Here is a 72,089-nt window from a genome sequence, read left to right on the forward strand (position 1 = left end):
GGAAAGAGGATATTGGATCTCCCGAATGGTCGTGAATCACCATGTGAGTGCCAGGAATTGAATACAGGTCCTCTGCAAGAGTAACCAGTGCTCTTAACAACTGATCCATCCCTCCAGCCTCTCTAATTGTTCTCATTAGCTGAAAGACATGTGCTTTTGGAAGATATAGGAATTAAATGTGTCTCTAAGGGAAGCTGAATAGTTTTTATGTTCCAAAGTATTAACAACATTCTGTTTAAAAATACTAGCGAAAGTAATCTTCATTAAGATGTTTGTATTTGTATTTTCACAAAAATAGAAGCTAGTTTACTAATTTGGGATATCCTTCTGTATATGTGTTGCTTTTATTGGTTGATGAATAAAGTTGTTTCAGCAAATGGACAGGAAAAATAGAGCTAGCCAGGAAGTTCAAACAAAGATACGACAGAGAGAGAGAGAGAGAGAGAGAGAGAGAGAGAGAGAGAGAGAGAGAGAGAGAGAGAGAGAGAAAAGGCAGAGACAGAAGACAGTATGTATCCACCAGGGAAGCAAGATGTGAGAAGGTGAGAATAGAAATGGGTTAATTTCTAGTTAGAGTTTGCTGGTAAGAGACCTAAGCCATTAGCCAAACAATTGTATTTAATATATTAGCCTCCGAGTGATTATTTTATAAGTGGCTGCAGGAGCCCTGGTAGGTAAAAGAGAAACCAGAGACCGAATGGGACCAAGAATACTTGTAGTCACTATTTACCATTCAGGTATTGATTACAATGCTATATATTAGTTAAGAAGTACATTAGCTAAGACTATAAAGGTAAATAAGTTAATGCTTAGTTTTAATAGAAAGAAACCATTTGAAGTTAATTGTTACCTCTCTTGCACTAGATTAAATATTTACAGTGAGACATATTTTATAATTTCTCAAGTATCCTGTTTTTATCTCTACTTCACATATGAGAAAATAGATTTTTAGACATTAAAATATCTTGATTAAGATTGAAAAAAAATCTTAGTATGTAAGGATAGATTTATAGCTTGATGACAGAGAATTCATGTAACCAGATTCAAAACAGAACAAATAGCAACGACAAAACAAAACAAGCAGCAACAACAAACAAAAAACAAGTAAACACCAAGCTATACACACAGTATAGACCTGAAGCACCCAAACAAACACTCAACTGATCATTTCAAAAGTATTAAAGAGGCCTTTGTTTCTGTGGCCTGCCTGCACCAAGGAGGGTAGGCGCTTTGTTTGCGAGCTGCCCAACCAGCAAGGAGGCCTGATCTCTCGGCCCCAGGAGAACCAGCGTTGGGCTTTCGTCCAGAGCCCTCCCCACTTGGGCCCCCCCGCCCTCTTTTGGCGCGAGGCATTGGGAGTTGGGTCCCAGTCCTCCCGGCGCCCGGGCGGGCTCCATTGCCTTTGTTTCTGTGGCCTGCCTGCACCAAGGAGGGTAGGCGCTTTGTTTGCGAGCTGCCCATTCAGCACGGAGGCATGATCTCTCGGCCCCAGTAGAACCAGCGTTGGGGTGAGTTTCTGGCCCGCAGCGCCAGCCAGGGACGGGGATCTCGGGGGTCCCCTGGCCTCCTGTCTTTCTTGGGCTCTCTGCAGGACCTCTATTCCCTGGTTACTGCCTCTTTCTTCCTGGCCCACCCAGCTTCCGTCCAGAGCCCTCCCCACTTGGGCCCCCCGCCCTCTTTTGGTGCGAGGCATTGGGAGCTCGGTCCCAGTCCTCCCGGCGCCCGGGCGGGCTCCACTGCCTTTGTTTCTGTGGCCTGCCTGCACCAAGGAGGGTAGGCGCTTTGTTTGCGAGCTGCCCAACCAGCACGGAGGCCTGATCTCTCGGTCCCAGGAGAACCAGCGTTGGGGTGAGTTTCTGGCCCGCAGCGCCAGCCAGGGACGGGGATCTCGGGGGGTCCCCTGGCCTCCTGTCTTTCTTGGGCTCTCTGCAGGACCTCTATTCCCTGGTTACTGCCTCTTTCTTCCTGGCCCACCCAGCTTCCGTCCAGAGCCCTCCCCACTTGGGCCCCCCGCCCTCTTTTGGCGCGAGGCATTGGGAGTTGGGTCCCAGTCCTCCCGGCGCCCGGGCGGGCTCCACTGCCTTTGTTTCTGTGGCCTGCCTGCACCAAGGAGGGTAGGCGCTTTGTTTGCGAGCTGCCCAACCAGCACGGAGGCCTGATCTCTCGGCCCAGGAGAACCAGTGTTGGGGAGAACCAGCATTGGGGAGAACCAGCGTTGGGACGAGCCAGGGTTGGGCACGGAGACCTGATCCCTTGGTGCCAGGAGAGCCAACATTGGTGAGGCCTCGTTGGGTAGGCAAGGAGACCTGATCTGGTAAAAGAAGACCCATAAGGGAGTATTTGGAAGAAGAGATGGGCAGACGCCAAGGCAAGAATTCGCCCAACAAACTGAAAAGCAACATGAAGCCACCAGAATCCAGCGACCTCACAATGGAAGGTCATGAACACCTTAATCAAGAAGGAGAAAAGTTTGACTTCATGAAAGTGATTGACGCCCTTAAACAGCATGTAAAAAACGCCCTTATAGAAATGGATGAGAAATATAACAAAAAGTTTGAAGAATTGAATAAATCAGTGAATGATACCCTAGAAAACCAAGGAAAAACAATCAAACAGATAATGGAAACAGTTCAAGACTTGAAAACTGAAATAGAGGCAAAGAAGAAAACACAAACAGAGGGCCGGCTGGACATGGAAAATCTAGGTAAACGAATAGAGACTACAGAAACAAGCATAACCAGCAGAATACAAGAGATAGAAGAAAGACTCTCGGATTCTGAAGATACCATAGAGAAAATAAACACACTGATCAAAGAAAACAGCAAGTCCAACAAACTCTCATCACAAAACATTCAGGAAATATGGGACACAATAAAAAGACCAAACCTAAGAATAATAGGAGTAGAAGAAGGAGAAGAAGTGCAGCTCAATGGTCCAGAAAATATATTTAATAAAATTATAGAAGAAAACTTTCCCAACCTAAAGAAAGATATACCTATGAAGGTGCAAGAAGCATACAGAACACCGAATAGGCTGGATCAAAAAAAAACATCCCCTCGCCATATAATTATCAAAACACAAAGCATCCAGAATAAGGAAAAAATATTAAGAGCGGCAAAGGAAAAAGGCCAAATTACTTACAAAGGTAAACCTATCAGACTTACACCTGACTTTTCCATGGAAACCATGAAAGCCAGAAGGTCCTGGATAGATGTACTGCAGAAACTGAGAGACCATGGATGCAAGCCCAGATTACTATACCCAGCCAAGCTTTCGTTCACTATAAATGGAGAAAATAAAATTTTCCAGGATAAAAACAAATTCAAACAATATGCAGCCACAAATCCAGCCTTACAGAAAGTAATAGAAGGAAAATCACTAACCAAGGAATCCAATAATGACCACAATAACTCAGGCATCTAGAGACCCTTCATCAACACAAACCAAAGAAGGGATACACACAAACTCTACAACTAAAAAAAAATGACCGGAGTTAACAACCACTGGTCATTAATATCACTTAATGTCAATGGTCTCAACTCACCTATAAAAAGGCACAGGCTAAGAGATTGGATAAGAAAACAGGATCCAACATTCTGCTGTTTACAAGAAACACACCTCAACCACAAAGACAGGCACCTACTCAGAGTAAAGGGTTGGGAAAAGGCCTATCAAGCAAATGGACCTAAGAAACAAGCAGGTGTGGCCATACTAATCTCTAACAAAATTGACTTCAAACTTAAATCAATCAGAAGAGATGGAGAGGGGCATTTTATATTCATAACAGGAACAGTTCATCAGGATGAAGTCTCAATCCTGAACATCTATGCCCCTAATATAAAAGCACCCACGTACATAAAAGAAACATTGCTAAAATTCAAGGCAGCCATCAAACCGCACACACTAATAGTAGGAGATTTCAACACTCCTCTCTCACCAATGGACAGGTCAATCAGACAGAAACCTAACAGAGAAATAAGACAACTAATGGAGGTAATGAAACAAATGGACTTAACAGACATCTATAGAACATTCCACCCAAATAGGAAAGAATACACCTTCTTCTCTGCAGCTCATGGAACCTTCTCGAAAATCGACCACATAGTCGGTAACAAAGCAAACATCCACAGTTACAAAAAAGTATTACTAACCACCTGTGTCTTATCAGATCACCATGGATTAAAGTTAGAATTCAACAACAAGGCTACCCCCGGAAAGCCCACAAAGTCATGGAAACTGAACAGCCAACTACTGAACCACACCTGGATTAAGGAAGAAATAAAGAAAGAAATTAAAGTATTCCTGGAATTAAATGAAAATAAAGAAACAACATACTCAAACTTATGGGACACTATGAAAGCAGTCCTGAGAGGAAAGTTCATAGCACTAAGTGCCCACTTAAAGAAAACAGAGAAAGCTCACATTGGAGACTTAACAGCCCACCTGAAAGCTCTAGAAAAAAAAGAAGCAGACTCACCCAGGAGGAGTAGGAGACTGGAAATAATCAAACTGAGGGCTGAAATCAATAAAATAGAAACACAGAGAACAATCCAAAGAATCAATGAAACAAAAAGCTGGTTCCTGGAGAAAATCAACAAGATTGACAAACCCCTATCCAAACTAATCAAACGGCAGAGAGAGAATTTGCAAATTAATAAGATCAGAAATGAAAAGGGGGACATAACCACAGACACAGAGGAAATTCAGAGAATCATTAGATCTTACTACAAAAGCCTATACGCCACAAAACTGGAAAATGTAAAGGAAATGGATACTTTCTTAGATAAATATCATTTACCAAAGTTAAATCAGGACCAGGTGAACAATCTAAATAGACCTGTTAGTCGCGAAGAATTAGAAGAGGTTATCAAAAACCTCCCTACCAAAAAAAGCCCAGGACCAGATGGTTTCAATGCGGAATTCTACCAGAACTTCCAAGAAGACCTAATACCTATACTCCTTAATGTATTTCACAATATAGAAACAGAAGGGTCATTACCAAATTCCTTTTATGAAGCTACAGTTACTCTGATACCAAAACCACACAAAGACTCAACCAGGAAAGAGAATTACAGGCCGATCTCACTCATGAATATCGATGCAAAAATCCTCAACAAAATACTGGCAAACCGAATCCAAGAACACATCAGAAAAATTATCCATTATGATCAAGTAGGCTTCATTCCTGAGATGCAGGGCTGGTTCAACATACGAAAAGCTATCAATGTAATCCAGCATATAAATAAACTGAAAGAAAAAAAACATATGATCATTTCATTAGATGCTGAAAAAGCATTCGACAAAATTCAACATCCATTTATGTTAAAAGTCTTGGAGAGATTAGGGATACAAGGGTCATACCTAAATATAATAAAAGCTATATACAGCAAGCCGACAGCTAACATCAAATTAAACGGAGAGAAACTCAAAGCCATCCCGCTTAACTCAGGAACACGACAAGGCTGTCCACTTTCGCCATACCTCTTCAATATAGTGCTGGAAGTTCTAGCAATAGCAATAAGACAGCATAATGGGATCAAGGGGATTCGAATTGGAAAGGAAGAAGTTAAACTTTCGTTATTCGCAGATGATATGATAGTGTACATAAGCGACCCCCAAAACTCCACCAAAGAACTTTTACAGCTGATAAACAGCTTTAGTAATGTGGCAGGATACAAGATCAACTCCAAAAAATCAGTCGCCCTCTTATACACAAAGGATATGGAAGCAGAGAGGGAAATCAGAGAAGCTTCTCCATTCACGATAGCCACAAACAGCATAAAATATCTTGGGGTAAATCTAACCAAGGAAGTGAAAGATCTATTTGACAAGAACTTTAAGGCATTGAAGAAAGAAATTGATGAGGATACCAAAAAATGGATGGACATCCCTTGCTCTTGGATTGGGAGGATCAACATAGTAAAAATGGCAATTCTACCTAAGGCAATTTATAGATTCAATGCAATCCCCATCAAGATCCCATCAAAATTCTTCACAGATCTGGAGAGGACAATAATCAACTTTATATGGAAAAACAAAAAACCCAGGATAGCCAAAACAATCCTATACAATAAAGGATCTTCTGGAGGCATTACCATCCCTGACTTCAAACTCTATTACAGAGCTACAGTAATGAAAACAGGGTGGTACTGGCATAAAAACAGAGAAGTCGACCAATGGAATCGTATAGAAGACCCGGATTTTACCCCACAAACCTATGAACACCTCATTTTCGATAAAGGAGCTAAAAGTATACAATGGAAGAAAGAAAGCATCTTCAACAAATGGTGCTGGCACAACTGGATGTCAACCTGTAGAAGAATGAAAATAGACCCATATCTATCACCATGCACAAAACTCAAGTCCAAATGGATTAAAGACCTCATTATCAGCCCGAAAACACTGAACCTGATAGAAGAGAAAGTGGGAAATACCCTACAACAGATGGGCACAGGTGATCGCTTCTTAGGTATAACCCCAGAAGCACAGGCATTAAGGGCAACATTGAATAAATGGGACCTACTAAAACTGAGAAGCTTCTGTAAAGCAAAGGACACTGTCACTAAGACACAAAGGCAACCTACTGACTGGGAGAAGATCTTCACCAACCCCGCAACAGACAAAGGTCTGATCTCCAAAATATATAGAGAACTCAAGAAACTAGACTTTAAAATGCTAATTAACCCAATTAAAAAATGGGGCACTGAACTGAACAGAGAATTCTCAACAGAAGAACTTCAAATGGCCAAAAGATACTTAAGGTCGTGCTCAACTTCCTTAGCAATCAGGGAAATGCAAATCAAAACAACTTTGAGATACCATCTTACACCTGTCAGAATGGCTAAAGTCAAAAACACCAAGGATAGCCTTTGCTGGAGAGGCTGTGGAGGAAGGGGTACCCTCATCCATTGCTGGTGGGAATGCAATCTTGTGCAACCACTGTGGAAGTCAGTGTTTCGGTTTCTCAGGAGATTCGGGATCAACCTAGCCCTGGACCCAGCAATACCACTCTTGGGAATTTACCCAAGAGATGTTCTATCACATGTCAAAAGCATTTGTTCAACTATGTTCATAGCAGTATTATTTGTAATAGCCAGAACCTGGAAACAACCTAGATGCCCTTCAATGGAAGAATGGATGAAGAAAGTATGGAATATATACACACTAGAGTACTATGCTGCGGTAAAAAACAATGACTTCTCGAATTTTGCATGCAAATGGATGGAAATAGAAAACACTATCCTGAGTGAGGTATCCCAGACCCAAAAAGAAGAACATGGGATGTACTCACTCATAATTGGTTTCTAGCCATAAATAGGGGTCACAGAATCTACAATTGGCGAACCTAAAGAAGCTAAGTAAGAAGGTGAACACAAGGAAAAACATATCGTTATCCTCTTGGATAAGGGAAGTAGACAAAATTGCCGGGGAGAAAAGTGGGATCTTGGGGGTGGGGTGGGAAGGGGGTAAGGGGAGATGGGGAGAGAAAAGGTAGAAGGGAAGGAAGGGGGACTTGGGGAAATAGGAGGATCGGGATAAAGGAAGGTTGGATAGGGGAGCACGGAACCACAATTCTTAGTTAAGGGACCCACTTTAGGGTGGGCAGGAGAATTGACCCTAGAGGGGCTCCCAGGTGCCCAAGCTGAGGTCCCCAGTTAGTTCCTTGGGCAGCGGAGGATAGGCAACCTGAAATGACCCCATCCTAGCGCAATACTGACGAATATCTTGCATATCATCTTAGAACTTTCATCTGGTGATGGATCGAGATAGAGACAGAGACCGAGACCCACACTGGAGCACTGGACTGAGCTCCCAAGGTCCCAATGAGGAGCAGAAGGAGGGAGAACATGAGCAAAGAAGTCGGGACCGCGAGGGGTGCACCCACCCACTGAGACAGTGGAGCTGATCTACTGGGAGCTCACCAAGGCCAGCTGGACTATTACCAAAAAAAGCATGGGACAAAACTGAACTCTCTGATCATGACGAACAATGAGGGCTGATGAGACGCCAAGGACAATGGCACGCAGTTTTGATCCTACGCAATCTGCTGGCTTGGTGGGAGCCTAGCCAGTTTGGATGTTCACCTTCCTAGATATGGACGGAGGGGGGAGGACCTAGGACTTACCACAGGGCAGGGAACCCTGACTGCTCTTTGGACTGGAGAGGGAGGGGGAGAGGAGTGGGGAGAAGGGGAGAGGGGTGGGAGGAGGGGGAGAAGAATGGGAGGAGGGGGAGGGAAAGGGGAGGCTGGGAGGAGGTGGAAATTTGTTTTTTTTTTTCCTTTATTCTTTTATCAATAAAAAAAAAGAAAAAAAAATTAAAGAACAAAAGACATTAAAAAAAAAAAAAAGTATTAAAGAGTTGCAGAATTATACCTTATATTTCCATCTCATACTCAATGTACTCAGAAACATAAGAAAATAATGCCATTAAGGTACCAGAATGCCTTGCTGAGCTCCTAGGATCTCTTATATACTTCATGCTGGACAGGAACTCAGTAACAGCATTCTCAATGTGAGCTATAAAAACACTTTAAATCATGCTCTCAAGCCAAATGGACTAAAAGCAGTCAGTTTACAATCAGATGTGATGTAGCCCTATTACATTTCAGTAAATAAAGAGGTTAGGGGAGATAGTTTCCATATGAGCAAAGAGTGCTTGGTTTCTAGATCATGCTGCTAAAGCTTTTCAGATGAGCCTTCGGGGTTTCCCATGAACTGTTGAAGAAGAGAAAAAGGTGAAATGGAGGCACAAAATTGAGCAAGCAAATTTCTACATTCACAAAGAAACTACTTAGTTCACATAGTTGCTGTCAGAGTTCCTGATACTTGTTAAACACTGTATTTACCTAGAGTTCTATATTAAACAACTAGGTTCATGTCATACAGATTAGAAAACATCAGCAGTAGGGAGGGTATTTTATCCTAAACTGTGCTCATTTCTTACAGTAGCCCAAGCTTGTGAGGATTCAAAGACTAACAAAGAAAATGTAACTAGATCCAGCCAGGAAGGGTTCATACACTGACAACTCACTCTGAGACTTAGAGAAAAGATGCACAGGCAAAACAGTCACTGTGTAGGGTGGACGGAAGGGAAAGGCAGGGAGCTGATCTTGAAGGGCCATTTAAAGTGTCCTATGTAGGTGAGTATTGAGCAATGGGAAGTCACTGAAAGAGTTTAAGGCAGGTATTGTATTCCTATTTACAGTGTGGAAAGATTACTTTAAAAGCAATAGAATTCCCCACAGCATTTAGAGATGGGAGACCTTTAGTGGGCATCCAAGTTAAATAGTCCTTATATCTCAAAGCTCTGGAAGCATGCTCCAGTTATAGAGATGGTTTTCAGGTGTTATATTTTCTCATGTGCTTTTACATGGAATGAGTGTAATTAGTTGTACTTATTCTTCAAGACAGAAGTAGTAACTATGTTTTCTGTGCTTTCTGTTCTCAGTGCTCTGCCTTAGGCCAGATAGGAAACTGTCATAAAGATAGTTCCTTACAACAGTTTGACTTATGTGTTTTAAGCCTCATTATTATACAAAAGTTATTCATATTAACTAGAAGACACCACTTTGAATTGCAATATTATTCCAACTTCACTACATAACAAAGTTTATGATACTCTCTTAAGATGCTGGGCAGTTGACAAAAGCCACAGCTCCTGGTCAACTACATTACAAGTGTGAATAACTAATAGTCTGCATTATTTTTCATTGGGAAACTGAACAGCTTATTGGGTCAATGTATTAAATGTGTTTTCAATTTCATATTTTCTATGTGTGTTAGATTAATTGAGAAGAAAACCTCATCATATGTCCAGGCGCATCTGAATTCAAAAATTTCAATTGGAACAGGGAAGTTAGGGTAGTTAGTTTTATGGTGTATCCTGATGGTATTCTATAATATAAAAAGTAGAAAAAAGGGAAGCCAAAGGCAGGGGATCAGTCTAAAGTATAAGAACAGAATCTAAGAAACAATTAGGGATACAGCAAAGGCACCACTTTCAAAACCTTTTCCTTTTATTTTTCAAAGTATAATTACATAATCTTCCTCTTCCCTTTCCCCCCTCCAAACCCTCCTGCTATTCCCTCCCTGCTCTCTTTCAAATTCACGGCCTCTTTCTTCATTAATTGCACACAGAAACACACTCACACATACACACACGCCCATTCACACACACACACACACACACACACTCACACAAGGACAAGTACAACCTGCTCACTTTGTATAATGTTACATATATGTATTTTTTTTCAGAGCTGACTTGTAGGCAGAGGCTGCTTGTTCTTTCCCAGCTGCCCAGACCTGAAATAATCACGCAGAAACTGCATTAATTGGAGCACTGCTTAGTCAGTAGCTTAAGTGTATTTTTAGCTAGCTCTTAGATCTTAAATTAACCAATTTCTATTATTCTGTGTATTACCACCAGGCTCGTGATTTACAGGGAATACCTTCTTCAGTGGCTACATGGCATGAAAGGAGAAGAAGAAAAAGAAGAAGGAGGAGGAGGAGGAGGAGGAGGAGGAGGAGGAGGAGAAGAAGAAGAAGAAGAAGAAGAAGAAGAAGAAGAAGAAGAAGAAGAAGAAGAAGAAGAAGAAGAAGATGATGATGATGATAGTGACTACTTTCACACCATTGCAGCCAAAATGTAAGGAGGATTTAGGAAAGACTAGAAACAAGATCCTTTCTTTCTAGGCTATACCCCAATTACCTCCCTTTTCTGAGTTGGCCAACTTTCTGATTTCCACCAGTTCCCAATCAAAATCTAATTACAAATGAACCAGTGAATCAATCCACTGATGAGGTTGGAGTACTTATGATCCAAACACTTCCCGAAATCCCCAGCTCTGAACACTGATGCATTGTGAACCATGCATTTAATATATGGACTTTGAAGGCAAAATTAAATTCCTTCGAGAATCCATTGTTATAAAAAGAGACTCTCAGATGACTTGCTCTGGGTTCCTGTTGCTGTTACTTTTGGTATTTTGTTTGTGCTCTAACAAATAAAACTTCTCTGAAGATCAGAGGGCAGAGCTAGCCACTAGTTAAGTATAAAGGTCTGTACAAAAAGACAGAAAGTGATATGGCTGGGCATCAAAAGGAATATAAAGCAGTAGGAGACAGGTGCTTGGCCTTTTTTTTTTTTTGGCTGAGGTATTTGCAAAGTGAGAGTTGCCTCTGGCTCACTCCTTTTTTTTCTCCAATTGTTCAGTATTTACTCTGCTATCTGGCTCCAGGTTTTTTTTATTAAGACAATTAGAATTAACCTAACATCTGATGCCCATCTTTAGGGCATGAATTCATGAAAAAGTTGCTGCACATGCCAGAGCAGCAGGCAGGGTCTCCTGCCAGAGTCACCACACCACCATCTAGGTTTTCTTTTCTTTTGTCCTTGGGCCTCTGAAAGAGTTTTGGATTTTCCTGTTGCAGCACCTATAATACATACTTTTTATAATATATAATATTATGATAATACAAACTGTATAATACATACTATATATACATACTGTATATAATATATACAGTCTCCAACTGACACCCAAACCCCTGGACACCAAATGCCACAGGACGTATCTACTCTAGACCAGTTTTTATTATGAGGACCAATTAAAATTTGTCCACAGTTATTGTTTTTAACAGCACTTGTTTATGCATGTATATTCATATACATGTGTGTATGTTGTACCATATGTGTGTGGCATGTACTTACCCACGCATGCACATGAGGGAGTCCATAGGTCACATCATGTATTTTCCTCTATTGCCAGATACCTTATCTTTGGGATCAGTATCTCTGGTTAAATCTTGAGCTTGTTAATTGGGTTAGACTGGTTGTTCAATGAACCCCTTTTATCTACAGTCTTTGCTTCCCCCTAGAATAGGGTTTTCAGATGTTCATTTTGCCTGGCTTTTAGCTAGGTGCTGAGGATCTAAACTTAGACCCTCATTTCCCGATCCTCTTTCTTTCTGGTTCTGGAGATAAAAATAAGCTCCTTGAAAATATTAAGTAAGTACTCACTCACTGAGGTTCATCTCAGCCCTCTTTGTGGCTTCTTACTCCACCAGTGCTTTAATGACATTTCTCTTTGAAAATTTATGAACAAAAAAATACAAAAAGCTAGATTGATAGTCTTACATCAGACACTATATAATAAACCGAAATGGCCATTTTCTATTGAGAACATCTGAATTTGTTAGTGTTTCTATTGCTGTGGTGAAACACCATGACCAAAAATCAAATTGGGAAGGGAAAGGCTCATTTGGCTCTCTCACATTGTAATCCATCACTGAAAGAAGCCATGACAGGAACTCAAACAGGGCAGGAAAATGGAAACTGGAAGCAGGAGCTGGTGCAAAGGCCATGGGGGTACTGTTTACTGGCTTGTTCATCATGGTTTGGTCAATCTACTTTCTTTTAGAAATGAGGACCACCAGCTCAGGGCTGGTACCACCAACAATGGGCTGAGTCCCTCCACATTAATCATCAACTAAAAAAATTAATATAGCATGCCATCTTGCAACTTCTACTCCATAACCCTTAGAATATGTGAGTATTAGCCCATATGGATATTAATTTCCTTCAGAATCTGACTAATGTCTTATCTGCATAGATTTCTCAGTATGAAATACATATGTGAGCAACATGAAAGAGACTGAAAAAATAAATACTAACCCTAGACAATTTCATATTAGACCATGTAAAATTCTTTAAATACCAATGATGCTCTGATACTCCATCTTCAGAATTCATATTAAGTTTTTATAACCATATTTACTGATTCATTTGACTTTAAATCTATACATGTTGCTACTGAAAAACAAAATAGAAAGAAAAAACATGCGTTTAAATGTGTTTCAACTGCTTAAACATTATCTTGACATCCCTAAACAAGTGAGAATAATTCAAAGTATACAGCAAGAACTATTACCTATAAGATCAGAGAAGCCACATGAAAAATATTATTTTCAGCAATTTAATTTGGATTATATTTTTCCATGTTTACTTGCTTCTGTACACTCAGGCACATTAAATGATAAAAATTAATGTTGGCAAGAAAATCTATGCTTAAAAATCTTTGCAGAGACATTAATTCCCTCTTATCTTTTAGACTGTGTAATCTGTAAATTTCACTGACATTTCAAATCCATCAAAAGAGCTTATGATGCCAAATGAGTGTATGCTTCATAGTTAAGTATACAATAATGGGAATGATGAAAACCATTACCACACTTCTGGTGAGGTGGGAGTATCTATCCAATTATACAGCTCATCAAACTCTTCTACCAGAAAGGGCAACAGTCAGGTGGAACATTACTCTTTGATGGGAATATTCAAATGTGCTACTAAATTTGAAACTGATAAGTATCAAATATCAGTTATTAAAATATCTAAAAGCGAACACATTCTTCCTTATTTTCCGCTCAGCCTTATTTTAGGAGTGAAACAATCTCGGTCAGAAGTGCTTATTTGTGACAGGCTTTCATTAATCTGAGGTAAACTCCTGGTATAAGCTTCCTTGACATTTATTGTGATGCTAAGTCCTTCCTGTCTGGCATAGCTTTTAATGAGTTCAACTCATAAACAATTGTATAATGACTGGCACAACCAGAAGGGTACAGACACTCTTCATAGAATAACTCATAAGGTCTTTAAAAATTAAATGAAAGAAGTGAAAATAAATTATCCTTCTTTAGTAGCTATCATTTGTCAAGGACCAGGAACTGAACAGTTATACCCTCAAAATGAGTAATCAAATGCATTCATTACTTGAACCTAATTTTAGTGGAGAGCTGGAGCAAAACCCTAAATTTCTTTGTTAGAGTCCATTTCAGAGTCAGTATCAAAAGTCCCTGCTGGGATGCAGACAATGTTTCTGAAGTTTGTTCACCAAGTTACAAGCTGGTTTCTGTGAATTCTCATGGTCCACATTAGCATCATCTATTCCAGAAGAGTTCACGAACACTCAAGGAAATGCCAGGCTCTATACAACCAACACACCTACCACAAACATTTCTGTTTTTGAATGTTGGCATAGGTTTTGTAAAAACAATATGAGAAAACAGAAAATGAGGGGAGAAAGTAAGACAAGATTGTTATTGGTATGGTAGACTAGGCACATCATATACACCACTGTATCCCACCTAATACTTACACTAACTGTCCAAGGTAGATTTTTATCCTTAAATTAACACTAATAGCATCCAGCAAGTGCCTGGAAGATGGTTCAGGCAGTAATAGTGCTTGGTATGCAAGCCTGACAATTTGAGTTTGATCCCCTGAACCAACAGAAAAGGCCAGATGTTGGTAGGCACATTGTGGACAAGGTTTCTGTATCATCTCATCCCACAGCCATTCAGTCCCAAAGAAACACAAAGAAATCTACACTAGCCGGGTGGTGGTGACGCACGCCTTTAATCCCAGCACTTGGGAGGCAGAGGCAGGTGGATCTCTGTGAGTTCGAGACCAGCCTGGTCTACAAGAGCTAGTTCCAGGACAGACACCAAAACCACAGAGAAACCCTGTCTCGAAAAACCACACACACAAAAAAAGAAATCTACACTAATTACAAACTGGTTGACCTAGTAGCTCAGGTGCCTTATTAACTCTTACTTCTTAAATTTACCCACAATTCTTATCTGTGTTAGCCATGTGGCTTGGTACCTTTTATCAGTGAGGCATTCTCATCTTGCTTTCTCTGCATCTGGGTGACAACTGCAGACTGAGCCTCTCATAGTACTAACCCTAACCCTAACCATAAATCCTAACCCTAACCCTAACCCTAACCCTAACCTTAACCCTAATCCTAACCCCATGCTGGGTGCCAGCACATATATAATCTTAGCATTCCTAGTCAACATGCAAGGTGAAGAGAGTAAAATCAACTAGAAGCTTGCATACTAACTACCCTAAAATGCATTGCACAGAGAGACCCTGTTTCAATGAGGTAGAAGATAAAAACCAACTCTCAAAAGTTCTTAAGTTGTTATCTGACTTCTATATGCACTTATGTCTCTCCAATAGCAACAATAGCAAGAATCACAAGAAAATAATAATAATAAATATAAAATAAAGACGTCAAACAAGAATTCCAGAGAAAGAGATACTTGCCCATATTATGTATTCATTATTGATGAACGTAGAGGTAAATAATGTCTGAGCTTCAGCTAGTTTATCAATTCCAGGCTCCATGCCACCTAAAATAATTTCCCTGTCACAACAAGTCAGACCTTTGTGTGTGGCCATGTTCTATTTTGTTACAAATTCTTCCTCTTCCTGTCCCCCATTTCACTTCACAGAAACAGCTGAGCCAAAAGTAATTGTTCACTGTTCTGCTGGAATTTCCTTATTCAATCATTTTATTACTTTCTACAGGAAGGAATCATCACTGTCTGTGACAATGAAAGGGTAACTGGAAATTGTTGCTCCTCGTATCATATTTTGTGTCAATACATGATATAATCTTTGGAATTGTAGGGCAGGAAGGAAAGACAAGCTCATCACCTTTAAATCATCAGTCTTGTGTATACATTGTCACACAAGTGAAACAGAGAGCACCATTAGAGATTAAATTAAATTTGAACATTAGAGTAAATTCAAGAAACTAGAGGATCAAAGAAATTCAATAATTTTGTTTTGCTTTATTTTTTTTCTTTCAAGGTTAGAGACTAAATCAGGCTTACCATATAAACTAGGCAGACATTCTACCAATTGAATTGTACCCCTCATCCTCTATAAAACATTTCTTTCTGATCATAGGATAGCACTAGAAGCTCTAGGCAGATTATTCTTTTTTATGTAGAGTAGTCATTTCTTGTCCAATATAAACTAAAATAATCCAATGAATGAATGTCTTATTTAACAGGTATAGTTTGTTCTCAAGAAAGGTGTTACAGCAACAGAAAACAAATCAGGGAATATAATTCTATGGATTGCTCAATATTTTCTATAAAAATAATTATATGATGAGCAAACTGGGAAGTTCATTTCTTCTTTCCCAGGTTCTCTAATATCAAGTGTTTGAGTTTTGTCCCTGGATCCTGGAAAGTTTGGAGACAAGATGACATTACCATCTCAGCTCGGGTAGGAGTCTTCTTGCTACATTATGAGATAATGAAAGCATCGCAGGTTGAGACAGAGCAAGCTCAGTTCTTTCTTCCTCTTTTCATCAAATCATAAGCCCAACCTCATGACCTCATATAATTGAAACTACTATTTAGAAGTATGTTGGATTCTTATTTCTCATTATTGAGTGAGGTGTGTGTGTGTGTGTGTGTGTGTATGTGTGTGTGTGTGTGTATCTATGTCTCTGTCTGTGTATAGTATCTCTGTCTGTATATGGTATATGCATTGGAGTGTGCATGTGTGTAGAGGTCCAAGGATTACTTTGTCGAGCTAGTTTACTCTTTTTCCTTTTCTGTAGATTTCAGGGATAAAGCTCAGGTTACCAGGCCAGCAGAGAAGTGTCTACCCACTGAGCAAATTAAAGTCTGCATGAAGAAGCTACATGATAGCTTATGATGTTGAAATTAAAGTAAAAAAAAAAAGTCAGAGGGGATGTTAGAATGGGTATAATGTGAAGCAACAGGAAGGGATGGTGCTGGAAGCTAAAGTTTAAGCAGGGACAGTGGAAATGGGTGTGGGAAAAGGAGAGTGTGTGGGTTAACTAAAACTAAGGTTGTATGGATAAGGCTAATGAAATCCCAATTTTTCATAAGCTAATTAAAAACACAAAAGGGGAGAGTCTGAACCATAGTGCCCTGTGTAGTTGAACAGTGATGCTCCCAAAGGATATGGTACCAAGCACAGGATACCTTCCACTGAGTATTGTTCAGGGAGGTCCCAGAGCACAAAAAACAAGACAGCCTATAGTTATCACTCTTGATTTGACCATAACTATATGGTAAGAGAGTATTGCTGAAGACACCACTCTATTTAAAGGTAGGACACAGAGAATTCACTATCGAACTGATAAGTCAACACTGTCTACTGTCTAACTTAGTTCTAGTAAATGCTATGCAAAACACTGAGGAGGGAAAACATTGTCTTACTTAGTACTGGGTTATGCATGCTATAATACACTGTCAGGCAAGATATGCCCATTGATGCAATAGTATCAAGAGCATTTATGAAGATACCAACCATCACTTCCATGATTGAAATTAATGCCTTTTCCAAAGAAGAAATTTCAAACCTGCTAGTGGACATATGGTTGAAACAATGGCCAAGGAATTCACAAGCCAAAGGGTAACTTTTTGGTATTGTTTTGTTAAATGCTCATATTATCAAACTGCTTTCTACAAATTTACATTTATTTCAATAGATTTATCTGCTTTTAACCTTAGTCAAAGAAGCTTCTTACTGCAGTGGATAGTGGTTTTTTCAGAAACTAATTAATATCTGGTCAAAATTCTGAGACCGTTAGTGCTCAGATGAATCTTTATCGAATCTTCCCAATTTGGGGCTCAGGAAACAATGTGACAGTTGGGGAACAGTTGGGTTGCAATGAAATACAGTCCTCTAGACATGACACAGCTGTTGTTTTAATAAACTCAGCAGTTGTGGATACCTGTACAGTGAGTGCACAAGACCAAACCAATTAAAAATTCCTGCATTGAGGAAGGAGGAATGACCTTCTAAGCCCCTCCCCAGCTGAGAAACTATGGACAGTTAATAGCCCATAGAGGAGTCACCTTTTCGGGGAAGGACAGCTACTGACAGATTGCCTATGCCCTAGTGGATAATCCCACACCCAAGCACGTAGAAGCACTGACTCAATTGGCTACAGAAAATAATAATAATAAGACACGAAACTGAAAAGGAAATGGATGGGATCATGTAGAGGGAGAGGAATGAGATGGAAGGTGGGTGGATTAGCTAAGATGCACTGTATATATTTATGAAAATTTCAAAGATTTCGTGATGACACAACCCGTGAAGTCATTTTATTTATCATAATCATCCCGGCTCTGTTTTTCATCTCCTTGTTGGATGAGATATAACCTAGACAAAAACAAAAAATTTTATTCCATTTCATTTGCTTGAGGTGTCTAGGGAAATTTCATAGATGAAGAGATGGAGATAAAAGTTACTGCATGAACATTCCCACATAAGATGCTTTCCCTGGTTAATGTATGCCTCTCTGTAAAGCTGAAGTCTTTAATCTCTGTCAAATCTTTGATCTTAACATATAAGAAACATGCCAGACGAAGGCTCTGAAAAGGATGTCTGTATGAACTTCTCTCTTTGAAGATAATTGACTTTTGTAAGCTCCACCTCATGATGCCTCTTCTTGAACCCTTTACAAATGTAGATTTTATTTTTAAAAGTGACAAATAATACAATAGGTTGTAAAGTAAATTGTCTTAATCAAGTTAAATAATATTCCCTACATAGATATAATAACTATTAAATTTTGTGTGATGAAAATTTTGCTCCTTAAAATCAACTTTGGAATGCAAATTGCATTATTCCTTTTATCCACATTTTTACTATGTATTAGTTGTATGGGTAGATGAGGATCATTGTGGTTTTTCCCAAAATCCTTATAAAATGTATATTGACCCTGACCATCAGACCCCTACTCTGGCTACTACTTCACCCCTTACATCCTCAGAGTGCCTAAAAGTCCATCTTCATTTCTTTTTTGCTCTCCTAACCCTGTTCTCCTTCACCTCTAACACCAACTTTGCCATTTTGTGCTTTCAGACTGGAGTAAATGGTTTCCATAAATAATTGAGAAAATGTGGTGTTTAGGATCCCAAGTCTGGCTTATTACACTTAGTGCGACATTTAGATCCTTTTATGTTGCTAGAAATGACAGAATTTTATCTTTTTTTTTTAAATGGCTAGATCACATTTCATTCTAGAAATATTCAAGGTTGGTGTTATCTATTCATCCATCAAAGATCCTCCAGGTTACTTCCATTTCTTGTCTGTTTGTGAATAGTGTGCAATAAATATGGGGTATAATGTCTTTATTTGATGTAAAGATTTCATTGATACTGGAATATACACACAGTGGTGGAACTTTTAGTTTTTCAGAAGTTTCCTGTAATGGTTGTGCATTACATCCCTGCCCACAATATATAAGACTTTGCATTTTTCCACATCTTTTCCCTGATTGGTTGTTCTTGCCTTTTTGGAGATACCTTTTTGGGATAAGATGGTATCTCATTGTAGTGCTGACTCAGGAAGTTGGGCCTTTGTTCATGTGTTTGTTGACCACCTGTCTGTCTTCTTTGGAGGAATGCTTGTTTACTTCCCAGGGACCTAATAGGAGTGATGCTTTAGCGTTAATCTTTTCAGTTCCTTCTGGGCTCTAACGAGCCATTTGCAAATGCTTTTTCCTGCTCTATAGGTTGTATCTCCATCTTTGTTTCCTTTCCTTTTCTGATGTTTCTGAGTTTGTTATACCCTAATTTTTCTGTTTTTACATTCGTTGCCTCAGTTCATGGCACTGTCTAAAAACATGTTAACTACACAAGCATAGGAGTTCATCTGTATTTTCTCATAGAAATTCCATGTTTCAGACTTAAGATAAGGACCTTTGATCCATTTTGAGCTGACTTTTGCATATAGTAAAGGGGTTAAGATTTATCTTTCTTAATAAGTACGTCCAGTTTAATCAGCACTATTTATTGAAGGTACTATCTCTACTGCACATTATGTTCTTGGCACATTTGACAAAATGCATTGGTTTTGTAGATGTGGGTTCCTTCTGGGTTCGCCATGTGTTTCATTGGTCTCTGTGTTGTTGTGACTACAGCCTTTCAGAGTGATTTGAAGACAGGTGTTTGGATGTCTCCCGCCTTTCTTTGTTAGTTTTTCATTTTTTTGTTTTCTCAAAAGTTGTTTTGACCCCTTTGGATCCTTTATGATTCTATATGAATCTTAGGATGTTTTTTCTGTGAATAAAATTGCATTATTATTGTAGTTATCATCTGTTTAGCAGTTCAGTGGAGCTTATCCCTCTTGCCTTCCTGGACCTTGGTGTCCTTTTCCTAACCTCCCATTGCGTTATATCAGCCTCAGGAAATCACCACCTGGTCTTTCCTTGAATACTGCAGATATGTGATATTCTAAGATCTCTGTTATTCTTCATCTGATTTATTTTACTTAAGTGTAATGATGTCCCTACAGGTTCATTCACATTGTCCTAAATGGTAGAAGTTTCTTCTTTTTAATGATATAGAAGCTTTTCATTGTCTACCAACACTCCATGGTTTATTTTTAACTATTACTAAATACATTGTCTCCATATATTAACTATCAAGGAAAGGGAAAGAATCACAGATACCCAATAAGAATATATTCAGGCAAAAATATCTCTAAACAGATCCTAATTAGGAGAAAATGACATCCACATCCCCCCAAGAGTTAGGGGAGTATGGATGGCCTTTGTTTTGTTTTGTTTGGTTTGGTGGGTTATGATGTTTGTTATATTTAGGAAAATATAGAAATAGAAGACAAAAAGACAGCTATTGATCCCAGATATTTTGTATTGGTATGGATTTGGTATAAGGATATCAATTTATAGTCAATTTCGTTACACTGTATATATGTGTCTATTCTTGTTTAAAGGATTTTTGTTTATGGATACAGATTTAAGGTCAATTTTACTATACTATGTGTAAATTTCTACGCTTGTTTGAGGTATTTTGTTTGTGCAGCTCATTTAAAATGTATACTTAAGAAAAACAAATTAATAGTTATCTATAGTAGTCAAACTTATAGATGTTAGGTTTTCTAGATATATAGAGATACATTTCAGATGGATAGGTAATTTTCAAACACTTCAAAGCCCTACAGAATATGTCATTTAAATTGTTTTAAAAACTTCAACTTTTCTTGGTAGTGAGACATGTCTGCTCCTGGAAACACCAATTTCTTCAAAGAGGATGATGAACATCAAAGAAGCTTGTTATAGAGTTCAGTGTGGCAGGGCTAGCCATTTGAGAAAAAAGAAACTGCTTTGTTTTGTCCAAAGATACAGAGAGAAAGAAGCCAGAGTCAGAGAGATGCAATGTAGCTGCCAAAGGAGTAACAAGCCAGGGAATTACTGGTAAGCAGTGGCCATGTGGCAATACACAGATTAGTAGAAATAGGTTAATTTAACTGTGAGAGCTAGTCAGTAGTATGCCTAAGCCATTGATCAAACAATTACAACTAACATTAAGCCTCTGAGTGGTTATCTTATAAGTGACCGCAGGGACCCGCGAGCAGAGAAAAACTGATACAGTGGAATTGGGTAGATGGGGGAAAGTCTCCATTTACAGGGAACCACCATATATTTTTTGTTAATGTTAGTGTATTTTCTTTATAAAAAATGGAATTTTGATAAATAACTAAAATAAAACCACTATATGATTCAGTAATAGCATGTCAATGATACATCCAAAGGAACTAAGCACACGCACGCACGCACACACACACACACACACACACACTGTTCTTTTGACATTATATAACTAATTCAGATAATAAATTAGATAAATTCAGAAAACTAGGATTAAACAATATCAATTTAATAGAATGTACCATGAATTCTTTTGATATCTACAGTGTGAAATGCAGCTACAAGCAAAATGAAAATTTCTTTGTCTCAACAAAAAATCAAAAGAGGAGGAAAAAGAGCTGTCTGGGTTGTGTTTACAGAGAAAAAGCAGAAGCAGCGTTCTCTGAGGAGTCTGGCCTCTGGAATGGTGTCTCCACCACGCAAATCCTTCCCTTGTCCCCTGGTGCTAATCACCCTTCCATCTCAGTGAGGTGTCTGTGATGATGTTCGTGCAGACATGCCCAAGAGGTTTCTGCAGGACCATGAGAGTACGCTTTCATCTCAATGAAGTGTCTGCAGTGATGTTCATGTAGGCATGCCCTAGAGGTTTCTGAAGGACCATGAGAATTTCAGATCTCATTAACCCCCACCATGATTTCTGTAACTAGACTCAGATGAAAGGCTTGGAAGCTTGTCCCTTAACTTATGCCTGCAGGTGACAAGTTCTGTCCATTTTCTGAAAAGGCAGCCTGCTTAAAGTTGATCTTGGTGAAAAAAATATAACTGATTTATATTAGATGTTCTCTTGTCTCCCAGGATCTTTTTGATGAGCTTTAACTCCTTGAAGTAGATTGGGAAGCATCTGGTACAATCCAGAATGCTCCTTGCAGTTATGTTTTTCATGGTCCAGGGGTGTGTATAGTCACAGATGGTAAGAAAAGTCAGCCCAGCACATTCTTCACTTCCCTTGATTCTCCAAAAGATTACCAAGAAAGATTGGTGCAGCAAAAACTGTCTGAATTTCTTAAAATGGGGTATACAGGAGAGTTTCCAATTAAACCCAGGAGTTTACCTGCTCCCAGGTTTCCTGCCCTTTGGATTCATAGTGGTAAACAGAATTCCTTAGTAATGCTAAAGTAATCCTATAATTAAGGAAGTGCATGCAAGAAGTTGTAATTCTTTTCTTCCTACTTATGCATTCTGTAAAATTCTGGAAAAGTATATCCATTTGAATCTGGGTAAATGGGAGGGAAGAATGTTTCATTTGTATGTCAGTAATAAGTTTTGAAAAATAGCTTGGTAAAAACAGTTGTGGTCTTAATGCCACAATAGACAGAATTATTCTTAGGTATCAATGTATATTCCCCATTAAAACAGAAGAAACATTTCTCACTGATTTCTGGTTGGCAATCTCTGTTGCTTTTCCATAAATTCCACAGGTAATCTTCAAGGAGAGTTTTGTTGTAGATACAGCCATCACATTTTAAATCTAGCTTTAAATTGCATCTCAATTTATTTATCGTATGTGTTTGTATGTGTGTATGCATGCATGTTGCTGTGTGCATGTGGAGGTCAAAGGACAATCCGCAGAAGTAAGTTGTCTCCTTCTACCATGTAGGTCTATGGAATTGGGCATAGGTGTCACATTTAACAGCAAGCACCTCTACCAACTGAGTAGTTTCTCCAGTTCCATGATATTTCTTTAAATGAAACACTCAGAAACTTACATTTCTAAATATTTAATTTAAATGTCAGAAAAAATTACTACCAGAATCAATAAATTATAAATGGAGAATTAGTGAGAATCTATTATATATTCATAAAAATATTTTCTTAAGGCTTAATATGTATTGAAGACATTTATACTTCTGATTCCTATAATGTAAGAGATACATATTATATTTCACAGATTACAATGTGGAATACTAAACAGAGGGACTTAATAACTCTGGAAAGGGCACTGGAAGTTCTTCATACCATGGAAACCGACACAAATCTTCCAGCAATTTTCAGAAGATTGTACTCATTAGACAATTTGGGATTGATTTTGAGATGGATGAATCTTGGACCCAAATAATGTATATAGAAACAATTAATAGACTTGACCTTACATGTTCAGAGAATAAGAAAAAAATGCCTTCTGTTTGTGAAACGTGGTGGTGACTAGGTGGGTGTGCTACTGATTTTACCAACAGACTCTTCCTGAAATAGTGCATAGTTTCCCGGAATACAGGCTTCTGCCTACATTAATTACATGTTTAGATGGCAGGATGTTTTCTGGAAGGAAAGAAGTGGACCTTAACATCTAGCCTGTTGAACTCCTTGACTTGGATTCATACAGAAATGAAAAAAAAAAAAGAGGCTAACCACAGGTATGTCTGGTAGACCCAGATATACATATGTGGGCAACAGTGACGGGTGCTGATGAGATGGAAGGCCTTCACAGTCACCTGTAAATGATAAAGGAAACCAATAGAGGACTCAAGAGGACACAGAGGTATGGGCTGAATGTTGCTGACTGTGAGTGACAATGTCCCTTCGGAAATTCTTGAAGCTAACCTCGAGTGCTGATGATGTAGATAAGAGCGGAAACATAACTCCCAGGAGTTAGAAAAGGCAGATTAGTCAGCCAGCTGTACTGATGTCAGTGTAATTGAGCTGGCAATTCATCAGTCATATAAAATAAAGTGTGCTAGCTATGTTCAAATAGACTGCACCTGTGTCCTATGTTGGAGTGTCTTCATTGAGATGATTGTAACCATATTGATTTTTTTTTCTGTTGTGTGCCGACATAACTCAATCGCAAAACAAAGCAATAGGAAATTAGGAATATGATCAAAGTTCATCAATATGTCATAGAATTATCTTTCTTGTGAAGTTTGAAGGAGTATTCTGTGCTATTCCAGAACCCATTTCAACCAAGCTTCCCTTAGTGGTTTTGAAAATACAAAGAGAGCAAACTGAGCTGCTGTATTCCTTCCAAATCTATTCCCCCAGGTGGATTCAAGTTAGTGCTACACTGTCCAAACTGTTAAAGAATTGGCAGCTGTGATATTGCTGTCAGGGACTCTTTCCAACGGTTCTAAGAACAAGCAACACAGCAACTTAAGAAAAAAAAAAGAATGCAGACTTTTCCTCATGTTTCAGAGCTCTTTGTGCAGGAGGAATCTTATTTAGTTCTTCTTCCCTCCCTCCCTCCTTTCCTCCCTCCCTCCTTTCCTCCCTCCCACCCTCTCTCCCTCCCCCTATCCCTTTCCCCTTCTCTTCCTTTCAAGATAAGGAAGTTGAGTGCCAGACAGGTCTTTGATTTGTTCAAAGACACACGATTACTCTGTGGAATAAAAAGACCAAGAATCCCATTCTCTTGGCTCACATCAGATGGGCCCCATGAAGTTGCTGTTTCACTTTTTAGTAGGCTAAGTTGTTATCATAATCCTTACCTCTGTAACTGTGACAAAGTTCATCTCAAATTTATATAGAATATCATATCTCAAAGAATACAGAAAGAGGTGATAGACTGTGGAGACACAGCTAGAAAAGCCATCTAGATGAAACAGAAAAGTGGACTAGAAAGACCATCTTGGAAAACTTGGGCTCTTGTGTTGATGATTTTGTCTTTGTTACTTTGAACTGTAGTCTCCCTTGCTTATTAGAGTTTATTTTCTCCCTCGGGAAATTATAGCACTCCTTGACAACTTCCGTGAGTGTCAGAAATCCTGAAAGGCAATAATTTAGGGGAAATTGTTTTATGGGTTATAAAGGAAAGTAAATTTAGACAATTATTACAGAGTGCCACCCAATTTTCTGATATCTGAATTGAGAGGAGTGCCAGAAAAAGATGAATGTTTATCATGAAGCTGTTGGCTACAAGCTATGAGCTTGACCAAAGTAGCAAAGTAGTCCTGAGAAAAAGAATGAGTAACACTCATAGGTCAAGACCATGAAGTACCCAGACCTTTTTATGTGATGATACTTTCACTTGTTTGCTCGAGGGGAATTTATAGAGATAAATATTGCCAACCTCATGTCCATCAGCTACCAGAATAAACGGGACAATGATTACCAATGACCTTAATTATCTAAGAAGGGTTTTCAATGGTATGTTTTATCAAAAGCTCTTATGTAAATCTCAGGCTATAACATATAGAGAATATCTTTGTAGTGAAATATTTAAACAATTGCTTTTCATATTACCATATATATGTATATATACATATATATTAAGTTATTTGGAGGGGATGATAATGTACATTTCTCAGTGTAGCTGAAATTCTTTGTTTTTTTGACATAACTTTTTATATTATGAAGCTATTTTTGAAATCTGGAATGCAGTCTAGAATTAGCTTATCTATACCAGATGAAATCATCTCGAAAGAACTAACAAATGAATTTTCAAAGAGAAAGTGTAGGGATCTATAGTACACTGAAAATGAGGAAGAAAGAGGAAGGAAAGAGGAAAGAGAATGGCTTGGAGGAGGGGAAAACTTAGATTAAGGTATTCTATAATTGTCATCTGTCCTTGCGTTTCTTAATATTCAGCATGCATCTATGCCATGTAGTTTACGTGTCTTTCACCTCTTTGTATCTGGGTTCAGAGCCCAGAATACAAGCTGTATGGGTCACAACTCTCTGTGATTCAGTCGCTAGGGACTCTAGCTCCCTTTTCTTGTCTCCAAAGGCCACTGAATTCATGTCTATATACCACCCCTGCCCTCTCACACATCCACATAATTAAAAAATAAATCTTTAAGAAACTAAAGGCAATGTTTTTGCCTTTACTGTTGCTTTATTTTACAATTGGAATAAGTGTGTATAATATTTTGATAATGATATACCATTCATGTGTTATAAAGCTGAAATTTTCAATCCATTCTCTGAAGAAAGTGTACCTTTTCTACCTCAATGACTTTTACTAATTGGCTAAAGTCTTAGCTATCAGAGGACCTCTTGCCATGCAGATATTCACATTCAAACCCAGAAGAAGCCATGAAAATGACCTAAGCTATATTTTGCAACTTTGCTTGACGGAAGCCAAGAACCAAACATCCAGAAAACTCTTTTCTTCTATTTTAAACTCGTTTGCTTTCATCAATAGCCCACTGTTGACCCTTTATGCCCAGTTACCACCATGGAACAGAATGAGAATGTCTGCTCTGTTTCCACAGCAGCAGAGGGTCTGATCTGACCAGATCTGTTAGACAGCTTCAGCCTCTTAATTCTGACCATAGTTAGCTTTCTATTACAAAAGAAATTGAGAAGTGGGAGATAACCACACCAGTAAAAAAATCCAAGGAGATACACACATCAGAGAAGAAAGAAGGAAGGCCTTGAAAATTTTATAAAACCAGGCATAGCGGACTGTTTTAAGTTAAAGAGTGTCCCCGCAAAGGCCCACCAAAGAACTTAAGAATTTGAATGGTGACAGGAAGTGAGTGAGGGCTTGTTCAAGTTGAGTAATTTTGATGACTAGATTAAGAGACCTTTAAATTACTTCCCACTTTCTCTTCTATAAGGTTCAGTGTGGCTGGTCTTATGTTGAGGTCCTTGATCCATTTGGACTTGAGTTTTGTGCATGGTGATAGATATGGGTCTATTTCCATTCTTCTACATGTTGATATCCAGTTATGATCAAATGCCTGATTTATTATAAAACTAATATTAAAATAATATTCTTGGAGAAAATTTTTGGAATTTCCAGCCTCATTTTATAGCCATTCCATTTTCTTAAATAACCTTGTTGAGGAATAAAGTGTGCAATACCAGGGCATCAAGAACCCACCAGTCCTGTCAGACCTTAAGGCCTAAGGACTGCAGGGTTGGTACTAGGGAATCAGGTACATTCTCTGCTAACCTGTTTGGGAAGAAAAAAGGTGGGGAGAGATGCCTAAAATAAGAAAATAACAAGAAACAGTGAAAATAACAAGAAACAGACTTAAGCTACTAGAAGTCTTGGCAGGCAGTAGAAACTGTCACTCCTTATGGGCTCACAACACTGCATTTGCCGAACTTCAGAGAGATTTTATGTTTCTCTTTCTTAGCTTATTTCCCAGCAATGAAATCGTTTTTTTTGTTGTTGTTGTTGTTGTTTTTTTTTTTTTTTTAGCTTGTTAAATACCATAGCAAACATGCAAGGGAGGTGGCCGGGTGGTGGTGGGGAATGCCTTTAATCCCAGCACTGAGGAGGCAGATGAATGTGGATCTCTGTGACTTTGAGGTCAGCCTGGTCTACAGAGCTAGTTCCAGGACAGGCTCCAAAGCTATAGAGCAACCCTGTCTCAAAGAACAAAAGATGCATGGGAAGCACACCTAAACCTTCAGTTTTCATGCAGCGAGGGATGGGGAAATTGAGCTAGTTTGTTCTGCCAAAATGTGAGCCCATGAGCATCAACTACCCAAACATGAATACAAATATTCTGAGATGTTAGCCTACCACTGGCATTTGTATACTGAATATTCAGTCTCATTATCATATTTCAAATAAGTTACAATTGATTGGCAGATGTAGAAATATAATTTTTTCTGTTTTCTTCAAGAATTTATTGCATCTTTTGGGTGGGAGGAATATCTCTTTGTAACTATTTTGGACTTTGATTGGATCAACGAACAGAGAAAAGGAAGAGATTTATTATAATACTTTCCCATATGGGGAAGAAACAAATGGGGTAAATCTAATATATTACCAAAAAAAAAATTCAGGTAGTTTGGGACAATACTTTATTCAGATTTTGTTGACTGAGTTTCTGTTCCACCCAGACCCCCTAGCTGTTTAGTCCAAAAAGAAATCACACAGAGGTCTACATTAATCATAAACTGATGGGCTCATTAGCTCAGGCTTCTTATTAACTCTTATAATTTATATTAACCCATTATTCTTATCTATGTTAGCCACATGGCTCAGTACCTTTTTCAGTGAGGCAGTCACATTTTCCTTTTTCTGTGTCTGAGCAGGACTGCAGAGGAATGGGCTTTCTCCTTCCCAGAATTCTTCTGTTCTCCTTGACCTGCCTCTACTTCCTATCTGGTTGTCCTGCCTATACTTCCTGCCTGGCTATTGGCCAATCAGCATTTATTTAAAATATAATTGACAGAATACAAACAGTTGTCCCACACCAAGATTTGTGTGCTTTGAGTAACTTCCCCATTCAACCCTTCAGCACTTTCCAAGTTAAAGCAATTTTAATGGACATTTGCTGCACAATGATGACAAATATGTCAATGATGAAAGAATATGTCTTCTGCAGCATACATTGTGTAAAAATGCCCAACACCTGGTAAAGATAAGCTTAATAAGAATTAAAAGAGGTTTAAGAGAGATGTCTAGCTACAAAATATGATTCTAACAGTTTCTGATCATTATATTAAACATCAGTGTTTAAGCTATAAAGTCAATTATATGGGCAGAGACGTGAGGTCGGAGGTAAGTTGGTGCAGTTACAAAGGAAATTGTTTGGTACCTGGACTACAATGCACAATGCCACATCCACAGCTACTGGTTTGGTCTACAAGGACTTCTCTTGGACACTCATCAAGGAGTTTGTTTAGATGGCTTCTATTAAACTCATTGTCTTCTGAAAAAAAAAGAGCCAAAAAAAAGGAGCATTTAAAATCAATGTGTTAAAAAGCTGAGTAAAATACATCGATTCTACCAAGATTACATCATAGTATTTGGTAGTAAAGCCAAGGCTTACTAGCAAGTCAGGTAGTAGTCCTTGTGTGACCTTTTACTGCATGGCAGCAAAAATGGGAGTCAGAAGAGGTTTGTACAAGTGGCTTCACATAGTCAACAAATTTTGTATTTATCTTTAAAGATTTGCTTTTAATTGTGTGTGTGTGTGTGTGTGTGTGTGTTGAGGGTATGTGCACATTCAAGTGGATATCCCCAAAGGCCAGAGGTGTTGGGTCCCTCTGGAGCTAGTAGCTAGTAATAGACAATTATGAATAGTTGGACATGGGTGCCAGGACCCAAATGATAGGTCCTATAGGAGAGCATTAGTAGTTCAAGCACCACATTTATTACTTGATGAATAGTGATGAGGTATTCATTTGTTCAGTAAGAATAAGCATTCATACATTAAAGAACTGCTGGGAGGGACAAATGAATTAATGAATACTAAGTACGTAGCAGCGAGCCAACAGTAAGTACACTAGAAGGCCAGCATGCAGCAATGATCACAGTTACAGTACGGGCAAATGGGTGATAAAAAATCATATACCTTTCAAGTGTTTTATGTAAAACACATGTAAGACAATCATAAATAGGATTAAAGTAATATTATGACAAAAAAATTGAAATTATTTTTAAATATTAATATAATCTTGCTTGTGTTATTTCTCTTACATTTGCAGTCAATAATTTTTTATTAGGAAAAGAACCATAAAATGTGTATATACACATGCTATTCTAATTGGTTTAGGTCGGGAGTAATCAAACAGTACTGGACAGTAATCTGAGGATCACCCAAGACCCTTAATGAAATATATTATAATAATAGCAAATTGTAGGGCTGGGTAGACAGACCAGTGGGTAAAGTGCTTGTCATGAAAATATAACAGTCTGTATTCATTCTCTGGAAAACATATAGACTAGGCACAGTGGTGTGTACATCCAATCCCAGCACTGGGAAAGTAGAAACAAGCAGGCCACAAGGAGTTGCTGGTCAGTCACTCCAATTGAATCAGTGAGCTCCAGATTTGGCAAGAAACACATATCGAAAAATAAGATAGAAAATGATTCAAAAGGCTCTTGACAAGGATCTCTGAACCGCTGTCCTCTGTGTGTATACACAACTACATAGACCACAAGCACGCACTACTTATGCTAAGTTTTTTATTTTTTCTTTGTAACTAATTGTGCTGGTATTTTTCTAACAGTTCAAAAGCAATAGGAAGTAAAACTGTGATCATCTTCTCAAGTCAGGGCAGTGGCCCCACTATCTAATTCTAGTAGTATCATTGCACCATGGACAGTCATACAATTGCAGTAAGGAAGGATGTGCCACTATTACTTAGCACTATTGTTGATAAAGCATTGCATGAAAACCCTGTTACACACATTTCATTGGTATTTTGTATGGCAAAGTGGCACTGGTCACCTGACCCGTATTCCAAGGTATAGCACTTGCCTTTAACAAAAGTAGTGCATGGAGATAAGAATTGTGAGATGAATGTTATTTTTATCTCCAGGTTGTTTTTACGTCTAATCATATCAGGCAGGAAACGAGTGATTATTATAATTTAAAATACTTCAGAAGACAGTGTATTAAAAATGAATGAAGTGATCTTCAAATGGCATATGCATATTTAGCCAGTAAAAATTTCAGGTAAGCCAGTAGATAATGTATCATGCAGACCAGGCTGGTCTTGATCTCACTCTACAGCTGAGAATACCATTGAGCTCCTGATCCTCCTGCCTCCGCCTCCCTAAAGCTAGGATTACGGACCTGGACCACCCATCCTGGCAGCCAGTAGAGTTTAACAAGTGATGCTTGAGCTCATAGCTATGGTTTCAGATTTCACACTGCAGTTAATCTTTTAAAAGCTACTACAACTACTTACTAAATTTTAACACATATCATAAGAGAATCCACATTCTTCTGAGGAGTTATCCAAATAAATCTTCTTTTCCAACTATGTATTTATGTATGTCTGACTTTTCATTCTATACACCAGTCAAAACAATGTATCTCAACAGATTAAGTTTTGCATCAGAATCCAGATGTCATTTATAAAGCCTGATAATTTGCCAAAATACAAAGTAATGTGAACTCTTTGTAATATTTTTGTTTTAAAAAGCACGAAAAGCTGCCTATATTAGTATATATTAGATCTACAATTTTATTTTTAAGCACAGGGGGTAAACAGAATTATGATTTATATTTTAATGTTTAATATACTATATAATTATAGCCATAACCCACCTTTGGGATGATATATATATATATATATATATATATATATATATATATATATATATGAACCCTACCGTCAAAAGCATTGAGCACTTCTAAAAATCAGTGGTGATTATTTTGTGATTATTTGGTGATTAAAATGAGAATGCCAATCCATGGGTCCTGGCATCTGAACCTCCAGTTAGTGGTGATGCTTGGGAAGGCTTTCATGGAGGAAGAATATCACCAGGTTTGGGCTTTGAGGTTTCCAAGACACTTGCCATTCCAATTCACTTTCTTCTTCATGCTTGCAGTGATGGAGGAGGGTCATCTGTCTATCTGTTGTTTCATTGGTTAATAAATAAACTGCCTTGGCCCTTTGATAGGACAGAAAATTAGGTAGGCGGAGAAAACAGAACAGAATGCTGGGAGAAAGAAGCCGAGTCCTGCAGTCCCCATGCCTCTCCTCTCCAAGATGGATGCAGATTAAGATCCTTCCTGATAAGCCATCACCTCATGGTGCTACACAGATTATTAGAAATGGGTTAATCATGATATGAGAATTAGCCAGTAAGAGGCTAGAGCTAACGGGCCAAGCAGTGTTTAAAAGAATACAGTTTGTGTGTTGTTATTTCGAGTATAAAGCTAGCCATGCGGGAAGGCAGGAATGCAGCCCGCCGTTCCATCTACACTTGCAGTTTAAGATATGAGCTCTCAATGTGTTCCTGCTGCTGCCAGGCCTGCCTCCTGCTATCCTGCATGGTGATTTGTTTTTTCTGATAGACTCTTATCCCAACTGGAACTGTAAACACAAATAAACCCTACCACTTACAACTGCTTTGGCCATGGTATTTAATAGTACCTTAAGAAAGTAATGAATATTTTTTCTGGCTTTACCTTGAGAAATCAGAAGTAGAAAAGAACAGGTAAATCTAAAGTAAGTTAATAGGGACAAAGTAAATTAATGTATTTATAAAGTGGGATTCCCCTCTGTATGCTGTGAATATGTTGTGTTGCTATTGATTAGAAAAGAAGCTGCTTTGACCTATGGCAGGGCAGAATAGAGCTAGGTGGGAAAAATACACTGAATGCAGGGAGAAGGAAGGTAGAGTCAGAGATGCCATGTAGCTGCTGAAGGAGAAAGCCACCAGAACATTACTGGTAAGCCACAACCTCATGGTGATACACAAGTTACTAGAAATGTGTTAATTTAAGATGTAACATCTAACTAGGAATATGCCTGAGCTATTGGCAAAACAATGTTGTAATTAATACAGTTTTGTTTGATTATTCAGGTCTAGGTGGCCATGAAATAAAAGCAGTCACATATAATGAAGCAAAATGACAGTCACTGGAAGAAGGTAACAAAGTTAATAAGGTTCTTGCTAGACTGAACTGAAAAGCCAGAGTATGGAATCTATCAAGTAGAGTGTTAAGAGAACTGACAAATAACTCCAGAATCTAAAGGGATAATAAAGAAATATTATATATAAATTTATTTTGACACATTTGACAGTACAGATGAAATAGACAAATTTCTTGAATGTTTCCTGCCAAAAATTACAAGATTTGAAATAGCACATATGAAACCCTTCCACAGACAAAAGTCCTGGCCCAAACTGTTACTCTGATATAGTCCATCAAATATGTATGAAGCAATATCACTAGTCCTATATCATGTCCTCCCAGTGATAAAGACAGAAAGGACCCTTGATTATGGTGCTTAGTGGAGTTGATGTGGGGCATGAGAGGAAAAATGGAAGCCCACCTGATAGGTCTGGCTTGTTCTAACTGCATGAATGAAGGTATCCATACGAATGGGAGAGGAATAGTATGTGGAAGCAGAAAAGATACATTGATAAAAATGTTCAAGAACATTGAAATTATGATATGCCAATGTGCCTGCCAATTCCACAACTAGATACAGAGTCCAGATTTTTTTTTATCAGTAAAGGGGAAGGAGTTATAACCACAAGTTTTCTCAGAATATGAAGCCACAATTGGTATTTCCTGGAGGCTGAGTTAGATAAGAAGAGCTACCACAGGACTGAATGAAGTATGCATCCAAATTGTAAGTGGTGGGAAGGAAAGTCAGGCTGACAAAGGAAGTGGAGATGATGTGGACTCTGAGGTGGAAGACACCAAGGAGAGTTTGTAAGGACAAAAGCAGTGTCCTCCCACAGCCAGTGTAACTTGGGGGGCAGGCACCATGGAATTCACCACTGTTGACCTTGGTGGGACCTCTTCTAGAGGGCTGGAAGAGTGGGTGTTTAGGAGTGAGATGCAGAGAAGATTAACTCCTTCAAGATGTCTTGATGTACTCAGATAGAAAAATAATGGTCAGTATATTATTGTTTGAGGGTTGAGCACAGTTTTAGGAATATAATTCAGTGTGGGGAGGTGATATCCAATAGAAAGGAATACTAGGCTAATGGAGAGAAGGGCAAGAATGTAGGAGCTAAGCCTGCGACAGAGCAAGCAGATAAAGAAGAGACTGGAGAGGTGTAAGGAGAGATGTGCACAGGTCTCCAGCTTGCTGAGGGAGACGATGGTGTTCTGGCAAAGGGCTGCATGTTTCTTTGGGCAGTACAACATCCGGCCAGCAGACAAACAGAAAGGACCAGGAGAGGGCACAAAGGCAAGAGAGCACTTGGGGCACTGCTTCAGGACTATAGAGCAGTGATGCATGCCTGTTTTCAAAAAGACTGTGAGTTTGAAATGAAACCAGTTAGTCAGATTGTGTATTTCTTTTTCAGCTATGCTCCATCACTTTGACTCAACCAAGAGTAATATAATAAGTTGGAGTTGTGGAACTGTCAGAACAAACACGCTTTATGCAAGAAGCTTAAGAGTGTTTGCATGACCAATGCTCGTCTTAATAACATGGTAAAACAGATGCCGAGGACTTTCCCCTTCAGGCCCAGGAACTCAAAGTACCGTGAAAATGGACCATTTTCATTGGCTGACTTTATTTGTCCATAGCCCCCTGTTCTTCCAGAAAGGATTTGAGAATGTTAGTGGTCCCCTGGCCTGAACATTCTGCTCAGTATTTACCTTCCCTTCCTGTGTTTTGGTCAGTCACCTGACCATGAACTACTATCTTATGCATTCCATTTCACACTGTGACACTGGAAACATCTCTCTCACCCTGTTCAAATGAAAATGTGGTGGCTATATACTTCTTGAACTTAACACAGCTTCAATCCCCTCATTGGGGAATAGAAGAAAAAGTTGGGATCAGTTCCCTCGTGACCAGAATTGGCATAATATAGAGTCAGACACGCAAGATTTTATACGGATTACAGCCTTATGACCATCCAGTTAATACTGTTCTTGTCATACACTCTGCTTATCCTCTAAAAGGCTCACTGAATGTATCATATTATGCCTGATTGTAAGCGAGCACGAGACAAATTCTGTGCGGGCTGATGGTCTATCTTTAGAGCTCAAGGGAGGTCTTGGCTGTCCTTCAGCTCACCATGTGACATGTTTCAGTGTCTCTGACAATACTGTCACCCAACATCCACATGAGCTCTGCTTAACACAGCCATCTCAAAATACCATCCTAAAGCTGATCTACTGGGAGCTCACCAAGGCCAGCTGGACTATTACCAAAAAAAGCATGGGATAAAACTGAACTCTCTGATCATGACGAACAATGAGGGCTGATGAGACGCCAAGGACAATGGCACGCAGTTTTGATCCTACGCAATCTGCTGGCTTGGTGGGAGCCTAGCCAGTTTGGATGTTCACCTTCCTAGATATGGACGGAGGGAGGAGGACCTAGGACTTACCACAGGGCAGGGAATCCTGACTGCTCTTTGGACTGGAGAGGGAGGGGGAAAGGAGTGGGGGGAGGGGGAGAAGGATGGGAGGAGGGGGAGAAGGGTGGGAGGAGGGGGAGAAGGGTGGGAGGATGGGGAGGGAAATGGGAGGCTGGGAGGAGGTGGAAATTTGTTTTTTTTTTTCTTTATTCTTCTTTTATCAATAAAAAAAAAGGGAAAAAAATCTAATTTAAAAAAGGGCAAAAAAAAAATACCATCCTAAACTCTAGGTCAAAAATATCTCTCAGAAGGCAGGAATCTGTATCCCCAATTAATTTTCTTCCACGGTTTAATTTCAGGATTCATTATTGCAAACAGGAGTCTTTATTAAGCATGGTCTTAAATATTTGAAGTGGCAATGTGATAGGTATTGTATTTTTCCATCATAATGGTGAGAAACTGAGTCACAAGGAAAGTAACCTGCTCAGGGTGAAGGTAAAATACTATAACAGCCATTCAGGAGCTCATAAGAGCTACACATCACTCCTATATCATGTTGAAATAAACATGAAAAAGAGTCGTATTAGCTAATTGAATTCTCTATCTCCACTTTCCTATTTCATAGTCAGAATAAAAGAAATATAAGCAAGTTGCTGCATTTGTATGGTATGAAATTACTTCTGTCTAACCTTTCAAAAATGGTTGTTCTTTTGTACCTCAGCTTAGCACAAAAAGCAATATACAACCTCATATTCAGTATAACTGATGGTTTTATATCAGTACCATGGTGGTTTTTACTGCCACCCACAATATCCTTCGTGGTTTGTTCTATATCAGAAATCAACATTGCCCCTTAGGGAAAGAAAAAAATCAAAGTGAGGATTATACATTGTTAGTACTTGGCTCAGGGTGTCTGAAAAGTCATGATGGTGGCCTCGTGTGTCCTATGAGCTCTTCAGTCTGAGAATTCAATAATGTGAAATATGATTCGTCTGTAGTATGATCCAAGCCTGCACTTCATTATTTTTCAAAGGACCTCTTCTTGAAGCCAGACAGAAAAAATAGCCAGTTAAAAGTTTATTAATTATAATAGTGGCAAGGATATCATCCACAGCCATATAATCATAAGACCTATGCTATACTAAATTCCACATTTGCCTACAGATTTTTTAATGCTAAAAACAGCATCAATACCTGTACTGCCGGAAAATGAACTGCGAATTGATAATCAAAAGAATCCAACTAACGTGTTTACTGAGTGTGAACAAGAAAGGCTGTCACATCCAGAAGTTTCAAAATAGTTTTCTTTCTTTAGAAAGTGTGTATCTTCTCAGGACAAGTGTCAAGGCTGTCACGTGCCTCAGTGCGTGTCCTTGGTCACAGCTGAGTCAGAACAGAAATGACTTTGGGCCTGTGGCAAATGACATTTTCTGTATTTGGCAACTGTGGCAGTCTGGATGTCCTCATCACATGAAAAGGTTGACAGAATTGTCATTTTAAAATTTGCCCAGCAAGGCTATAGAAGGTAGGTGAGGTGGCACCCAGAAGATAAAAGGCGAAGTCCGGGAAGAGGGCCGGGCCTGCTATCGCTCACACGGACCATTCCTCCTGTCAGGGAGATGTCAGCAGCATGTCTTCTGCTGTGAGGTGATATGTTTTGGAGATACAAGTAAGAGAATATAATTTCCATCCACTTCAGAAAGCGATAAAGCATGAACGTGTAAAAATGATATACCAGTATAAAGCCAACCACAGACTAGCTAAATTACATGTGGTATTAAAACCCTCTCCTCTCAAAATGCTAACAATATTTAGCACATTTAGCATCAGCTTATATAAAACAAATGGTCTTATGTACACTCTATAAGCCATCTCAAAGAACTATTATGTAATTAAGACATCATGCCAGAAAGCTTGTCAGAACTGGAGTTACTAAAACAAAGGTGAAAACAAGACCAGATAGCTAGGGAAAATATAAGCATCGCCCCTGCCCAAGCACTGAAAAAATATTTCTCTTGGCAGTACCTTGAGGACCTGATTCACATTTGACTGCTCCTTACAAATTAGGGAAATTAACCAAGAAAAGTTATGCAAACTGGGTTTTCTAAGAGCTGCTAGCTAATTAAAGTTCAAAACCAATTTACATTGAGGGCTTTTTTTTTCTTTTTCTTTTGATCTGCCAAGGTGGAAATGTCTACAATAGCACCTGTTTTCACCCTCACAGTTTTGATTACTTTGGATGACTGTTAATAACTCTAGTTATCTCAAGAGGAGCCTTACCGAAGGGTCTAAGTCAGTGGTTCTCATCCTGTGGGCACCACCCTTTTGATCCTGAATAACCCTTTCACAGGGGTCACCTAAGACCATCGGGAAACACAGATATTTACAATATGGCTCCTAACAGTAGCAGAATTAGTATTATGAAATAGCAATGAAATCATTTTACAATTGGGGGGTCACCGCAGCATGAGTGACTTTATTAAAAAGCCACAGCATTAGGAAGGTTGAGAACCACTGGTTTAAAGAAAGAGAGGTTTGTAGCCAACAAGAGCCACCCCACTTGTTCTAGAGAAATTCTTCCTGTGAGAAAAATACGTCAAACCTGTGTGTCTCTTCTTCATCTGTCCTAATTATCAAGGCTCTCAACAAAACCATAAATATCAGCAATGCTTATTAAGAAAATAAATCATTTTGAGATTAGGAGAGCTGGAGCTCCCACGTTTACATGCTATTGTTTGTGCTAGAATGCTCTTCTCAGCCCTTCTCTGCTCAGTTTTCATAGAGCAGGGAGAGGCGTTTCAACAGTTAAAGGCACTTCCTATTCTTCCAGAGGACCTCAGTTTGCTCGCCAGCACCTGCACTCTGTCTCACAACCACCTGTAACTCTAGCTGCAAGCAATCTGATGCCCTTTTCTTGGCCTCTGTGGGCACCTAGACTCATGTGCACATTCATGTAAATAGAAAATAAATAAAACTTTTTAAAAATGGTATTTAATATTTATTGATATGTAACTGTTTTGGCTATTTTACTTATCAACTTGACTACATCTGGAATTAACTAAAGCCAAAATAAAAGGAAAAAGGCTGTGCACACCTTTGAGGGAATTTTTGCTCAATTAAATCGTTTGAAGTGGGAAGATCCATCTTTAATGCAGATCTTTTGAGGTGGGAAGACCCACCTTTAATATGGGTCCCACCTTCTGCTGGAAGCCTATATAAAGGTCATGGAAGAAAGAAACCTCACTCTTGCTCTTTTTTTTCTTGCTTTCACCGCAGTAGCAAGTCCATCCTTCACTGTCATTGAATGCACTTCTTCAGGATTCCAGCATATACTGAAAATAGCTGAGACATTCAGCATTGTGGACTGAACAGCTACCCGATTTTTGGACTTTCTACTCATAGGCATGCATTGTTGGAGTAGCTTGACTACAGGCTGAAATCATCCTAATAAATCTCATTTCTGTTTATTGAGATTGATTGTATAAGTTCTGTTGTTCCAGAGAACCCTGACTAATATAGTAACAAACACCATCCAAATCATATTTGAATAAAAATGTTGCATTAGTTATTCTATTTTAAATAGCAAAACTGGACTAGAAAAAGTATAAATTTTAGAAGAAAATTGGATCAGATAAAAATGGTTCAGTGGTTAAAGGTGCTTGCCACCAAGCCTTACAACCTGATTTTAATCCCCTGGAAGGGCCCACATAGTGGAAGAAGAGACCCAACTTCTAAAAACTGTCCTCTGACCCACACATGCGCCATGGCATTTGTTAACCACCTCACACACTGACACAGGAACATACACAAATGAACAAAATTTTAAAGTACAAGTAATGCAAATTATTACAATAGACAAAATATTATTCAACCCAAAATATGGACATAAACACATATTTGGCATCTTTGATTCAAGTATTTTGTGGTTACTCTCTATAAATCTGCTATCGTATTTGGGTTTTTTTTTTTTTTGATTTTTTTTTTTCGAGACAGGGTTTCTCTGTAGTTTTTGGTTCCTGTCCTGGAACTAGCTCTTGTAGACCAGGCTGGCCTCGAACTCACAGAGATCCGCCTACCTCTTCCTCCCTAGTGCTGGGATTAAAGGCATGCGCCACCACTGCCCGGCTTTGGGTTTCATTTTAGTAATGGACAAATAAATTTAAAAGCCTATTTAGGAAGTATATCATATAATTTTTTAATACTTGGAAAAAAGGTATTAATGTAGATGAACTACCAGGTTCTCATGGGTGCAGGATAATCAGAATAGGTTTGGCCACATGAGGTTTTATTCTACAGGTTAGAAGACTGGTATAAACTCTATTGTCTTTAGTATATGCAGAGGCCCTATTCATGATCCCTGGTTTGGTTGAGGACAAGCTAACTTGTTTCCAGGTTCTCACTATTATGAATAAAGTTGCTATGAACATAGTCAAGCAAGTGTCTTTGTGATAGGGCTGAGTGTCCTTTGGGTACGTGTCCAAGAGTGATAATGCTGTATCATGAGGTAGATTGATTCCAAATTTTCTGAAAAATCACCATGTTGATTTCTAAAGTGGTAGTATAAGTTTTCACTCCCACTAGCAATGGAGGAGTGTAGGGGCAGTCCCAGCCAATCACCTTGCTTGTAGGGCGGGGTCGCCTGAGAATATTTTTGACTAATAAATATTGCTGGTGTGCTCTCCCCCGCCCCTTCTTCTGCTTTCCTGCTCTCCTCTGGAACCACAGGTTCTGTGAGTCTTTCCCTAATTAAAGCTGAATATATTCTTATAATTTCTGTCTGCCTTCATTTATGCCGCTACAGAGGAATGTTCCACCTGCTCCACATCATCTCCAACTTCCTTCCTTCCTTCCTTCCTTCCTTCCTTCCTTCCTTCCTTTCTTCCTTTCTTTCTTTCTTTCTTTCTTTCTTTCTTTCTTTCTTTCTTTCTTTCTTTCTTTCTTTCTTTCTTTCTTTCTTTTATATACCAATCCTAGTTCCCCGTCCCTCTTTTCCTCCCACTTCCCTCCTTCCCCCTATCCACCACTATTCACTCCTCAGAAAGGGTAAGACCTCCCCCTGGGAAGCCAACTAAGTCCATCCCATCACCTCCTTGAGGCAGGACCAAGGCTCTCCCAGCCAAGGCTGAACAAGATATGTGGATAATAGGTTTCACAAAGTCAGTTCATGCATTAGAGTTGGAACCTGGCCCACTGCCAGTGGCACCATGCACTGCCCAATCCACACCATTGTTACCTGTATTCAGGGGGTCTAGTTCAGTCCTAACCCGGTTCCCCATTTGACAACACAGAGTCAGTGATCTCCCACTAGCTCAAGTCAGCTGATTCTGTGGCATTCCCCATCATGGTATTGACCTCTTATTTTTTTTTTAATATAATCACTCCTCCCTCACTTCGTTTGTACTCCTGGAGGTTTGCCCAATGGTTAGTTGTGGATCACTGTATCTGTTTCTGAAAGAGGGTTATAGCTTCTCTGGGGTTGTGAACTGTAGGCTGGTTATCCTTTGTTTTATGTCTGGTATCTGTTTATGAGTGAGTACATACTATATTGTCTTTCTGGGTCTGGGTTACCTCACTCACGATGTTTTTTTTTTCTAGTTCTGTATATTTGCCTGCAAATTTAAAGATGCCATTGCTTTTTAAATGCTGAGCAGTACTCATGTGTAAATGTAACACATTATCTTTATTTATTCTTCAGTTGAGGGGCATCGAGGTAGTTTCCAGGTTCCTGACAGGTATAAAGAAGAATCTCAGAGTCGTTCTGACTTATGCTTTCCTGATGGCTGTGAAATTTGAACATTTTTTTTTTTTAAGATTGAGATTCCTCTGTTGAGAACTCCCTGTTTAGATCTGGTCCCCACTTTTAATTGGATTATTTGGTTTGTTCATGTCTAGTTTCTTGAGGTTTTTTTTAAATGTATTTTGGATAACTAGTCCTCTGTCAGAAGTGGAGTTGGTGAAAATGTTTTCCCATTCCATAGGCTGCCATTTTGTTTTATTTATGATGTTCTTTGCCTTAGAGAAGCTTTTCAGTTTCATGAGGTACCATTTATTAATTTTCGATCTGGGTGTCCGTACTGCTGGTGTTCTGTTCAGGAATTTGTCTCCTGTGCCAATGAGTTCAAGGCTATTTCTTATTTTTGCTTCTATCAGGTTAAATGTATCTGGCTTTATGGGGAGGTCTTTGATCAACTTGGTCTTAAGGTTTTTGTGGGATGATAAATATGGATTTATTTGCATTCTTCTACATGCTAACATCAAGTTAGACCAGCATCAATTGTTGAAGATGCTTTCTTTACCCATTGTATAATTTTGCTTCTTTTTCAAAACTCAGGTGTCCATAGTTATTTGGTTTTCTGTCTGGGTCTTTTTTTTTCTTGCAGTTTATCAATCAAACTTTCTGTTTTAATGCCAATACCACACAGCTCTGTAGTAGAGCTTGAAATCAGGGAAGGGAAGCTCTGGAAGTTGTTTTATTGTACAGGATTATTTTAGTTATCCTGGGTTTTTTTGTTTTGTTTTGTTATTTCCATATGAATTTGAGTATTGTTCTTTCAAAGTCTATAAATAATTGTATTTGAATTTTGATCGGAATTGTATTGAATCTTTAGATTTCTTTTGGTAAGATGGACATTTTTACTATGTTAATCCTACTGATCCATGATCATGAGAAAATACTTCCATCTCCTGATATATTTTCCAATTTCTTTCTTCAAAGACTTGAAGTTCTTTTCACATAGGTCTTTTACTTGCTTAGTTAGAGTTGCCCCAAGATATTTTATATTGCTTGTGACTATTGTGAAGGATACTGTTTCTCTATTTCTTTTTCAGCTTGTTTGTCAGTTGCGTATAAGAGGGTTACTGATTTCTTTTTTGGAGTTAATTTTATATCCAGTCACTTCACTAAAGGTGTTTATGAGCTCTAGGAATTCCCTGATAGAATTTTGGGGGTCGCTTATGTATACTATCATATCATATCTAAAAATAATGGTATTTTGACTTCTTCCATTCCAATTTGTGTCCCCTTGATCTCCTTTAGTTGTCTTATTGCTCTAGCTAGAAAGGCTGCGTTAAAGTAATTTTATTTTCATCTTATAATCTTCATTATCACGCCAATTCAGTTATATGATATTTAGTTTTTTGTGACTTAGCATACAGTTTCTACTTTATTCTTGAAATCATGAAAAATTGGTTTCTTTTTTTTCAAACTGTGAATGTGATTATTTGGATAAAAAGAACCAATATTTTATTGAAATTGCTTCCATTTCCCAGTGCTTGTTTTGACCTTCATAACTATACCCTTTTCATTAGAAGCCTGGCTCTGGTATTTACTTAATTGGTGATGTTAGGTACTGTATTTGTTACTTTTCTCATTGTTTTAATTAAATACCCCAAAATAAGTAATTTTCAAAGAACCTCTTTTGGCTCATGGTTAAAGAGAGAGGGCCTACCGTGGCGGGAAAGCACAGAGGGTCCTAGCAGTGGGAGCATATGCGAGGTGGCGACGTTGCCTCAGGAGTCAGGAATCAGAGGGAGGTGATGGACACCGATGATCATCAGGCTTCCTCCATTTTCCTGTCATATTCATTTGTGCCCCTGCATTAGGGCTAAGCATGGAATTCTGGAGGCTAAATGCTTGGATTCAAACCTTTGCATATCTATGTCATGATGCTTGACTTTTGAATGCTGCTTTCCCTATTGGTGCTTTATTTCCCTATAAACAGGAGGGAATTAGTGACACTATTGCTCTGAGAACGGAGGAAGATAATAAATACCAGTTTTTAGTAGTGTGATTTACACTATTTGATTCTGTCAATTTAAAAACAGGACAGCATGAATAGCATTTTAGGAAGATTTCCATCTAAAAGGAATCTAAATAATAAAACAGGATTTGGGGAAGGAAGTTAATGTTTCATACCTACCATTTTGAGGAAGCTTTTGTTTTCAGGCAAGGGCTAAAGCAAGGACTGGATCTAAGTTTCCTCATTAGAAACATTATTATAAGTGTTCTTATCTTCTCTTTCTGTGTAAGGAAAACAGGCCCAGAGATAATCCCCTTTTATTGATTCAATCATTCTAGTACTATTTGTTGAAATTTTATAAAACTGTAGTCTAAGGATCCTTGCCTACTTTTGTTGCAAGGTGAGTCAGGCCACTTGCTCGTCCCAGCTGCACGGCTAGGTTAGCCCCGAAATAAGCACACAGAAATTGTATTAATTAAAACACTGCTTGGCACATTAGCTCTAGCTTCTTATTGTCTAACTCCTCCATCTTTATTTAACCCATTTCTATCAATCTGTATATCACCATGCAGTCATGGCCTACCAGAAAAGTTTCAGCACGTCTCCCTCTGGCCGTGGATCCATGGTGTCCCTCTGACTCTGCTTTCTTCCTCCCAAAATTCAGTTCTATCTTCTCCACCTACTTAAGTTCTGCCTTATCCGGCCAAAGCAGTTTCTTTATTCATTAACCAATACAAGCAATGCATAGAAAAAAGGACCTCCTATATCAAACCTTCAAATTTTCATTTCAATAAAACTAGAACTTTTCTATTGTACCTCAGTTAGCAATCATTTTCTATAAATAATGACCAAATACAAACCTTCAGTGTCATGAATTGATACTTATTAAGCCAACACAAATAATTGTTCAAGAAACATCTACATATGAAAAACATGAGGAAGATAAAAGAATACTCCTTACCCCCTCTAATAATTTTAATACACATGTCATATCATGCCATTGGACTGCCACAAATACCCAGTCCAGGTAAGTCATAATACAGCAAATACTTCCTATAAAAATACAAAGTGTCCTCGGGAAACTTGAAATCACTATCATTATTTACAAATTTTCCTAACAAAAATTATTTACACAAACACAGTACTTTTTTCCCATATAGTTCTGGCCATTTTGTTGTTTATTACCATCTTTATCTTCTTTAAGTCTAAGAGCAATAAAATCATGTACTTACAAGGCAAAACGCCAATGTAATTTTAAGGAGACATTTGATAAATGTGATTTATTGATGTCTTCATGTTGACTCTGCAAGCTGTGGTTAGAAGTCAGCTCTTGAAGACTGCTCTGGTTGGGCTGAATATCTAAGCTGTGATTCAAGTGGTTTCTTCCTATAATTCCCACTGAGAGACTAGTTTCCTGGCCTCAGTGCTCTCTTGGCAGAAATGACAGACACCAAAGGGAGCAATTTGGTCTAAATATTTTGACATTTTATCCACATTTATTACTTTACATCGCATATCCAAACCCTCACTGACACTGTGCAATGACCCACAGTTTCTTGATTTCACAGATCTTGGAAGTAAAGAAAGAAACTAAGGATCTGAGACTGATCCTCTCCTCAGCACCACAGCCTTGACTAAGGCATGGGAGCACTGAGTGGCTCATTTTCTTACTTTGGCATTGGCACATTCAAATGTATCTACTTTACACATATAGGACAAATAAAATTAGGTTATGTTTCTGCAAACAGTTTGCAATCTTCAGAGTTTCTTATGATGCTGGTATGATTAGAATTTGAAAACTAAGAATAAATGTTAGTGGTTCTTTCTGAACTGGAAATGTAGCTCAGCAGTAGAGTTCTATACTAGTTTATATAAGACTCTTGGTCATATCTCCAACAAACACACGCACACACATAGAAATACACATGAGAGAGAGAGAAAGAGGGAGAGAGAGAGAGAGAGAGAGAGAGAGAGAGAGAGAGAGAGAGAAGAGTTCCTGAAGTTACAATCATGATTAAAGGCTGAATTCATCTTTCCTAGACCCTTAGCTAATTGAGTTGAAATAAACACACTCTGGTTGTTAGTAGAAAAAATCATAGTACAAGAAACTCCACTGACCTGAAGAATCACTATGATTGGATAAATCAAATAAGTGTCTCTTGAAAAGCATGTCAAGACCAAACATAGTTTCTGGCTATGCAATACCTTAAACTTTAAGTCAATGCATTCTTCCCCAGTATGGGCATCTGCTCAACCAGAAACCTTCTCATTATAAACTCTTGATCTGTAGCAAACGGAACCACAAAGAGAGGCTGTGTCCCATCAGCTCAGGAAAATGAAACCAGATCCCTCCACCTGCCTGCTCTCCAACCCTCAAGCATCTTCTAAAATGTAGTGGAGTCCAGACCTACTTCTTCCTGCTTCCCACTCCAGGCATTTGTCATGCAATGGGAAGTATTGTGTGTGTCCAGACAGATATCAAAGCAGGAGCTTTCTGTAGCTATAAGGAAAGCAAACTGAGATAGAAAACAATCCCATCTCTTAGGCTAGGTCCTTTATGTTTTCTCCATTCTGTCTTCACAGTACTGATCAGAGCTGAGTTGTTGTAATTCTTTCCAGCAAAGTCCATACACATTCCTCTTTTACCTCTGTGTAGCAGAGAACACGTAGATTCCTTGGTTATTTTTTGTTAAGTAGTAGTTATTTAGAACATTGTAGGGTTTAGAGGTTTACATTATCGAATTTGCTTTATATGACAACCCAGTAAGTCACCCATACAATGCATATTTTTGTTATTGTCACTATTGTATTATAATTTTTCACCTCCTTTTGCCAACAGTTAAAATGGTTGTGGATCTAAATAGGCCCCATTTTGAGTCCCTGAGTGATTATTTTAAAAACAGTAAAATAAATAAGTGGAAGTATATTCAGGAGTGAACCCAGTTCTATAGAATATATTCTAACTTTGTTCCTTGCCATGAGACCATGTCTTCACTTATCGGTTACTGTGGACACTATCGTCCTATTTATTTACTCGTTCTAGATTTGCACAGTAGTCTGGCTGTTAAGCCACAGATTTAAGAACTGCTTAAGAAAGGAGTCTTTGACTACTTTCATCATTCTCCAGAGAAATGCCATGGAATCATAAGATAAACGGGAGGAAATAGTGAATGCTTGATACTAAAGTAACAAAGATAACTGAAATGGGAAATGTAAGCATTTCCTATGAAACGGTGAATAGCAAGTAAGGAATCGAGCTTCTTTCTAAAAGATGGTAAGTCAGTCACTCTGAACAAACTTTACTTCTTAGAAAAGCAGTTTTAGTGCTGTTCAACCTGAAACAGAAAGCACAGTTCCAGGGCCAGATGTCAATACATCTTCGTTATCTTGAGATTGCTCCTCTGCTCTGCTCTTGTTACTATTATTTCTATCGTGTGTAATTTGGTTTCAATAACTATTTTTCATGAAATAGATAGTTACAATTCTATCTAAAGTTTTTACTAATGGTGAGCTCTTATAGCTGAAGACACCACACAGTCTTGTTGTAAAATACAGAGAAATGAAGTTAGAACTGGCCTGGGAACTCCTTCCTGCTGTTCAGCCTTCATAGACCTAAAAGCACTGGCTGCCAGGGGAGAACAATCAATAACATTTCCCACTTATCAACCCTGAAAACTGCAATACCAACCTCTCAGGAAAGATATTCTTGGAGGAACAATAGCAAAAGTACTATTTGGAGATCAACTACTTTCTGGTTGAACTGAGGTCCACTCTGCAGGAGAGAATACATGCCTGGCATTATAAAAGTGGTTCATGACTTAGGAGGCCATAGACCCAAAGGGTCAGAAGACCCACAGCCACTTCTGTTGATTTGTTAAATGTTTTGTTAAATGTCAAGCTGCCATCTAAACATTCATGTTTAAACCCATAGGATAAAGTGTCTTTCAGTCTTGATCAGGGCAGTTTCTCTGTCTGGAGAGCCAACAGTTAGTTCAGAGACTTATAACTGGCCATAGAGTTGAGAATACATAACTAGGAAGTGCTTGACTCTAAACGGAATATCTGTAATCATCGCTGCACAGTTCAGGCAGTGGAAAATGGGTCAGAAAGAATCTAAGAGCTGCGGAGGAGTGTGGTGAAATGCTGGCTTCTGACAATGACATAGGCATTGCGCTCATGATCTCACTGCAGCAAGATCTAAACACACACATGCATGTGTCAGTGTGTGTGTTTGTGTGTGTGTGTGTGTGTGAGAGAGAGAGAGATAGAGAGAGAGAGAGAGAGAGAGAGAGAGAGAGAGAGAGAGAGAGAGAGCGAGAGAGAGAGAGAGAGAGAGAGAGAGATGGGAGGGAAGAAAAAAGGATTCAGCAGTAATAGGAAGGAGAAAAGAAGGGTGTGAATATACTCACAATCCATCGTATATGTTTGCAAAATTGTAAAACAAATGTTCTATATTATTTTAAGAAGTCTCATGTGGGCTTTGTGCACTTGGAATTGCAGCACTAGGCAAAGAGAGACTCACTGGCAAAACAGTCTAACTTACTTGGTGAGATCCAGGCTAATGAGAGACACTGTCTTCAAAATGGTGGTTGGCACTTGAAGAATGATATGTGAGATTGTCTGCTGGCCTCCACCCAAAAGCGTACACACATGCACATACATCTCTTCACTAAGTATACCCTCTCATAGTTATGTATTCACAGGCACACACACACACAGGAAACTATTGGAAACATAAATGTAGCTCTAACACATACGAAGAAAACCAAAGCAAGGAATCCATGTTTCTTCAAAGAAACTCCCAAAGGGAAATAATGGGAAATAATGAAATAACGTTTGGACACTGAAAAAAAAAACAAAACAAAACAAAAAACAGCAAATGCCTTCCTTTGCTACTGCATGTAGAAAATCAAATGCCTTACTATTTTGTTACATTATTTTCTACATTCCTGTGGCTGATTCAATCCCATTCTCTCCTCATGAATTTCACAAAGAAAGGAAAAGACAGGAGAATCCAGAATTTCCTGATGTTGTAAATCGCATCATGATGAATCTAAGTGATTGTCACCTATTGTCCTTGATTTTGATATTTTTTCCTTTCTCTGACTGTGTGTCCTTCAACACCTACCACACTTCCTCACACCTGCTGAGGTCAATAGTGGGAAATAGCAGATGATTCAAAGACCCAAACTGCATGTTCTGCAGTCCGTTTCCTTACAATATACAATAACCCCCCTGCTTAATTAAATACAGGTAGTATTTTGTTCTTCAAGCTTTATTACTGTCAATGGACACTTCTAATAAAAAAGATGATTCAGAAATAAGTAAATGATAAAAAATTATATCCTGATAAATAAAATTATATGGAAAGTCATATTTCATCATGCTATATTTTGTGGTTCTGTTAAAAATGAACAAGACATGAAACTTTTCATCTGAGTTTCAACCGAGCATATAAATTTCTATAGTTGCAATAAAAAAATAAAAAGGGAAATGTTCACAATATCCAGCAACAACAACAGCAAAATATTCTTATAGCCAAGGCTTTGAATATGCATATAGAAAATTCTAGGGCTTAAAGAAAATAGGACTGGATCAGTAACATTAATCTAAAATTGGATAAAGAAAAGAAAATATAAACATTATTTAGTTACATATGAAATGTTATGAGTCAAAAATGAATTATAAAAAGAAATTGGTTTTATATTTCTATATTTTTTAATTTAAAACATTTTTTAGTTTTAAATACTGAATAATTTCTCTGTATTATTGTTTATATGAAAATGATTATTTTCTCTAGAAGATGAAGGAGAGTAACTTGAAAAACTTTGAGTGAGGAAGGGAGTAACACTTCTTCGATTTCTTATATGTTAGGTAAATATTGGTCTAAAGAGTAAGATAATAAGTGGTTCAGAGAACAGAACTTTTTTTTTTTGGTTTTTTGAGACAGGGTTTCTTTGTGGCTTTGAACTTCTTAATGGCACCAACTTTCTTATTTGAGAGTCTATCTTGTTGAGATATAATCCCAAATAAGACAATACAAAAGTCCTGCTTTTGCACAGAATAATTTAACAAATCAAAGATGAATCATTTGACTGTCAAGTCCAAGTGTATAAAGTCCATCAGGATGAACAAGGAAGCTAAGCACATCATTCAGTTAGTGTGTCTTGCACACAAATAAATGCTTGTTTTTAACTGTCAATCCAAGATAAATTGCCTCATGTTATTGAGGGATTTATTTGTATACATCCATGTCTCCAGCACCCTGAGCAGATCTTAGATGACACTAGAACAGAGAAGATCCATGTCTTATATCCTGCTGATGATGTCAGCTTTAGCTGTGAAGGTGAGAAATTCTCCGTAGACTTTGTTTTATAATGTCAGGAAAATAAATACATTTAAACTGATTTCTAACTATCTCTTGAGGAACAAAGGGGTTCTATACATCTTGTTGTTATGATCCTAAAGATATCCAGCATGATCTTCTGTTCTTGAGAATTACATTTTGTTTAACATTTTCTGACCATGGAATAGTAGCTGGTACTAAAAGGCCAACATTCTCTTATCCATCCTAATTTTCAACATTCACACATAGCAATCACATAAGTAAAGTTATATGTGCATGTTAATCAGTCTAATGACTGTTCAAACTAATGAATGTAAGAAGTCTATGACCATGGATACAAACTTGTACAACCTTGAGTCCATAGAGTTGCAAAATTAAGTTGTAACACTAATGAAAATTAAGGTCATAAAATAAATGCCTGCAGATAAAAAAGACCAATATTAAAATAATTTATGACAAAGATGTCATGAACATGGTACAAGTAATATAGAAGCACCAAGTGGGTGATTAGACTCAGAGAATCCAGAGTTTCTTCTGAGAAAATCACATGAATCCTTCCACCGTAAGAAATGGTGGAAATCAGAAAAAGCAAGTTATAATCCACAGTGAGGACAAAATGAACTCACTTTCCAGTGGCTATGAAGCCTGCTCAGTAGGAAGAATCAAAAGAAAAGATCTCAACAGAAAGCAATAACTGCATCAGCATTGTTTTGTAAAAAGCCAACGTTCAGTTGGAGGCTAACCTGCATCTTTCCAAAAGTGAAGTAACACCTCTTGAAGGTGTCATTTCTAGAGTCAAGACTGACAGGGTGCCCATCCAGATTGAGATACAAGTTCTACTAAGTTTATCAAATTTACGACCTGCATTTATGGAATAGTCAATACATAATGGCAATTTAAAGATCACATATAAGATACCATTTTGTTCTAAGTATTGTAAGTTCTGAAATGTAAGCATCCTTCATACCCGAAAGCTAACTTAGCTACAATCCACACCCTTTAAAATAAAGACTCATTTGTACTCATTATTCATTTCATGAGAATTCTACTTCAGTTCACTGTTACAAAAACAGAAGCAATCAATTCTGATTCATCATGGACACTTCCGTTGCTCAGTATCAAGGAAGAAGCATAAAACATTCACTTGATGAATTTGGGGCTCCTGAATATTGTGAAATTTGGGGTGTTTCCTAGGGAAACGGATAAGCATTACATAATTAGATGCACCAAGTCTGCTTAGCAACAAATTTGTATTAGCAAAAAATGTACTCAGCTTGAGTTACTCTGATGAATACCACAGAGGATCTTGGAAACGTAGAATATCTTAGCCAGTTAGGAATGCTAATTTACAAGACTCAGAAAAAGAATATGCAAATTTGTGTAAACAACTATTATTTGGAAAAACATTCTAGAATACTAAAAAGCAACAAAAAGAGAGAATACACATATATCATTTTCAGAGGGAAAGAGAGAGACAGAGAGCGCCTAATCACAATTCTAGTTGAATGACGTCTTGGGAAATTTAACTATAGTCGGAGCTGATATTTTTCAAGATGTTGGTATGAACACAAAGTGCTCTTTCTGCTTTTAATGAATTACTTAGAGGAAATATAAAAGAAACGTGTAATTCTGTTTTCATAAATTACCAGGTCAGAAATTGTACTTTGCAGGATAGCTAAGAGCTCATACTTTGTTTACAAAGGACCTGAGTTCAGTTCCCAGAACCCACACCCAGGCAGCTCACAGCCTCCTGATACTTCAGCGCTGAGAATTCCACACCTCTGAAAGAGCCTGAACTCTCTCTCTCTCTCTCTCTCTCTCTCTCTCTCTCTCTCTCTCTCTCTCTCTCTCTCTCTCTCTCTCTCTCTCTCTCTCTCTCACACACACACACACACACACACACACACAGACACGTACAGACTCTACAATAAATACATTTTTAAATATTAAAATTTTTCTACTGTTGCCTCTTCATACTCAGAAGTTTTGCTTTCTTTTGTTTTCTTTCTGTCATTTCTTGCAAAATCCAATGAGGTGCATCAGTCATGAAGGTCTTGAAGCTATTGAGCAGGTCACTGATACTCTTCCCAGACCTTTGCTTATATTCTGTCTACACAGCTCATATTACTTTTTCTCCAATTCAAGCTTTTTTTTCATTTTTTTTCTTCTGTAGCATTTAATTTGCTAATTTCATCCAGCGTATTTACCTTCTCTACCCTTTTCATTTCTAAAAGTATGATGTGGGGGTCTTTTTAAAACTTCTGTTCTACATGGGATCATTTTCCTATAAGAAAACTGTCACTTTAAATGTTTTATCCACTAATTCTAATAATTGCTTATTGAATTTTGGCATAGATTTATTTTACCTTAATTAGCATTTACAATTGTATAACATGTTGGATTTCACTAAAAGCTTCATAGATACATATAATGTATGTTGATCATATGCATACCTTTATTATCCTCTCTTGTAACTCTTCCCTTCTTATCCAAGTCCACTATCTCTCCCCAAACAATACTACCTCTACATTCCAAGTAATTTTTTGTAAGCACCTAAATCTTCAAGAGGGAAAACATATGATATTTATGTTTCTGACTGTGGGTTACTTCACTTATGATCTCCAATTCCATGATTTTCCTGCAAATGGCATGACTGGATTCTTCCATTAGGCTGAATAATACTCCATTGTGTATATATGCACTACATTTTCTTACCCACTCATTCACTGATGGAAACCTAGGCTGGTCCGTATTCGGGCAATTATGGATGATGTTGCAGTAGTGTGGACGTGCAGTTATGTGCTGACTTTGACTCTTTTGGGTATAGATCCATGAATGAATGATGCAGCTGTATTGGATGGCTGTTTATGTTTTATTTTTCTGCAGCATCTTCATGCTGATTTCCATAGAGGATGATCTAACTTAGATTCCTACTGACCATGTCAAAAAGTTCCTTGTGCCTGGATAGATCTTAACTGATTGTCTTTTTTTCCAACATTGGTTGTGTCTTTCAGCATCTCCAAACATATAATGAATTTTTATTACAGACATTATAAATTTACAAAAACATGCTACATATTGTTACATTACTACAAATATTCTTGATTGTTTTCTGCAATTCAGTTATTTGGAAGCAAAGCCTTCAATGTCTTCTTTTATTTTTGCTTGTTTTTTGTTTGAGTTTGTTTTTTTTTTAATGACTGCAGAATTAGAGAAGACCCGAGGTTAAGGCTAATAAGTCTCACCATACTGTCATTTCTCCATGGACAGCTCTGACCCATTACCCTATGGGTCTACTGGGATCTGCGAGGATTCATTCTCCATTTTACTGGAGCAATGAAAATGAACTGGGGGAATTTTAGGCCTTGGTCTACTTATTTATAGTCTCTCGGGAATCACTCTCCTGCATTGTTTAATATCCAGCCCCATAACAGAGTCTTGTACATTTTGGTCATTAGTATGTTCAATCAGGCATAACACCAAGTCTTGTCATTTAAGCAAGAGGCAATGTCTCCAGGGAACAATTGAAATTTCTTCAAAAATGGTTTTCCTGCTTCTAAATGTGATCTTCTTAAATTTTATTATGTTACTTCCTTGTTTAAAATTTTCTCTAATTCCAAATTGCCACAAGTCAGTGCCCAAATAGCTATCCTTAAAAAGCAGCCAGATCTGTGGTGAAGTTTTGCCAGTAAAACAGGAAAAATCAAAACAGTATTTGGAATTCATAAAGCCATTGTACTGTGAAATACAGTTTCAAAATAGTTTAGTATGTATAATTGCATAGTTTAATCAATTATCACTAAGTAAAGCATCCGTTTTTAAATGTTAGTAAATTAAGAAATACTGAAAGTTCCACAGAAACTGTGCACAAGTCCCTTTCAACCACAAACGTGCAAATAATGTATTTAGTTTTGCTTTTTTTCTCCCTCAGTAATTGCTTTATTTATACAATGTTTTCTCTACAGCAAAATGTGATGCATTGGAACCCAAAGGAACGGAGGTAGTCAGGAATGACATCCCAATGCTATGGTTAATTCAGAACATGATGACAGGGCAGGGGGTGTCCAGTGAAGGGCAGGCAAAGCAGGGTGAGTTCAGAGACATTGGGATTTTCTTGAGAGAAGTGACTTATAGCCAGCTGAGCATATTGACCACACACAGATTCATATAACTGGAAACAAAGGAGTAAAACTGCAGAAAATAAGCAGGTTTTTTACAATCTAAAATCATAAATTAAATGAAGTACCAGTATGTCAAACTTGAAACTTCTAATTAGATACATTTTAAGACAAATTTTAAGAATTCTTTTTGAACAAGAAGTCAAGTTCTAGGTTTTCAAGAAATTTTTCTTTTATGGAAAAACATGAGACTTAGAAAGTTATAGAAAGATTGCTTATTTTACAGAGTTTTGAATGATAACACAGATGTCTATAGGTTAATCTTCTCTATAAATATAAATAAATATTTTTAAAATATTTAACATCAAATTAATTGGGACATCAACAAGAAGGATTTTTTCAGGAAAGAAAAATAATAATAAATTTATTAAAATGGTTAATTGTATCACAAGATGAAACACATTACATTTTATAATGCTAAATATTGATTTGTTAGCTTCTTAGGCAAAATTTTTTGAAGGCCTAATGCTGGCTAAGTACTAAGATCAGAAGATACAGGATAAACACTATAAGATCCCTGCCATCTTGAAATTTGTATTATATTGGAAAAAAAAGCACTGATTTGTTTTGGGATTTTTTTGGGGGGGGCTGTTTTTCGAGACAGGGTTTCTCAGTAGTTATGGTGCATGTTCTGGAACTAGCTCTTGTAGACCAGGCTGGCCTCAAACTCACAGAGATTCACCTGCCTCTGCTTTGTGAGTGTTGGGATTAAGGGCGTGTACCACCACCGCCCACCTAAGTACTGATTGTTTAATGAAAAAAAAATTATATATAATAATCATGACCAAAACTGCCATGCGAGAGAATGGAGCATCATTAAAAGAAGCAATCATTTTAGAAGAGTAATAAAGACGTATATTTTAGAGGTGAGGGAATGATACAGAGGAGCCTCAAAGTATTTAAAAAGTATTTGAAAGCAGATATTTCAATTAAGAGAAACTGGAAACATAAAGATCTTGGTATGCATAAGAATGCTCTGTCTCAGAGGTCATGGAAAAGCCAATGTGGGGCAGCAAGAGTTGAGGAAGAAGAGGAGAACAACAGAAAATGAAGCCTCAGTGGAAGACAGCACACATGTGCTTGGGAATTTTCTGACAAGGGCTAAATATTAAAGCATGCCATTGGGAAGGTGTCAAACAGGAAAACCATGGAATTTATCTCCATTTTTAAAATGTTACTTCTTTGAGATGAACATAGTGTAGGCCACAGGAATAAGCACAGAATAGTCAGAAGAACTATAGGGATATGGGTTCTCAGGCAGGAGTGATTAGGATCTGCTGTTGGTGTAAATATGCTAGATACATATTACTTACTGTATTATTAGAAATGGATTTCTTTATTTATAATGATAGATGAACATGTTTATAAGTCTTTTATACAAAATAAAACAAAAAACTTAATTTAGCTCATAATTTTGTTTTTAATTTAATTTAAATTTACTTTAATTGATTTATCTAGTAAATTCTTATTTATTAATTTGAAGTTTTATGAAAAAACACAAGATTACGTATTTCAGGAATTAATCATAGTTATCCAAGCAAAGATAGCTCCCACATCCCAACAGTTACATGATATTAATCTGCTATAATTTCTTTCTATTAAAATATCCATTCATCAAAGGAGACAACTGACAAAGTAATTCAGGAGTGTAGAAGGAGTGGCAGGCTACGGTCCGGCTCCTGGCTAGCTTATGCCCTGAAATAATTACATGGAAACTGTATTATTTTAAACACTGCTTGGCCCATTAGCTCTAGCCTCTTACTGGCTAATTCTCACATCTTGATTAACCCATTTCTAACAATCTGTGTAGCACCAAGAGGTGGTGGCTTACCAAGAACGATCTTAACTGCGTCCATCTTGGAGAGGAGAGCTATAGCATCTGCCTGAATCTGCTTCTTTCTCCCAGCATTCTGTTCTGTCTACTCCACCTACCTAATTTTCTGTCCTATCAAAGGCCAAGGCAGTTTCTTTATTAACCAATGAAAGTAACACATAGACAAATGACCCTCCTCCATCATGGGAGCAGCAAGAAGAAGTTGCATTCTTTATTTTTCAAACTAACAACACATTCCAAGTTGCCATGAAATATTAACATGAGAAGTCAGCCCCACAAATCAAATCCTCCACATCAATAGTTCTCAACCTGTGGCTCAGAAAACTACTCCAGAAGAAAGGAACTAATTCTGAATCTCATTTCAAAAGTAAAGACAATAACTCCTTCCTTTACTGTTTCAATAAATCTTTGGTTTGAGAACAGAAAGAAGTGCAGTTGGGCACAGAACTGATGATACTAGGATAGTTTTATAATCTAGAATTGACTTGTAGAACTTAATATTTCTAAGCAAGAACTAATTCAATTATCAAATGTATTTATTTATTTATTTATTTACTTATTTGCCAAATCATGTAATTTTCCATGGCAAGAGTGTAGGAAGGTTGATGGCACCCCTACTAATACTCCAGGATGGGTAAACACTGAGTCAGCCTTTCTGTACCCTGGTCACAGTGTTGTTTTACCACCATAGGGAGATTGTGAAACAAAGCAAATTCTTCCCCTGCTGATTGGATTCTATAAGGATCTGTTAGCCTTTGTTTATTTCTCTGTTGAGAATTGCATCTCAAGCCTGAAAGGAACAAAGCAGAATGTGAAGAAAATGCAATTTCATTTGGTCGTCATTTTTGTGGAAGCATTGCATAAACCCTCCAGAATAGAGGGCGATACTTAAAGCTCACTCTCTGGGTAGGTGAGGTTGGGCTGTAGAGGAGAAATATCTGTTGAAACCGTAAGGGTGTGTGTTACTGAGACATGAAAGGCAGGGGAACGCTGGTGTGACCGAAGCCAAGCTTGTGAAGAAGGCTGTGAAAGTTTCGACAGTGAACGTGAGAGAGTTCATTGGAGTCTTGAAAGGGTATTGATGAGCGTCTCCCTCCAGTCAACACTGAAATACAACAGCTTTCTAAAATACGTGAACATTCCCTTGAGAGCTCTGTTTAAATTGAGGTAGTCCAGAGAGTGTATGTGTTATTTAATGGTAAACCAGGATGATAAGTGGGAAGGGACATCTAAGTTTAAAAAACTGCTATAGGAAGTAAATGAGAATGACTTAAGGAGTGTTTGGAAGGGACAGCATCTGAGTGTGCAGAGTTATGTAAACTGGAGCATCAGTCTCATGTAGAGTGAGTTTGACTGCCAGTAATGTAAGAAGGATGAGAGAATTTAGACCCAGAGAGAAAATGTCGAAGGTGATTTTAAAAAAATAATTTCAGATCTCTGGTTAATCTTCAAACTTTCAAAAACATTTTTCACATTGACCATATGATGGAAAGTTAATGTGATTCGCAGCATATTTATGTGCCCACGTGTGTAGAGAGCTGAAGTTGGCAGGGCAGGATTGCATGTATGGCAAAATGAACGAGATAGGTTTTCATCTGCCTTGGAATCGGTAAGACCAAAATCAGTACACAAGTTTATCATGTTCTAAACTAGTGAGAACTCTGATTGGTACTGAATCCATCACCAGAAGCCACAGTCTCTGAAACAGAATAAAACAGAGGGACCAGCATGAAAGTGGTGTTCTGGGGAAGGCTTCATATTTTTCCTTCCATATAAGTTTTTAGGAGAGGATGAATTAAAATGATTACTCACAAAAGGGTACTAAGAATAAGAATAAGGGGAAGAGAAAGAAGAGTAACAGAGAGAAAAAGAAAGAGAGGGGTTGAGGTGAAAGGAAGAGGGGGAAGGATGGAGAAAGAAATTTAAAAACTGCACATTAGTTTAAAGTCTTCAACACTAATTTGAAAAAGGAACAAAGTGGGTGGGGACAAGAATAGAACAGGAAGCAGCACAACAGTGTGTGACGTCTGGATGATCCCTGTGAAGAGCAGGAAGGGTAGATATTAGTGAGACGCAATAGAAGGCAGCCTTTTCACCACCTTTTGCCAATTCTAGACTTAAAACTGTCACCAATTTATATAGATAAATACAGATATAGGTTGGCTTGGTCTGTACAGTAAGGGTCAGGCTCTAAGGCGTGCTTGGAGAATAATTAATCCCTCCCAACAGAACTATGAAACCCCACTGACCACACATAAAATGCTTCAAAGAACTCGTGTATACCTCTTAAAAGAAAATCTGTATTGCCTACATCAAAAAACCCAAAAGACCAGAAACGGGTCCATCCTTGACATTTACCTCTTTCCATTTTTTTTCTTCTCAAAAACAAGCAAAATTATTTAAAAGCCTTTTTAGAGGAGTTTTAGATTCATGAGAGGAAGATTTCCTGCATGCCTCTGATACCAAGTCAATAGCCCTTTCCCTTCATCTGTGAGCCACACTAGATGTGTATTTGTTGCTACTGATGAACCCACGGTCTCTGCTTCAGTTCCTGCCCCCTGGTCCCTGTCTCGAGATCCTGTCTTGAATTTCCTTCATGAAGAGCTATGATCGGAAACAAACCCTTTCCCTCCTAGTGTGGCTGTAAACAGAGTTTGTTCACAGCAGTAGAGAACCAGCTGATAAGCTGGTCCTTTCCTCAGAGAAAGTCCTTTCATCGTCTTAAAATCATTTGCACAGCAAAGCTTTTATTTTAAATACCTATGGCTTTTCAGCCATTTCTCTTGTGGGCTATACATTTGGCATAGTATCTAAAAAGACATTATCATGGCAGCACCATCTTGAATTTCTCCTGAGTTGTCTATTCTACTCTTCTGAAGAAGTTGTCATGCCAGATCAATAATACTTTCCTCAATGTTTCTGACATGCGTAATTTTCTTCTTTCTAAGGAATGCTTGACATTTCTTGCAAGAAAGGTCAAATAGCAATAAATTGTCTCAATTTCTCTTCTTCTGAGAATAAAATAATTTTTCTCTTTTATTTCTTAACAATACTTTTGCAGGTTATACAGCTCAAAGTTTGGGGCGTTTCTCACATGCAGTCTTCAGGGTCTCTGTCAAGCAGTTCATATAATACTTACCTTGTCTTTCTAAGGGTAAGGTTCCCCCAGCTCCCAACCTGCTTCTTGTGACTTCTCTATTTTGCTTTGTTTTAACTTTGAATTTCGGATTTGACTGCCATATATCGGATACAGATTTCTTTTGAGGATCTTTGTTGTGGGCCCTTTTTAAAAATATATCCTTCAGCTGCCTGAATTTATAATCAACTGTCTAATTTGAGGAATTTGTCATCTATCATTTTAAATATGTCTTTTTTTTTCTGGTTTCTCCAATGACATTCTAATTACATGTTTGTTACACTTTTTGCAGTTGTCGCCCAGTTCTGATTTATTGCTTTTGTATTGTTTTTAAGTTACTTAGAGTTCCTTTGCTTACAGTTCTGAATTTTTTTCAATATCTTCTCAAATTCTGCAATTCTTTATACTTATATCAAGTTCTCTTTTACTAGGTTTATCAAGAAATTATTCTTTCATTATAGTCTTTTATTTCTAGTATTTTTATAATTTTATCATTTTTTCATATGATCTGTCTGTTTTTACATTCCCCTTTATCCATGAAACTTTTAGCAAACCAATCACTGTATTCTTTTTAAATTTGCAGTATGTTCAGTCATTACTCCTGCCCTGTCTGGTTCTGTTCCTTTTGTCTTTTCAAATTGTGAAGCTTTTTTATTTTTCTTTTTAGCAGATTTCATAATTTTTCTCAATACCTGAGAGCAATGTAATTAGACCCTTTGAAATGTGGTAAGACAGACGTAGAGGAAGAGGGTCCTAGATCCTGAAACTCAAGTAGCTTGCCTCTTGTCCCTCACTGTGAAAATCACAAATATTTTTTTTCATTCCCCTCTCTTGAGGTAAGACATGATTAAGTGGCCCAGATTGGAAACTACATTCTTCAAAGTAGAAGTGTGAAGTAGAATGTAGTAGGGAAATTTCTTTTGCCAACATAGAAGACTAAATTGTATAGAACTGGGTACTTCCTGTAAAATTATGGCTAGTTCTTTCTAGGGCAGGCACTTTTTTTTATTTTTTTTATTTTTTTTATTGATAAAAGAAGAATAAAGAAAAAAAACAAATTTCCACCTCCTCCCAGCCTCCCCTTTCCCTCCCCCTCCTCCTACTCTTCTCCCCCTCCTCCAACTCTTCTCCCCCTCCTCCCACCCCACTTTTAAGACGAGAGCTCCCTAGTGTGTTTTAGAAAAGTCTGATTGAGAAGTGAGGGCAATAACTCAGTGGATAAAGAACTCGGGTTACAATTACAACGACCTAAATTCATATCACCAACACGATGTAACAGCTGCACATCTGTAATCCCAGCCCTAGAAGGGGAGACAGGTGGATCCCCGGAAATCAGAGGCCAACCAGTCTAACCAAATGCTGAGCACCATGAGAGATGGTATCGCAGAAGTTAATCTGGAGCATATTCAAAGAAGTTATCCAAGTGTGGCCTCTAGCCTTCATGTGCAGTCTAACCAAATGCTGAGCACCATGAGAGATGGTATCGCAGAAGTTAATCTGGAGCGTATTCACAGAAGGTATCCAAGTGTGGCCTCTAGCCTTCATGTGCAGTCTAACCAAATGCTGAGCACCATGAGAGATGGTATCGCAGAAGTTAATCTGGAGCGTATTCACAGAAGGTATCCAAGTGTGGCCTCTAGCCTTCATGTGCAGTCACGCTGGCATGCGCACTCGTGCACACACATGCACACACACAGATTTTTTTTTTTAAGAAAGGCACTTTCTTCCCTTCCCCTGCCTAAAGCAAAGGGGATTTCCCCCAACATTACTGTAAAAACCTGGTCACAGTCCTGAATTTGAAACCAATAGAAGTTTATACAGCTCTGTCTTTGGAATACTTAATTCTTCGACTTTCCCACAAGCAGAATCTCCAGTAACTCCCCAACACATTTTAGTTTTCCAAAACCAGTGGACTTTTTAGGCAGGTTCATCTAGCAAGTCAGCTTTGAGTCCCTTTGCCCCCATATCCTGGCCTCTCTTACAGATCTAGTGGAGTTCTCAGTCTGCTCTGTTTTCTACATCTTGTTAACATGTGAAGTGGTGATTCCCAACAGCCCTCATGATGAGTCAGAAAGTGGAAGGGGCTCCTCCTCCATTGCTTAATTCAGGGAAAAGACAATGTAAAAAAGGAATGGAGAAACACTACATAGAGATGACGTTTATTTCCCCTATGACAAAGTCAGCAGAAATAAACTTCCAAAAAAAAAAGAAAGAAAATAAGAAAGAAGTAAACATTAAAAAGATGAGATCGATGTTGTGATCCAAACGAGCTTTTCATTCTTGAAGGTGACCTAAAGGCATAAAAATATCAAGTGAGAAGGAAGAGCAAATGGAGACAGTACAATAAAAAGCAAAGCAGAAAGAGGTTTTATACAGTTCAAGCTATCAATAAACCACACGTATATAACATATGTATATACACATATAATACATGTAAGTGCACAATACTTAAGTATGCATTCACTAGTTTGTAAAATAATTGATACATGTGAAAACTGTAATGATCTGTACATGTATTCATATATGCATACATAACAAAAAAATACATAATTGGAGGTTCTTTTTAAAATTCAGGCAGACATACGCTCTGTATCTTACACCTGTCAGAATGGCTAAAATCAAAAACACCAATGATAGCCTTTGCTGGAGAGGCTGTGGAGGAAGGGGCACACTCATCCATTGCTGGTGGGAATGCAAACTTGTGCAACCACTTTGGAAATCAGTGTGGCGATTTCTCAGGAAATTCGGGATCAACCTACCCCAAAATCCAGTAATACCACTCTTGGGAATATACCCAAGAGATGCACTATCATATGACAAAAGCATTTGTTCAACTATGTTCAGAGCAGCGTTATTTGTAATAGCCAGAACCTGGAAACAACCTAGATGTCCTTCAATGGAAGAATGGATGAAGAAAGTGTGGAATATATACACATTAGAGTACTACTCAGCGGTAAAAAACAATGACTTCGCGAATTTTGCATGCAAATGGATGGAAATAGAAAACACTATCCTTAGTGAAGTATCCCAGTCCCAAAAAGATGAACATGGGATGTAATCACTCATAATTGGTTTCTAGCCATAAATAAAGGACATCGAGCATATAATTTGGGATCCTAGAGAAGCTAAATAAGAAGGTGAACCCAAAGAAAAACATATAGTCATCCGCCTGGATATGGAAAGTAGACAAGATTGCAGGGCAAAACCTGGGAACTTGGGGGTGAGGTGGCATGGGGCTAAGGGGAAATGGGGTGAGAAACGTGAGAAGGGGAGAAGGGGGGAGCTTGGGGGAAAGGGATGGTTGGGATAAAGGAAGGGTGGACACGGGAGCAGAGAAATATATATCCTAATTAAGAGAGCCATCTTAGGGTTGGCAAGAGACTGGACCCTAGAGGGGCTCGCAGGTGTCCAGGGAGATGTCTCCAGCTAGTACCTTGGGCAACTGAGGAGAGGGAACCTGAAATGACCCTATTCTATAGCCATACTGATGAATATCTTGCATATCACCTTAGAACCTTCATCTGGCAATGGATCAAGATAGAGACAGAGACCCAAATTGGAGCACCGGACTGAGCTCTTAAGATCCAAATGAGGAGCAGAAGGAGGGAGAACATGAGCAAGGAAGTCAGGACCACGAGGTGTGCACCCACCCACTGTGACAGTGGAACTGATCTATTGGGAGCTCAGCAAGGCCAGCGGGACTGAGACTGGGACTGGGATGAAACCGGATTTTCTGAACGTGGCAGACAATGAGGGCTGATGAGAAGCCAGGGAAAATGGCACTAGGTTTAGATCCTAATACATGAACTGGCTTTGTGGGAGCCTAGCCTGTTTGGATGCTCACCTTCCTGGTCCTGGATAGAAGTGGGAGGACCTTGGACTCCCTGCAGGGCAGGGAATCTGGACTGCTCTTCACTCTCGAGAGGGAGGGGGAATGGAGTGGGGGGGGAGGGGGAGAAGGGGAGGGGAGTGGGGAGAGGGGCGATGTGTGCGAGGAGGGGGAGGGAAATGGGAATTTTTTTTTTTTGCCACAACTAAAAAAATAAATAAATAAATAAGGAAGGAAGAAAGGAAGGAAGGAAGGAAGGAAGGAAGGAAGGAAGGAAGGAAGGAAGGAAGGAAAACAAACAATACCCCATGCACAAGAATACCATTGACTATGGTAGGATAGTTGGGGCTATATTTTGGGAAGGTGGCCAAACTATGTTTGAATGGTACAGACGTGTAAGGAATGAAGTTATGTTAACTGCAGGAAAATGGATGCAGCTGGAGATAACTGTATTAAATATATTAAATGTATTAAATGAATTTTAAAAAAAGAAATAACTAACAGACTAAATACAATTTAGTTTGTAGAGTAAAATTGAGATAAATGTCAACTTAGGCAGCAGCACTAGAATCTAGATTTTTTTTAGAAAGTATGTTTTATTCTAAAAAAAATTAGGTTAATATTTAAAAATTCATCTTAATAAAAATCAGTTTAGAAAACATAGCAGTAAGCAACTGTTCTATAGCTCATGAGAGACTAGAGCGGAAATAAAACAGCATAGATAAGAACATATAAAAGTGAATTTTCTTCTTCTATGAAATAGCAAATGAGAGTTGTCATCATCTTTAATTGAGGGGGAATTCATGTTCCTTTAATAACAGTGAAAAATGCCTTTCATCGGAGAGATATAACTAATGGAAAAGTATTTCAAAACCTCATTCTTATGAATGTTAGTGTTCCTGGAATGTCTCTAAGGGTTCTCAGAACACTCTGCCCAGAAGAACACTTAACCAAAGAGTTGTTCTAATGCAAGTTATGGTTAAATAATATGAAAAGCATTTTTTAAAAATGTGAAATACCGAGCTAAGCTGCTGTGATTCTGATAGACATTCCACAAAATGTATATACCATGCTAGGTTTTACTTAAGTTAGTGATGGTTCTCAATATGAGTCTACATGAATCAATCAATTCAAGGGACGTATTTGTAAGGCAAATTCTACCTCAATAGATGAATTTAGGGTCTGACAGTTTTGAGCACATGGAATAATAATAAGTATGGACACGAACTTCACAAGACCTATGAAATTGGTAGTCACTACCCAGTCTTGTTGCCTATTTGTTATATTTGGAGAGCTGTTGTTTGGTTTTGGTTTTGGTTTTTAACTCTAAGCATTCATTCCACCAAGACATCCTTCTCTCTATACACAGGAGAATGTTTGGCATCCACTTGTGTGAGCTGAGAACTCTATGCACTGTTCTCACAGCAGCAGCCCAGTCCTCCTCCCAATGCAGCCTGAACTGGTTCCAGGGTAATGCAAACACTTGCCAGCAAGTCCTAAAGTGTAGCCAGATGTTATTTCAGCTTGCTGCGAAGAGCTTTCACTCCAATGTCCCCGGCTTTAATTTCCTTCATTTAAAGAGTGGTCTTCCAGTGATCAGTCAGCCACTGAAGCCAGAAAAAGATCATCTCTCATCACTGATAACCCCAGGTTCTAGCATGTTCTTCCTTCATGAAATCAATCCACAGGAATATGAAACTGAACTCACTCAATGTGATCTGGCAGATAGTGCACAGACACATAAACCAACCAACATCCGAGGAGACTGTAAGGATTAAATCTTCTTCTGTACAACTTCCCAGCATAGGTTTCTGCCTGTTGCCTCTCAAGATTCATTCTACATTTTAGTCTGAAGTTTCCATGGGCAACCTCTATATGACCAAAGAGAATAGAAGTGTATAAACTACAATGACAGAAGAGATATTGAATTAAAATCATGGTCCAACAGGAACAAAAGCCCTTAGAAATAAGAATCAAGCGTTAACATTTTTCCCATGTTTTTCCAAATCACAATAAGAACTATTATGAGTTGTAGATAACTTACTGTTAAATTCTACTTTGAGATATTTGGATGAGTTAGAGTCTAATTAAACCACACACATATTCCAATATGAGAGCTATCTAAGTTTCTCAAATTTCTGTGTTACCACTTCAGTAAAAGCAATTACCTTCCCGTCACCTTGCCACCTTGATATTACAAAAAAAGAAGTGCTGTAAACATCACTGGCAAAGTTCCAACTCTTCTGAAGTACAGCTTCAAGACTTCACAATTACACTGGAAAGTGTTTACTTGTTGCTGGAAACCCATGTACAGTGTTTTATTGAGCTTTATTAATCAGTATGTAAAATTCACCCCTTGGATTTATTAAATCATTTAGTGAAGCATTTTAAGCAGCTGGCAAATAGCTACACAAATGACTGGTCATTTGTGTACACTGCGCACTGTAGCCGAGGTAAAAAATTAAGAACCTGAGACTCCTTCAAAATGTACCAATTCCAAACATAAAAAGGTTCGTCTCCTTGAGAATCCCACATTTAACAAGGAGTAGCAAGCAGAGTCTTTCTCTTCATTTAGTTCAGAACCAAGACAAGACTCTGACTCTTTCCAAGCCGTCTTGGTGTTCCTTCAACATGCGTAAGAAGAAAAGGTGATCCACCTGTGGTCATTACAATTAGACGGGATGCAAAAGTGTCGCTTCCAGGAACTGACCTTCTATATCTCTAGGCCTTGCTCCAGGAGATCAGGATTTTCTTTCTCTTCAGAAGACCTCTTCCATCCAAAGGGAATTCAAGTCTCTCCCTGCATCCATGTGTTGCAGGGTATCATCAAGCACACTTTACAGATCTTATCCACATTAGCATTTGAAGGCATTGTCATATGACACAAAGTTATTGTCAGCTCCTCTATCATTCTGGTCCAAATCTCATTCAGCATCCTTTCCTTTGACTCCAGGCTGTCCAGGACATTAGACTTTTGACTGGTAACACCCAACGTTTGCACAACAATACTGAGTTAAATCAGCACTCTCCCTGGTGGTGGACTTTGTGGTGTTTGTTTTAATCTCCTGAGAAGTTTCTTCCAGGTTTTTAATGTGTTTGTCATTTTCCATAACTTAGAAGTCCAGCTTTGCTATTTTAGGCAAGAGTGCTTCAAGTTTTCCTTCCAGGGAGGTCATGCAGTTTATAGTTTCTTGATTCTAGAAATAATTTCCCACAAACAAGCCTTCATGTAGACTGCAGAGCTCCTGACAGAGTCATTTCCCCCAGCTTTACTGTTAAGGAGATAGCGTAGCGATCACGGATACACCTAATGTCCACGCTACACCAGCAGCTCCTGGGAGCCCCACACCAGTTTCCCATGATGGAAGCTGGGGAAGATGCAGAAAACACACTCAATCATCCCGTCTATTGTTAGGATATGTTGTTAGACAAACAGAGCTCTGGATTCTCTGACATAATCCATTGGTGTTGGATTAGAGGGTAAGTCTCACATGATAGCAATTCATCTCTTGAGTTTTTGAGAAGAGATAATGGTAGGAAATCTGGAGAATGGGAAAATGTTTGTGTTTAAGGATACAAAAATTAATTAATTATTTACCTATTTTAGAAAATGTGGAAAAATATATGTATGTGTGGCTGGTTTTGCTGTTGTAAATGTTTGACTGGGTAAGTTCTGAGATACCTGTGCTACCACAATCCACATAGGGCAAACCGTCAACATTCAGCAGTTTCCTTGTGTGTCTATGCTATTTCTTTCTGTTTGCCCTATGTCCTATAGGAGGCACTAATTTGCTTTCTACCTGTATTGTTTTACCCTGTCTGAAATTTCTTATAATGGAAGCATGCTGTTTGTATGCTTTTGAATTTCTCTTACTTAGCACAATGCATTTGAGATTCACACACGTTGTTGAGAGCATCCTTAACTTATTCCTTTGTTGCTGTTGTTGCTGATGGCTATTCAGTTCACTAGTCTTCTCAGTTGCTTGTTTGCTATGTCAAGGTGAACCTAATTCCAAAATAGCTGAGAGTGAGAATATGTTCCCATTGTGGAAACCCTTCCCTACCCACAAGGACTTGGGTTAATGTCGTGACCTCTTATGAATGAAAACACCATCGGCTTTAGATCCTTCCTGAATGCTAAGCTGACCTCTCCAGGTGTTATTTCTCTGGCTCCATGACATATGGCTTCTTGCCAGTAAAAGGCAAAGCACTGGAGGGCAGAAAGGCATTTTACCCTAGTATTTCTCTCCCCGTCCTTTGCTTTGGTCAGCTCTTTTGATAAAGGATGTGTTTCCTCTTTGGCGTCAGCCTCCACTAGAAAAGCACACTTTGGCTCTAGTCCCCCCCACCTACATCAACCTAGCCCTTGGATTATAGTAACAACAATTTCTGTCTTCTGTCCTGTGAAATCTAGTTACTAAAAGCTATCTGCAGCTATTTTTTAGGGTCTTCCTTGTCCTTTATTTGACCTCCATCACCATTTCAACTATATAACTAGTTCTCTGTATTACAATATTACTTCTGATGTAGTATTTGAATTATATCTATTTTCCTGGTAAGCCCTAAATTTTATTTCACAAAGTCCAAGTCTATTGATATTTTTGTTTGGTCTCTAACTTGTGACAGAACATTTATTTATGTCATTTAATTCTTCATACTAGTGCCAACACATAATTACTTTTCACACCTATGAATGAAGCCTGGAGAAGTTACGTGATCACCCAGGAAGTTGCAGCGCTGATAGGTAACAAAGGTTGTGTTACCAAGAAATTAAGGAACAACTGAAAAAGTTGATGATGGGTGTGGAAAACTCTAATAGGCTTGATATGACTGACAAAGTAGAAGAGACTTGCCCTAATATTGAGTAAAAGTGTAAAACTATTCTCTAATCTATTTCCTGTGCCTCTTTCTGATTCATTTTCTGATTATGATCTGATTATGATTAGAAAGGACACACTTTTCAAATCAATAACCACAGCAAATCATCTGATGTTCTGTTAATCTACTCTATTAATAACATCACATCTGGAACATTAGCTGTAGATGGAGACCGCGTTTTGTTTCTACCCAGACCTAAATAATCACACAGAAACAATATTAATTACAGCACTGCTTGTTCAATGGGTCAGGAATATTCCTAGCGAGCTCTTCTATCTTAAATTAACCCATTTCTATTAATCTGTATGTTGCCACAAGGCTATGACTTACCAGTAAGTTTCTGACATCTTTTTCCTTTGGCAGCTACATGGCATAATAACTTTGACTCCATTTACTCTTTCTCTATATCTCTGTTCAGATTTACTGCCTGACTTTATTCTGCCAAGCCATTGGCCAAAACAGCTTTATTCATCAGCCAGTAAAAGCAACACATATACAGAAAGACATTCCACATCAGTTAGCTTATACTGGGGGGATCCTTCATGTCTGAATCAGTGGTAGTCTGAATCACTTAACCTTCCCCAGGCCAATGAGGATGTTGAAAGAACCAGGTTGTCAGTATAAACAGAAATTTATTCATCAGTGTGGCTATGGGATGAGGCCAGTTCAGTTATCCTCTCTTCTGCTGTCCAAGGACCTAGCTGGGGACATCTCCTTGAACACCTGGGAACCCCTCTAGAGCCAAGTCTCTTACCAACCCTAAAATGGCTCCCTTAAGTAAGATTTCTTCTTCCCTGCTCCCATATCCACCCTTCCTCCATCTCAGCCATCCCATTCCCCCAGGCTCTCCCCAATCCCTTCTCCCTTCTCTCTCCCCATCTCCCCTTCCCCCACCCCATCCACACCCCCTTGCTCCCAACTTTTGCCAGGTTATCTTATCTACTTCCAATATCCAGAAATATAAATATATGTTTTTCTTTGGGTTCACCTTCTTATTTAGCTTCTCTAGGATCACAAATTATAGGCTCAATGTTTGTTTATAGCTAGAATCCACTTATGAGTGAGTACACACCATATTCATCTTTTTGGGTCTGGGTTATCTCACTCAGTAGAGTGTTTTCTATTTCCATCCATTTGCATGCAAATTTCAAGATTGTTTTTTACCACTGAGTAGAACTCTAAAGTGTATATGTGTCACACCTTCTTTATCCATTCTTCTATTGAGGGGCACCTAGGTTGCTTCCAGGTTCTGGCTATTACAAATAGTGCTGCTATGAACATAGTTGAACAAATGCTTTTGTAATATGATTGGGCATCTCTTGGATATATTCCAAGAGTGGAATTGCTGGATCCTAAGGTAGGTTGACTCAGTTTCCTGAGAAACCACCACACTGATTTCCAAAGTGGTTGCATATGAATTTTTTTTTTATTATCATGAATGGTGCTACTCACTGCCATTCTGCCTCAGATAGAGCCCTGTGAGTGACTTACTATCTGAGTAGATGGGGCCCTGTGGGGTGGGCCATGGATACCCATTAATAGCCTCTGATTCACAAATGTTCCTGCCTGGCACTCAGGTGCCCTTTGTCAACAGTATTGCAGGTTCCACAAAGGCATTCTCTACCATCACTTACAGCTTGCAGAAGTTAGCGACTACAGAACTACTCAGCAAGGCAGGTTTCTATCCGATCATCACACATCTAAGGAATATTTAGTTAGTACTGTGTCTTTGAACCTTTTCACAGAATATATTCCTCTGGGGAGTTTTATGGACTTCCAGGTTTTACCTGTTCTGCTATGAGCCCTTATTCAAATCTTTTGTAATTTTTCTTTTTTACTTGCCATGGAAATTTTGATGTTTCCAATTTATTTTATTGTAAGGCAAAATTCAATGCACATTCAAATTGTTTCTTATGTTTGTAAATCTATCATTACTGAAATATAGATAGGCATTCTTCTTTGTATATTATTTATGATTGCCTTTCCATAATAACTGAGAACTGAAAATCTAGATCAGAAATCCTCTGCCTCATACAATCCAAACATTGACTAAATATCTCTATCAGCCAAAAAAAAACCCCACTATTTGAATTATCTATTTCTTTTCTGATGCATCCAGAATCATCTTTATAGAAGAGAATTTCTGAATTCCTCTTTCTGGAAACAAGTTGCCAATCAGTTATCCCTCCCTCATCTCCGTATTTCCCAGATACCTTGGGGAAAGACCCAGAAATCAATCCTAGGTATGGTCTTCCAGCTCTTGCAGTACAAACAGACGAGGCCCCATAAACACTGGGGAGTGTGAGCCCTCCACACATTGGTAGGTCTTGCATATCTCAGTTGTTATGCCGTAGCAATTCTTAATCCAGATGTAGCAGGTTTTGAGGTGTATGCTTGCTGCCTTGAGTGGAAGAGGCCTATTTCATTTTCAAGCTAAGAAGAAACACTAGCTTCTAATAGCAAGACTTTTTATGTTAAGTTAGAGGATCAGGGGAACTTGTGCTTTTCAAAGCTTTGAAGATAAGAGTCTGGACCTCATCACATATACCAGATCCTGTGATTTTTTTTTCAAGGCAGGGCTTCAATCTTGACAGAGCAGATCTGCTTTATTTACTTTTAATATTAACCCTGTAGGCACTCAGCACCTTGGACATGTTCCTGTCTCTAACCTTAAACTTATTCATCTCTCTCACAACAAGTGGTAGCCATCTTTTTATGTGCTTCTCAGAGGCTGACTTCCATAGCTACCCTTTGTTAAGTAACTTCTTTACATTCTGCTTTGCTTTATCTTTGCCTAAAAGACACCTGCTATTTCTAAGTGCCTGAAAGAATGTGCAATTTAATGAATTCTCTTTCCCTAACATATATCACACAAGGAGCTGACTGTCTTCTGCTTCTCAATACAGACATGATCCTTCTGACCAATGACACATAATACATTACTGCTTAAACAGAAAGAAGGAAAAGTAGAAACTAGAACATGGAAAGAAGATATAAGAAACACCCCAAATTGGCCAATTCATCTTCCTTTATAATTATGGTGGGTCTCCATTTGCAATTTCACTAAAAGGTAAGTTGTTTTTTTTTCCCATGTCTTTCTTCTTCCGAGATAGACCAGATGGAGTTCAGAAACTTGCTATAATTCTTATCACCAATAATACTGTCCTAATATAAATTTAAACATATATATTATATATATATAAAGTTGCAAATGCAATATGCGCTATAATATTCTTAATGAAGACACCTTCTGCAGTACAAAAGGCTTTTGCAAAACAGAAAAAACTAAATCTGCCACCTTTGAAAAATGTTTAAAATTCATTAATCCTTTGTTTACTTTAAAAAGATATACAAAGTTAATACAGCTATGTAAACCCTTTCATACATAGGGACCTTGTTCTAACAACTTGTTACTGCTATGTCTCTGTCCTATTGCATAACAGAGTTGAGGCATATCAGGTTAGCAAGGACACATGGAGCATGACTGTCCTGCTGAACTGTCATTGCTGGGTAGTAGAAAAGATTCAGAAAAGGAAACTGTGGCTTCACTGCAGTTTTCAACTATAAATATTTAGACACATCTTGTCTTGATCTATCAGAGTTGAAAGGAGGAACATTTTTATTTGCTCAAAATGTTAAAGATCTCATGGAAAGAGATGAAAAGTAACCATAGTAACTCAACACACAATAGTCATCCAGGGTATGATATTGGTTGGGCTGGAAAATAGCAACTTTTAATGTTTTAAAATTTAAAATGGAAAGAAATCGACTACTGTGCAAAAGTACTGATGATGGGGGAAGAAATGGTACAGAAACGGGGAATCCGTTCTTCAACACAATGTGAGAAAGTACAGAAATAGGATTTCTTAGAGTGGTGAGAAGCCCTTTGAGAGGCTGTCAAGTACAATAGAAAGCAGGAGAAACACTTGTGAGAGGGAGAGGGTGTGAGCTGCTGATGGTGGGGCAGAAGGCCGGTAAGAGGGAAGGAATGTGGGCAGGTCAGTCTCCTCATGCTCCACCCACATATATTCTACAGTAGCAGAAGTAAACAGAAAGCTTATGCACCTCCTTTACTGTAACATCTTACTCATTAAAGTGGCCATACGTGAGGTTGTTTTCTCATAATATGTAATATCCTCAACAGGCAGGACTCACACACTTTCATATGCTGCTCCTCAAAGTCAGGGAAGCATTTTATTATCATGTCATAAATTCCAGTCCTTCAAACATAAAACAAATCAGATCCAAACCTGCATGAGGCCTAGGAACTGTTTTCTTTCCATGTATGGTTTCCCCTAAGCTCTCCTAGCAATATAAATAAACAAAACACTAGATGTTTGACTCATAATTCCATATTTTCCTGCAGTCTGAGTGTGAGTGACAAAACCTCCAAAGGGAAAATGTGGATCTCCAGTCTGAACCAGAGCCAATCAGTTAAATGGTAACTGAGGGGCGGAAGACCACTCCTCCAATACTTAAGGGAATAAAAATTGCCTTTCTTCAAAATGTAATAGGTCTACATGCTAAAGATAATTTTTATCACCATCTTTTTTGTTATTTTTGCTTTGTTTATGTTTCCTGGCTTATTCTTCGAGATAGAGTTTCTTTTTATTATCTAGCTTGATCTTAAAGATCTATTCTCTTGACTCAATCTTTCCAGTAACTGGGACTACAGGTGTGTGTCACCATTAGTTTATTAAAGTGGTACTTGGAAGTTATCAATGAAAAATATCATTATTATAAAATATTAAAATAGGTTTAAGTATCAAAAAGAGTAAAACAATTAAAAATAACACCGATCTCGATTTTAGTTGACAATATAATGACATTTCTACAAAGCATCCAAGTTACTTTTTATGCATGGATATATAAATAAGTAAGGACAGTCCCAACAAAGTATTAATTCATCAACATTCCTTAGGCTATTAACTAAATTAACCATGTGGTTATTTCTGAATGGCTGGCATACACTCTACTATGACATTTAAAGTCACTTTTTCCATGAGACTAGATTTTTTTAAATTTCAAAATAAAGAAGGAACAGACACTAAGCAATGAGAATCCTATATTTTTCTTATAGATATAGGCAAAATTACTTTTTATGATTATTGTTGTCATTATTATCAATGTGCATACAGAAGCATAATAAATGTATGTGTGGGAGTCTATCACACAGTGCATATATGAAGGTCAGAAGACAGCTTCATGGATTGATGCT

This window comes from Microtus pennsylvanicus, chromosome 1, assembly GCF_037038515.1.
Source record: "Microtus pennsylvanicus isolate mMicPen1 chromosome 1, mMicPen1.hap1, whole genome shotgun sequence".
In the NCBI taxonomy this organism is placed as follows: Eukaryota; Metazoa; Chordata; class Mammalia; order Rodentia; family Cricetidae; genus Microtus; species Microtus pennsylvanicus.